Genomic DNA, 71,095 nt, shown 5'->3' on the forward strand with positions numbered 1-71,095 from the left:
GGGCGCTGCTGCGCCGGCCCGGGCGGTGCCGGCCGCTCCGTCCGCTTTGGGCGCGGGGCTCGGGTGCCGCCGGCCCCGCCGGGCCCGGTGCCAGCTCCGCCGGGCACGGGCAGCGGGTGGGGCTCCCCGGAACGGCGCCGGCCCCGCGTGCCGGGGCAGCCGCCGCAGGAGCCGCTTTCCTGCCGGGAGCCGCGCTCCGTGCAGGGCCGGCAGCGAGCGCCGGCTTCGGCCGCTCAAAGTTTGGCGGTGCCATGGTTCGGAGGCGCTTTGGAGGCCTTGATTGCATCGCTGGGTTCGGTTTGCAGCGGGTGTACGCTAAGGAATATGGTGTTCTTCCTGAGCGGCACGGTTCTCGGTGCCGGTAGGGATGATAAAGGTTCGTTTTGGATTGAGTTTTTTAGTCGGATTTTTTTTTTTTTTCCCGGGGTATTATGTTTAGAAGGGCGCGCAATGGTTTTTACGGGTCGTAGCGTGAAGCAGCGGTTCGCATTTTAATTCTGTTGCGGTGGCTTTTGTTAGCGTGAGTGTGTAGTGTTTGTTTTGGGGGGCTTGAGGTAGCGTCGTGTCGTTCATTGCAGCGGGTTTTTAATCTCGATAATTGCATGTGTATTTATCGTCTTCCAGGGTTTTTATTTATTTGGTTTGTTTGATTGTAGTGTATGTTTTATGGTTACGGGTAATTTGGGGGACATTGTTTATGGTTACGTTTGTCTTTAGTCTTTGTGTTTGTTTCTAGGTGGTATTTTTATTTTGATAGCTTGAGGCACTATGGGTTTATTCAGTTGGGAATAATTTTTTTGTTGTAAATTTAAGTCTATTTGGTTTTGGGGCTTTTTCTTTTGTGTGTCCTTTGATGAATTTGGTTGTTGTTTTTCAGTTTTAGTTTTGGGAATATGGGTATTTACATGGTGGGTCTTTTTAAGTATTTATTTGGGTAGTTGTTTTCTTAGTTTTTAGGGGTTGAGATTTTTTTTTTTCCCATTTCGTTAATTAGTTCGGTTTTTAAAGTTATTTTTACACAGGATTGGTTCTTCTTTGAGTTAGTGTAGAGGCAGAATTTTGTTTATTTTTTTTAGTAACATTCAGGATCATTGGCACTGTTTGGAGTTTATTAGGCTGGTTTCATTTTTTTCAGTAGTTTCTGTGATTTGCTGTGTGTGTTTCAATAGGGTTTCCTTTTATTTTGGTTCCATTTTTCTGACCTGATGAGAATTGTTATCGAAAAGAGCGTTGTGTGGTTTTTTTGCTGGCAGTTGCTTGGCTGTTGGAGGTGTCTTGATGTTTTTGGAAGATATTGGTGGGAATTCGATGCTGTTTGTCATTTTATTTAGGAATTGCATTTTAAATGTTACATTTAAGTGTAACGCTAATTAAACAAAACAAATATATGTATTGAAGTGAGAATAAAAATCCTAAAATGTAAATCAAATCGAATATATTAAAAAAATCCATGTAACATATATCATTATATATTACAATAAGATATAATTTTAATACAGGATATGATGCATGTTTATAGATGTGTAAAAATAGATATTAGAAATAGAAACCCCAATCAAAAAATAAATATAGAAATGTATGACAAATATATGCAGACATATCTAGAAATAGAAAATATTCATAAATATAGAAAAATAAAAATTGATATAATACATAATGCAAGTAACACTGTATATAAAGTATTATAACATATTATAGGAAATATGTATAAAGTATTTCTAAATACAGTACATCAATATGTTATAGTATTTAACAAATTATAAACATACATATCAAAATTATAAATATATATATATTTTTAAAAACAGTTAAATAAAGCAGGTTTTTTATTTGCCAATAGGCAGGTTTTGATTTTAAAAATTACAAATACAAACAATATAAAGGTGGTAATCTAAGTATAGTAATATGTCATAAATACATCTAGATATGTAAAATTTAAAATTAGAGGAAAAAATTTGGTATAGGAGTAGATATGACAAGGAATTTAAATAAGCATTTAAATAAACTTCTGGAATTTTATATATATTATATATTATGATTATTGCGTCAAAAGAGACAATAAATATAAATCTGAATATAATTATACAAAGTATAAATTATACTATTTCAATGTCGCTTAAAAGAAAGGGCTTTTTTGTGTTTATTTGTTTACTGATGGGGTTTTTATTTGGAATAATGGAACTGGTATAGAAATATAAATCTAAGTATAGAAATATGCAATCAGTATATAAAGATATATATGAAAACACAAGAGATAAATAAATATCAATAATAGGAATAGACGTAATGAACTATATCAATTACTTAACGCATCAATGTCCGGTATAAATATGCATGTGAATGTAAATATAAAAAATAGAAATATAAAATATATTTCAAGATGGTTTTAAAGGAAGGGGGCTTTTTTGGCTCTTGTAGGGTAAGAGGCAGGTGTTTGGCATTTATTTTAGAGGATTTTTGAGGGCATCGCAGCTGGTCTTCTGCCCGCCTTCCCCGCCCGCCCCAGAGCGCGGCAGCAGCGCAGCCCCCCCGCACAGGCAGCCGAGGGGCGGCGGCCATGACGCGTCTCTGCCGCGGCGCAGGCGCGATCGCGACCTTGGCAGCGGCTCGGCCGGGACGCGCTCGAGCGTCCCGAGATGGCGCCACCAAGGGCGGGAGAAAGGAGCCGCGCGGCCCGTGCCCCGGACCGGCTGTTGGGCACCCCGAGGCCGCAGCGGCGGGATTGTCCGTGAGGTACGCAGTGCCGAGCCCACGGGCTGTGGGCTCAGCGGCGCCGTGGGCGGGCGGGTTCTGGGGGGCCGCTGACGGGCATTGGCGGGGGCGCTTCTCTTGGCCGAGGTAGTCGTGGTACGTCCTGTGCTGCTGGAGAGGGGTTTTGTACTGGAAAAGCTCATTTCATTTGTCCGAATGAAAATAAGCTGCCCAGTATGGCCAAGCAGACAGCAGTAAGACACTTGCTTTGGTAGAGAATTCAGTGCTTCAAAGTGGGGGGTTTATTTCATTTTAGCATGGATGACTTAATAGTCGTGACAATGCCAGCGTTACAGCCAACGTTATCAGACAGATGTGGGGGAAAAAAATACACTGATATTCCTGTGCTGGCACGCATCTGTAGCTGGGAAACAGCAGAGGAGCTGCAGTGTACAGCTGTTAGCAGCAAATTGGGGAAGAACTGGTCTGGTGAAATTTGGGGTTCAGGTTGAGGATTCATCAGTGGCTGTCAGAATGGCTCAGTGACTCTCTGCCAGGCTGGTGTGGCCTCAAAGGCTGCCCCTGCTGCTGGCAGAGTGTGTGGAGCCTCTGCTGAGCAGGCAGTGGCATCCCCCCAAACACCTTCTCACAGCAGGGACGGAGATGGACCCAGCCCAGCGCGTGGAAATGGATCTCTCCAGCTGAACGCTCAGGTGAAGCGAGCAGAGAGCGTGCCCAGCATGAACCAGGTGACCTGCACATCTCCAGGGTAATGATTCTTGCACCTTCAGAGCCACAGTATCGCTGAGCTTTTTTTTTCCCCAGGCTTTTAATCACCTCTCAAACAGACGAATACTCCCCTTGGAGGCTGCTGTGCCCTGTGCACCGGGGAGCCTGGCAGGTGGCCCCGTTGGTGAGAGGAGGGCAGCTGCAAGCAGGCAGCCCCCAGGAAAACACGGGAGTTTCAGTGCTTTCTGATGCCTGAGGAATGGGGAGATGGCCTGAGCTCAGCAGGAGTTAAGCGCGGCCATACAGAGGCCTGGCTGTTATGATTTAAGATTGCTTATTGAATGTCTGTAGTTTCTATAGATATTTGTATATCTGTCAAAGTAGGATATAGAGCCTTGTGCAGGAGAAAAAGAACTCTTTATGTAAGATATGACCTGGGGGGGCATCATGCCAGGCTATCCCTTCCAGATTTGGAAGGCTTCAGTGTTTTGTGCGGCGTGATGGGAAGTTTTGAAAATTAAGATTTTCTCTTTGGTGCAGGTCAGATGGGTGACGCCTGGCAGCTCGTGCACTGCCACTGTGCTAACCTGTGTGCCTTCCCTCCCTGCTCCACAGGCAGAGCAACACGGGAGCAGCAGGGAGAGGTGGCTTTGTCCTGGAGGATCCAGGAGCTCGGGGTGGATATCTGAGCCTGCAGCTCCAGGCTGCCGCAGGACCCAAGGGCTGCACACACCCAGAGCGTACAGGTACTCTCAGAAACGTGGGCTGTCGTGGCTGAGCCCTCAGGAGCTGGGAGAAGAGCAGCAACTTCCAGCCTTTTCTTTTGTCTGCTGTTCCCGTGTTCAGTCAGTCTGATTACTTCTGGGCATTTGCCCAGCAGGGTGCGAAATGCTTCAGGGGCTAAAGGGGGGGGAAAAAAGGGAAAAAGAAGCTATAATGTAAACCTCAGGAGGGAGAAGACATCTGTCAGGACAAACTCTTAAGAGAAATGGGCTGAAGAATACTTGTTTACTCAATCTTCCGTATCTGTAGCTAGTTCAAAGAGGTCTCGAAGTCCTTCCCATTAGCAGAGCAAAGGAAGAACAGAAAAGCTCTCAGCCTAAGCCATTAAAAGCAGCAGCAGCAGCTTTGTGTGCTGGAGTGTGGCAGGCATTCCTAGGTTGGCTTTTTAGTTTTGCATCTAGCACTGGTAGAGGAAAGTTCTTTGCAAGGTGATAGTTCCAGCCTTGTATTGAAATGTGAGCAAAGAGGAACTTTCTCAGTTGGATTTGGGTTTATTCACAGCACTTGTGAACAGAGTTAACATTCAGATAACATGTGCAGGGAGTGTGCTGCGGGTTACCACAAGTGACAAAGGAAGTGGGACAGGGACAGGGCACTTTCCCCTTCAAGGTACTGTTTTTTTCTGGAAGAATGATGTGAGAGCAGAAAAGTTGCAATGGCATTGCAGTTCCCTGCACAGAATATACCCAGGGAGGTGAAGCACAGCCCAGTGGTGCCATTCACTGGCACCACAACTGGGAGCATCAGTGAAGTGAGGAGCACTGAGGAGCTCTCCCCTCTAGCAAACACAACAGTCATGTCAACCAGTGTCACCCTTTTCCAGACCACTGGCATGTCCTTGGGGACAATAACCTGTGTTTTTTACAGCCAGGTCTTCTGAGCTGCTGCTCACAGTGAAAAGAAACTTGTGTACAGGCACTCTGCAAAATTGCCACCTCAGATGCCACTGAAGCACAGCTTTGGCTTTCAGGCATTTCCCCTGCAAGCTGTCCCTTGTGGCGTTTCCGCACTGGATTCATTGTAAATTCATTCCTCCCATTTTTTATTTGTAATTTCCAAAGAATATCAGTTGGCTTTCACGGCCTCTTCAGGGCTCCCCAAGCTTCATACCACACCTAAATGCTCGTTTTCACTGCCTGAAGGGCTTTTCTGGCCCGAATGATTCTATGAATTTGGCCTGTACTTTAGCTTAAGGGGAAAGCTGTACATTGATTGCATTTTGGAGAAAAAGATTTGACTGTCCAGCTGTAAATTTATCTTGTGCTTTGTCTTCCAGGTTCGCTCGCATTGTAATTTGCAAATGGCACGGCAAATGCCACGAGAGCAGCTGGTGAAGGTGGCTCTGAAGCAATGACAAGAATGTGCTGCAAAGTTGGGTCCAGCAGTCCAGCTTCCCGACACGGTAGGGCAGACACACCTTTTGATAAAGCATCAAACGCTGTAATTTTTATTCTTTGTGTTTGTCTGTGCTCCCATTCTGATCACCCCTTGAAGTATTATTTTTCAAAATGATATCTAGGAGAGAAATCATGTTTATTCAGGGGCAGCCATAATTTTCATCTGTTTCAAATGCACCGGGTGTGTTTTAAGCCCTGCACACACAGCGAGAGCTGCAGAGCTTGTAGTGCAGTTCACTGCAGCACTGATTTATTCTGTATTCCAGTAACCGTGCGCTGGGGTGCCAGCTAGGCTCAATAGCAGGAGCGGGAGAAGCAGACCCGAGAGGTGCTTTGGGTGGAGCCCAGCCAGGTTTCAGGCAGCCTGCAGAGTCTGCCCTTGCAGTACACACCGGTCTGCTGTTGCCATCTGCTGGAAAAATCCCTAATGGATATTTCCAAACGTGGGGAGGAGCATCTGCTCCTGTCACGGAACTGCTGGGGGCTCTTTGCCCTCGAGCTCCGTGCAGTCTGCCCAAGAACAGCGTGTGCAGCAGGCTGTTAGTGCTCTCTGCAGGGTGAAGCACCTTCAGCCAAGGTCAGTGCAAGAGCAAAACAATCCTGCCAGCAAAGCCTGCTACTAGAGAGGCAAACAATTATCCTTCCAAAGGAATTCATCCTTCTTCTCCCTTGCAACTCTCCTGTTTCATCACACCACAGAGTGGTTTGGGGTGGAAGAGATCCTGAAAACGACCTAGTTCCACCCCTGTCCTGGGCAGGCTCACCTTCCTCTCGGCCAGGGTGCTGTGCTGTCACAGATCAGGTGACAGATCTGTGGAAATTGTAATGATATTATTAAGGCGCGTCTCTTATCGCCTTGCCCTTTGTGAAGCCCGAGGCTGTCTTGTCCTAGTTTAGCTTTCTGATGTGGAGGAACAGAACTGCCACCTGATCTAGAATTTGGAAAAGACAAAAACCTGCTTTGCATCCTTGTGCCTGGAAGTCATTGTGACCCAGGGAAGTGAGGGAGGGGCTGGCTGAGGTCACTGAGGCTCTGAGATGGAGGTGAGTTTGCATTCCAGTTTATTGGAACGGAGGCTCATCAGAAGTTTCCTCGGCTATCCAAGGCACAGAGCCCTGGAGCCGAGTGAGCCTGAGCTGCTGCATGCTTGCTGTGAGCTTTGGGGTGAGCGTGCATCATTGCAGGCCTGGGATGGATTGAAATGCGCTGAGGAAACCAGAGGGGGGGAGGGAGGGAGGGAGGGAAATGCTCTGTTAACATGTGCCAATTCTTCTGTCAGACTCATCACGGCGGGACAGCGTGAGGACTGAAAGTGTAAGAAGATGTGGAGGGAAACAGAGAATCTGACAGGAGCAGCAAACGCACGAGTGCACGAATTTTGCTTTTTTGCTTGGATGTAAACTCAGGAGTTGAAAGGAATTTGGGAGTGAGAAGGGACATTTCAGAAGGAGAAGAAGAAAAAGAAGTTGTTGCTACAGTCCTGGCAAAATCTTTTGTTCTAGCTAATAAAAGAAGTTAGTTTAAAAAACAAAAAGGAAAAAAATGTAGTGTTTTTTTTTTACTTCACTATTATATTCATTGGTGGTATATGGTGTGTTGTTTTATTTCTTGGTATTATTAACTCTGTGTAAATTGTTTTTTGAGTGAAGCTGACTTTCTGGATGGGTTGGTTTGTATTTGAGGCAGGATTAATTTCAATAGGATTCTTTCATAGGTTTCTGATGGGTATTACTGGGATTTTGGTTTTGTTTACTGTATGTATAAACATAGAGCTTTGGTAGGGCCAGCTGGGCTGCTGGAATTTTGGGTGTGAATTTATTAGATGGCTTTTGTTAAATGCAGTTTTTAATTTTTGAAATGTTTTTCAATGTAGTGGTCTTAAGGTGGTTTTTAAGAATTCATTGTATTGTTTTATCTTGTTTGTAGTTGGTGTATGATAAGGGATGTGGTGTGAGTTCTTGAACGCTATGGTTTTGGTGTTCCTAAGTTCTGATTTCTTTCTGGTTCGATAGTTTTTTTTATTTTTATTTTTTGGGACAGGGGCATTTATATGGTGGGTTTTTATAGGCAATACATTTTTTAATTTAGGTAGTGATATTTTTTAGTATTTTAATGGTTTAGGTTTTTTATTTTCATGGTTTTTATTTTTTTAATTTTTTCAAATAACTTTTATAGATTATAGGTTATTATTTGTGCATTAGCATAAAGGTAGAGCTTTGGGGACTTTTTTTAGTAATGTTTAGGGTCAGTTGTACAGTTTTGAGTCTAGTGAGTTGGTTTGATTTAATTTTTATTGGGTGTTTGTTTTTATTAGCAGTTGTGTCATTTTCGGGGTGTATTTGAGTTTTTTGGGGTTTTTGAGGTACTGGTTTAGGAGGAAGTTTATGATGAGCATGTGCGGAGGTTTTGGGCTACTTTATAGTGGGATTTAAAATTTATTTACAGTTAGGTTTATTTGAGTTTTTATTAGGGTTCAATGAGGTTGTGGGATGTTTGTTCCGTTAGAAATAGGTTTTGTTTTGATGTGCTGCGATGGGATGGGCGTGTGCTGCGTGCCGGTGCTGACAAAGGTACAGTATTGTTGTGGTTCTGGTGTGTCGGGTTAATGAACTTCTATGGTTTAATATAGAGATGAAAATAGAAATAAATATAAATTTAAAAATAAATCTAAAATTAGAGTGGTAAATATAAATATAGATAACAGATACATACATAAAACTATAATATATGGTATATAATTGGAACATATCATATAGGTCTATTTTATATAGATATATATACACAAAGATATATAAATATAGATTGTAAATATAAAAATATTTAAATAGAGTTAAAGTAAATTGGGGTTTTTTTTTAGGTTATAGGCTGGGGTTTTTAAATAAATGATAGAAATAAAATATAAATTCAGATATACAAATATATATAGAAATACAAATATCTATACATATTTAATTTAAATAAATATAAGTAAAAAATATATATAATACAGAAAATATATATCTATGATTATATTAGAAGGTATTCTCTCTAATATATATAATATCTATGAATAAAATAAATAAAAATATCCATATAAATATCATTATAATTTTGAAAAATAAATTTACTTCCTAAATTTTAAATCTGGTTCAAATAAAGGGGTGTCCTTGGTTTTTATTTGGTTAGAGGCAGGAGTTTTATTTTAAATAATATAAGTAATAGAGAAATGTGGATCTTAAGATAGAAATATATAATAAATATATAAAGAGAAATTGCTGAACTATGACTATAAATTTAAATATATGTAAGTAATATGAAGAGTTGTAGTATAGAATATAAATAACATTATATGGCAATATAAATTATAAATGGGAATATAAATATAAAAATATGTAAATATAGTTTAAGAGAAAGGGAATGTTTTTGCTTTTATTTAAGTAGAGGCAGGGTTTTTATTTTGAATATTATAAGTGTTCCAGAAGTAAAAATCTTGACGCAGAAATATTTAATCAATATAAAAAATATGAATAAAAATATATAAAAAATGTAAATACCTACTCGCATCAGATGTAATATAGAATATAAATTTATTTATAAATTGACATTGGTAAAGATAAATGTAGAAGTAAGCAATATACATTAATATACATTATAAATACAAATATGAATATAAAAATTGAACATTAGAATAAAATCTATTTAAATATTGTTTAAAACAAAGGGTTGGGGTTTTTTTTGTTCTTCTTGTGTTAGAGGCAGGGTTTTTATTTTAGATAATATGAATGTAGATATTATTGTTATATATTTCTAAATATTGAGATATACAATCAAGATATAAATATATATATATAAACACAAAATATAAATAAATACAAATAATAGGAAGAGATGTAATGAAGAATACAAATAACAGTATACATAAGTATACATTTAAAATGTAAATGTGAATATGAACCTGAAAAATAGAATTTAAAAAAATACTTAAGTACAGTTTTGAAGAAAGGGGTTCTTTCTGGCTTTAATGTGGATGGAGGCAAAGGTTTTATTTTAAATAATCCAAATGTTACAGAAGTAAAAATCGTAACAGAAATATTTACTTACTATGTAAAAATATTTATAAAAATATACAAATAAATTTAAGTTTTAGGGATATATGCAATATGGAATAAAAATGTATTTATAAAAAGAAATGTATAAATGGACAGTGTACATCAATATACATTGCAAATAGAAATGTGAATATTAATATGAAAAAATATTTTAAAAAATATTTAAATATTTCTTAAAAGAAATTGGTTTTGTTTTTTTTTGTTTTTTTTTTTTTTTTTGTGTTGTGTTTTGTTTTGTTTTGTTTTGTCTTTTATCCTATTAGATTAGAGGCAGAAGTCTTTTTTCCCTCTTCCCGGTTGTTTTGGGGCATTTATTTCAGAGCAGTTTTCGGCGGGGGTCGCCCCTGTTCTTTTTTGCCGCCTTCGCTGCCCGCAGCCCCGAGGCGCGCTGCGCCCCCGGCTGGGGCGGGCGGCAGTGTTGCCGCCTTGTGGGCAGAGCGCGGTACTGCAGCCGTGCACCGAGAGGCCGCCACCTTGGGAGTGGCGCGTGGCCGATGTCGCGGACTTTTGGTTGACCTTCTCAGCATGGCGGCGAAAAGGGCGGGGAAGTGGAGGACCGGGTGGGTGTAACTGGACTGCCTGCACGGAATACCGACATCGTGACGGCCCCGACGGATTTTTCTGTGGCGTTTCATGTGTACCCGAGACATGCTGTGGGCTCAGGGGCGCCGCAGGCGGGCGTATTTTGGCGAGTTTGTGAGAGGCATCTGGGTAAACGCCTCGCTGTGCCGGGGTCCTCTCACGTCCGCTTTCCCGCCCCGAGGGAACCGAGCCGGGCCGAATTGTTCCGAAGAGCCAAGTGTGGCCGAAAAGAGCCGAGTTTCACCGAAGAGCCGAGTGTGGCCGGAAACAGCCAACTTGAACCGAAGAGCCCAGTGCGGCCGAAAACAGCCGAGTTTACACCAAGAGCCGATGATAGCCGACTGGAACCGATAGCTGACTGTAGCCGACTTGAGCCGCATTTAGACAATGTGCCGAATACGACCGAGTTTAGCCAAACCGTGGGGAGTTCAGCTGAAGAGCCGAACTGAAACGAGTTTAGACCAAGAGCCGAACCAAGCCGAATTCAGCCGAGTTTCGTTAAACAGAACCGAACGACGCCGCAGCGCTCTGCCTGCAGTGCGCCGGTGCACACGGCAGGGATCGCTGTGCCTGCAGTGCGCCCGTGCACACGGCAGGGGGCGCTGTATAAAGTATAAAATATCAACTATCCATAAGAAGGAATAAAAGCTCTATGTCATGTGCAGCAGTAGAAAATTTCAGGCTCCCAGGGAATAAATAGTTTTCTTTAAATCATTTTCGTTTTGGAGTTTTTTTACTTCCAGGTAGCCTGAAAGTTACTACTGCTGCTTTTTTATTCTAAAGCTAGAAAGGAAAACCAAGATTAGAAATGCAGGGAAAGGAAGAAAGGGAGGAAGGAAGGAAGGAAGGAAGGAAGGAAGGAAGGAAGGAAGGAAGGAAGGAAGGAAGGAAGGAAGGAAGGAAGGAAGGAAGGAAGAAAGAAAGAAAGAAAGAAAGAAAGAAAGAAAGAAAGAAAGAAAGAAAGGAAGGAAAAGAAAAAAGAAAATAAGGAAAAGAAATGAAAGGAAGAAAGAAGAAAGGACAGGAAGGAAGGAAGGAAGACAGACAAAAAAAACCAAAAACCAGGAGGGCAAGGAGAAACCTAGGGAAAAAAAAAAAAAGAAAAAGAAAAAGAAAAGAAAAGAAAAAAACAACAAAAAACAAACCCACAGGAAAAAAACTCGGGATGGGCGAGAAACCCCCCCCTCCCCGAAAAATCCAAGATGGGCAAGAAAAATCCCAGAAATACCACAGCCAAATAAAACAGGAAAAAAAACCAAAATAAAGACAAAAACAAAAAAACCCCAAAAAAACAACAACAAGATGGGCAAGAAAAAAACGCAGAAGAAAACCCCAAGATGGGCATGAAAAAGCCCAGAATAAAGCCCCAAGATGGGCGAGAAAAAGCCCAGAAAAATAAAAAAAAAAACCAGAAAAAACCGTAAGAAACGCAGAGAAAAAAAAAAACAGAAAAGAACCCAAGATGGGCAAGAAAAATCCCTGAAAACAGACCAGAGAAAATCCCCAAAAATGGGCAAGAAATAAAATCAGAACAAAAAACCAAGATGGGGAAGAAAAAATCCAGAAAAGAAAAAAAAAAAAAAAAGAGAAAAAAAAAAAAAAAACAACAAAAAAACACCTGAAAAAGAACCCCAAGGGGGGCAAGGAAAAACCAGAAAAAACACCAAGATGGGCAAGAAGAAACGAAGAAAAAACCCCAAGAAGTGCCAGAAAAAAATCAAGGAAAAAGGGAGTAAAAGCCCCAAGAAACAAGGCAAGAAAGAGAGGCAATAAAGGCCACCAAAAATTCAAGAAAAAACACAAGAAATGCCAGAAAAAGGTACGAAAATGGTTTTGCCAGGTGCGATCAAGGTGAGCGGGTTCAGTTTCAGGTCCAGGAGATGAACAAGTGTCAGATTAGCTTGGGGCACTGCTGTGCAATGCAGCCATGACAGGATGTTTATCTTTAAATATAGTTTAAATAAATTGGGGATTGTTTGGCTTTTATTGGGGTATAGGCTGGAGATTTCATAAAAAATATAAAACTAGGAATCCAAATATATCATATATATGTCGATATCAAAAAATATTTAATACATATAAATATCAGTAAAAGAAATCTATTGTGTCAAAAGAATATATCTATTATTATATAAAAAGGTATTCTCTCCAATATATATAATATCTATAAATATAACAAATGAAAATTACAAATATAGATGTGAATAGAATTATGACAAACAAATTTATTTTAAAAATTTTAAATGTGTTTTTAATAGAGGGGTGTCTTTTCTTTTTATTTCGTTAGAGGCAGGGGTTTTATTTTAAATAATGTAAGTACTATAGAAATGTAAATCGACATACAGAAATATATAATAAATATATAGGGATATAAAGATATAATACCAAACTATGAATAGAAATAGAAATCTATGTAAGTAACATGAAGAGATGCAATATATAATATAATTTTTAATATACAGTAATATAAATTCTAAATATAAATGCGAATATAAGTATGAAAAATATATGATGGGGGCTCGGAGCAGCCCAGGTGTGAGCTGTGAGGATGAAGGGGGTTCCGAGCAGCCCAGGTGTGAGTGTGAGGATGATGAGGGCCGGCTCCTGCCGGGGCGAGGCTGTTTTAGAAGGAGGCTTTGCCTCAGCTCCCTTTTGCATGGAGCTGCTGAGTGGAGGGGTTTATGGGCCGCTCCCGGCGCTGTCTCATGGAAGGACTGCGAGAGCTTCCCGCAGGGTCGGGGGGAGCACCTGGATCCGCGCTTGGGTACGTGGAGCATCGCTTAAAGGAGGTGCCGAGGGACGAATCTTTGTGCCGGGGAGCAGCAGCCGAACAGGTGAGCCCGTGTGGGTTTGGAGCGGGGAATTTTCTCCTTCCCCTTTGCAATTTCATCTTGCCAGTCCCTCCCCGGTTCCCCAGGAACAAAAATGGAGCTTATGAGGACAAAAGGGATTAAGGAGAAGGAAGCAGCTCCTCTTATTGTCTGCATTTGACCTGAGGGGATCCCTCTTGACTTGTGGTTTTAAGGGTGTTGATTGCAGGAAAAGCTGCCTTTGCCAGGCTGTTAGGGGTATCACAGGGGTGACAGGGAATCCCTGTGTTCTATTCTAAGGGGAATGGGAAAAGTATTCTTGTGGTGTTATGGGTTTGATTTGAAGGCAGCCACCCCATTTTCATCACCCTCGGGTTTAAATGGAGGGGGCAGCCCTGGTGTCCCTCCTTTTCAAGGGTTTGAATGGAGGTTGAAATCGCCCTTTCCCATCAGTCGAAGGCTTTCATTTGGGGAGCACCCCTTCTTTTCTGCTCTCCTAGGGGGTGAAATTGGAGGGGAGAACGCATTTCTTTGCCCTTGTTGAAGTGAGGTGAGCCCGCCTGCGGTGTCAGTTTCGGGGTTGGCTTGCGGGAAGCCGCAGCTCCGGCAGCGTTTGCAGGGCTGCAATGGGGCTGTGCCGCTGCATTGGAGGGCGCTCCTCGTGCCCGCGGCCCGGCCTGGAACGTTCCTGGCCCGGAACATTCCCGCTCGGGAGCGCTGCTGGCACGGCCCGGGCAGCTGCCGGGGCGCACAGGGGATTTGGCGCGGCCGGGCCGGCCAAGGGCGGCAGTGGCGGAGCCGCGCCGGTGCGAGCCGTGCGGAGCCGAGCGGAGCCAGGCCGGGCCGGCCAAGGGCGGCAGAGGCGGCGCGGGCGCTGCTGCGCCGGCCCGGGCGGTGCTGGCCGCTCCGTCCGCTCCAGGCGCGGGGCTCGGGCGCCGCCGGTAGCCCCGGGCCCGGTGCCGGCCCCGCCGGGCACGTGCAGCGGGCGGGGCTCCCCGGGACGGCGCCGGCCCCGCGTGCCGGAGCGGCCGCCGCTGGAGCCGCTTTCCTGCCGGGAGCCACGCTCCGTCCGGGGCCGGCAGCGAGCGCGGGCTTTGGCCGCTCAAAGTTCGGCGGTGCCGTGGCTCGGAGGCGCTTTGGAGGCGTTGATTGCATCGCTGGGTTCGGTTTGCAGCGGGTGTACGCTAAGGGATACGGTGTTCTTCCTGAGCGGCACGGTTCTCGGTGCCGGTTGGGATGATAAAGGTTTGTTTTGGATTGAGTTTTGTAGTCGGATTTTTTTTTTCCCGGGGTATTATGTTTAGAAGGGCGCGCAATGGTTTTTACGGATCGTAGCGCGAAGCAGCGGTTCGCATTTTAATTCTGTTGCGGTGGCTTTTATTAGCGTGAGTGTGTAGTGTTTGTTTTGGGGGGCTTGAGGTAGCGTCGTGTCGTTCATTGCAGCGGGTTTTTAATCTCGATAATTGCATGTGTGTTTATCGTCTTCCAGGGTTTTTATTTATTTGGTTTGTTTGATTGTAGTGTATGTTTTATGGTTACGGGTAATTTGGGGGACATTGTTTATGGTTACGTTTGTCTTTAGTCTTTGTGTTTGTTTCTAGGTGGTATTTTTATTTTGATAGCTTGAGGCACTATGGGTTTATTCAGTGGGGAATAATTTTTTTGTTGCAGATTTATCTGGTTTTTGGTATTATTCTTGTTGTTGGTTTCTTTATTTTCCTTTTTTGTTGTTGTTGTTGTCTTTTAATGTATTTGAGTATTGTTTATCAGGGTTTTTTTTGGGAACATGGGTATTTATATGGTGGGTTTTTAAAGTATTTATTTATTTGGGTAGTTAATTTCTTAGTTTTTAGTGGTTGAGATGTTTTTCCATTTTGTTAATTAGTTCAGGTTTTAAAGTTATTTTTACAGAGGATTGTTTATTCTTTGAGTTAGTGTAGAGGTCGAATTTTGTTGTTTTTTATTTTTTTTTAGTAACGTCGTTCAGGGTGAGTGGCACTGGCTTGAGTTTAGTAGATTGGTTTGACTTTTTTTTAGTACTTTTTGTAATTTGCTGTGTGTGTTTCTATAGGATTTTCTTTTATTTTGGTTCCATTTTTCTGTCGTGATGAGAATTGTTATTGAAAAGAGTGTTCTTTGTTTTTTTGCTGACACTTGTTTGGCTGTTGGAGGTATCTTGATGTTTTTGGAAGATATTGGTGGGAATTTGATGCTGTTTGTTTTGTCATTTCATTTAGGAATTGGATTTTAAATATGCAATTATGACTCTAACTATATTGAAACAAAAGAAATAGATGTGTAGCAATGGGAATGAGCCAATTTTATTTTTATATATTCGGTCAATTTTTAAAATTTAATATGTAACATAAGTCATTATATGTTACAATAAGTTACTCTAATTTTAATAGAGTATTGTGTTTGTTTATAGATATATGAATAGAGAATATAAATGTAAATACAACCCAAACAAAAATACAAATATATAAATGTATTGCAACTATATGCAGATATATAAAAAATTAATAATAAATTGTAAATGTAAAATAACATGAATTGTAAAATATATAATACACGTAATACTGCATATATTTTATGAAAAATATTATAGGAAATGGATATAAAATAGATATAAATATGGATGTGATATATCTATCTATATCTATCATTTGTTGTATATTATGATAAATATAAATGTAAAAAAATTTAGGTAGTTTAAAATAATGGATGGTTTTGTTTTTTCTTTGCCAAAGCAGGGATTTTCGTGTAAAAATTACAAATACAAATAATATAAAGGTAGAAATATAAGTATAGAAATATACCATAAACACATTAAAGATTTATATAAAAATTAGAAATATAAGGAAAAATAGGTTGTAGCAGTAGATATGGTAAATAATTTAAAAAATAATTCCCGTACATTTTTTTAATAAGGTGCATATTATATATAGTTATTAATATAATGCATCAATATAAACTATAAATATATATAAAATATCAACTATCTATAAGAAGGAATAAAAGCTCTGTGTCATGTGCAGCAGTAGAAAATTTCAGGCTCCCAGGGAATAAATCGTTTTCTTTAAATCATTTTCGTTTTGGAGTTTTTTTTTTTACTCCCGGGTAGCCTGAAAGTTTCTACTGCTGCTTTTTTATTCTAAAGGTGGAAAGGTAAACCAAGATCAGAAATAGAAGAAAGGCAAAGGGAAGGGAAGGGAAGGGAAAGGAAAGGAAAGGAAAGGAATGGAAAGGAAAGGAAAGGGAAAGGGAAAGGAAAGGGAAAGGAAAGGAAGCAGGAGAGCAAGAAGGAAGGGAAGTGGTGAAAAAAAAAAACCGAGTGAAAAAAGTAAAAAGAGTTGGAGGGAAAAAGAGAGGGCATTCGGGAGGAGCAGTGCTGCCTCAGGTGCTTCCCCGCCCTGGGGCGAAGGACCCGTTTGATGCCCGGGAGGGACTGCAGCTCCCGGTGGCGGGGGACGGAGCCGTGGCTGTCAGCCCGAGACTACAACTCCCGGCAGGCCGTGCTGCCTACGCGGCGTGTGACGCAGCGGCTGACGCGGCACATGAGTGGCTGGCGTGCCAGGCGGCCGCGCGGGGCTGTGCGCGCGCAGCTGCCGGCGCCTCTCCCGCGCGGGACAGCGACGCTGGAGGGGCGGAGCCTCCGTCTGGCCGCCCGCACGGAGCTGAGCTGCGCGGAAGGAGCGTCCGCCCGGTTCCTCGGCCTCACCCAGCGGTGCCGGGGGCGGGGGCGCTGCCGCCCGCCGATGGCGGAGGGCGAGGCGGTGCTTTGCTGCCGCGGGCCGGGAGCTGCAGGAGCCGCCCCGGGCGAGCGGCGCCGGGCGCTCCCGTGGTCCCGGTGGGGCGGCTGCCCTCAGGCTGGCGGAGGCGCCGGAGGAGCCCCCGAGCTGCAGCCATCTCCCTCGGGCTGCTGCCGGTGCTGCGGGCGGAGGCGGCTCCGCCGCGTGTAGGGCGTTGCGAGCAGGGAGCGCTGCGATATCGCCGGCATGACGGGGCTGCTGCCTGCGTTAGTGCTCGCGGCTCTTTGTGCCATGGAAACGGATGGAGCGGCGCTGAGAGGGACACCCAGAGATGGCCGGGAGAATGCCCAGCGCAGGGAGCGGGCGGGCTGTATGCTTCGGATGGCACAGGTGCGAGCTGCAAAGTCACCCCCCCTTCCGCCCCTGCCCTCCCGAGCCCCGGGGAAAATGCTTTCCAGCATTGTCGAGCTTCTGAAAGACAAAACTTGTGATTTGACACTAGCATCCAGAAAAGGTTTCTGTCTAGATTAGCAAATGTCTAAATTGTTCTTGGTTACATCCCATGACCGGTTTTAGGCAGTGACTTTATACTGCTTTTAGGATTTTCTTGTACACTGGTGAGAAAATAGGCAGGTCTGATAGTGGTTTGACTTTTTTTCTACTTCACGTTCCATAAGATTCTTTTATCCTAGCGATTGTTTTAAAATTCTACTGTAAGCGTTTGTGGTTCACTTTTTTTTTCTTTGCAGCACCTGGGCCTTTTTTTTTTTCTCTAAATCAGGAGTAAATATAGCTGAGTAAAATTACCTTGGTTATCTTCCTTCTTTTTAAACTTAATTGTTTTTATTAATAATTCTATTTGAATATGCAGAAAAAGTGGGTATGTCCTGTAATCTATGCTAGCTTTTCTCGTTTACAGGGTACTCACAAAATATGTCTCACTTAGTGTCCCACAGAAACATTCTGGGTGAAATCTGAATTAAGGTATATGTTTTCAAATAAGTAATCAGTTTAGATATTTGCCTGTGTACCTTTTCCTGTAATTCAGAGCTTGCGTTCTGTGGGTTTTATGATAAACCTGTAAAACATGTAAGAATGGTTTTGCAAGTCTGAATCGTTGAAGGCAGCAATAAGTGGATTTAGAGCCTGTTCTTGAGCAAAGGGAAAAAGTGTGACTTTGATGCTGAACTTGTCGTTTTTCATTTGACTTGCCTTTAATTATTGAAGAAGAGAGAGAACTAGGAAAAGAAATAGAATTGGTTATTGAGCACTCCTAAAAAGCTCACCATGATTCTGTGTAGAGCCAAAGTGAAGGATGATGGAACAGAGCTCTGTGCATTAGAAGGAAATAAACCTGATGTCCACGCAGAGTCTTACTAATTTCTGTTTTTAAAATGCAAAATAAGTTTAGGAAGTGTTGGAAGTTAGTATTTTGGGAAAGAAATGGCAGTTCCACAAAACATTCCATTCCATTTAAGAGAGGCCCTTGGACTGATTCATGTCTTTTTATAACTTTGCAATATAGAACTAATCCATATTTTGTTTCTCACATTAGGGCGCATTCTTCACTTCCTGGATTTTTAGTGGAAGGAAATGCAAGAGCGGACAAGCTGACAATGGTCATTTCTAACACATTGCCAAATATTTTTGAACAAGCAAAATTGAGTCATGCCTTTTTCCACCAAAATGCACAAGCACTCATGCGAATGTTCCAAATCACTAAAAGTCAAGCTAAAGCTATCATTCATACTTGCCCTGACTGTCAATTGGTACAACCTCCTGTTTCTACAGGAGCAATCAACCCCCGAGGCTTACAAAGCCTACAGTTGTGGCAAACAGGTGTTACTAAATAGCCTTCTTTTGGTAAATTTAAAAATATTCATGTTTCCATAGACACGTTCTCTGGTGCAGTTTTTGCTTCCCTTCACACAGGTGAAACTGGCAGCCATGCCTGTCATCATTTCCTGCAAGCTTTTGCTTCATTGGGTATACCCCAAGAAGTAAAAACTGACAATGGTCCCGCATACATATCTCAAAAATTGGCCACATTTTTAAATGAATGGGGTGTTCGACACATTTTTGGTATTCCCCACTCTCCCACAAGCCAAGCAATCATTGAAAGAACACATCAAACCTTAAAACGCATATTAGATCAACAGAGAGGGGGAACGGAAATCACCCCACAGATGAGACTGAGTAAGGCTTTGTATGGTTTTAATTTTCTAAATAGTTCAAGTACAGAACCAGATCCACCAATCTTTAGACACTTTTCAAATAGCACACAGGCAAAACTGAAAGAACATCCTCCTCTTCTAATTAGAAACCCTGACTCTGGACAGATGGAAGGCCCGTTTCAATTAATAACGTGGGGCAAAGGGTATGCTTCTATTTCCACAGGTGCTGGAAGAATTAAGTGGGTTCCTGCCAAAAACGTCAAACCGTATCGCACTTCAGAACCTGTTGTCGAGCCTAGAACTGAGGAAGCGAGTACGCTGACGTGGACCGAATGGAAGGATCCCGGGTCTCGCCTGACGCCTCTTGTGCCTGACGTTCTTTGTGTATCGGTGGAACCCATGAACTCTGATTTTGTGCCAATGTTATTTATGAGTATACGAATTGAATGCTGAATGTTTGTTTAACGAAGCAAATTTTTGGCTGAAAATTTAGGTTATTGTTTTTGTTTAGAAAGAATTCTGCCAAAACTTAGTTCTTGAAAGAGATGGGGCAGAATCAAGTGGTATACTTGTTTTGCTTGATGTTAATTGTTTTTTGTCGTGCAGATCTGCCTGTGGATCAACCGAAAACGAATGTTTGGGTGACCTTAGCCAAGGCTGCCGGATCGGATACTATATGCCTGTCTAATTCGGAACCAGAAAAGCCTTTCTCAACCTGTTTGGTTGGTGTGCCAGTGAAAGAGTTTCCTTTGGTCAGAAAAGAATCCAATGGTAAACCAGGTGGAATTGACAATGGAAACAGTCCTTCCTTCAATTGGAACATTTGTTCAAAAAAACTTCTCAGGGCAGCAAATGTTTCAAACAGTTGGGATGTGTTTCTGGAGACGGACCAATATCCACGGCAATTGCCAAAAGGGTATTGGATCATTTGCGGAGACAGAGGTTGGCAAGGCATTCCAGCCCACCTTGAAGGTGGCCCTTGTAGCATTGGTATGCTTACCATAATTGCCCCCACTGCCAAAGCAGTGATGAAAAAGAAACAAAGGAAAACAAGAGCTGTCCCTCATTATGATGAGAACTGTCAGAGTGATTTTATGCCTTGGAATGCCGCCAGAAGGCTTTCAGCAGGTATATTTCTACCCCAATTGGCTTCAGCTGTGGCATTGAGACAATTAGATCGAGTTGGATGTTGGCTGAGCAAACAAGCTAATGCCACATCCTCCGCAATCAGTGATATGTTGACCGATGTTGATAGTATTAGACATGCTACTCTTCAAAACAGAGCAGCCATTGATTTTCTCTTACTGGCACAAGGACATGGTTGTGAGGAATTTGAAGGATTGTGTTGTATGAATTTGTCTGATCGTTCTGAATCCATTCACAAAAGCATTCAAAAATTAAAGGATCTGACAGCCCAAATTAAAGAAGATGGAGGTTCCTGGTTGGATGATTTGTTTCAAAATTGGAGTTTTGCACCTTGGCTAAGGCAACTTTGCAAGATAGGCCTTTACATATTAGGTGTTCTAATACTGATATTGATAGTGGCACCTTGTATACTCTGTTGTCTTCGGCGAATGATGAACAAAACAGTCCGAGAAGTTTTTGTCATTCAAGCAGGAGAACTAGGAAGTAGAAGCACAGAGAGTGTACGAAATCTCACGAAAGCAGTAGATGAGGGTATTGACATGAACGAAGGTTTTGAATTAAGGCCTTGGAATCGACCAGAGTTTTTTGAACGATGCCTTGTGACTGTTGCCAAACGTGATTCACATCTCTCTTTCAGGGATTGGGTCTTCACAGCATTAAGTTGCTGTGCCGTAATATAGCAATGCTTCAGTTTAGTGAAAATAGGTCTTCAGCAGATAATAAGCAGAAATTTTGCAATAGAGCTATGAAACGCAAATAGCAAGCGACAAGAAAATGAAAGCTTCTGGGTCAAACAGAGAGGGGGAAATGTTGGAATCCATAAGGTTAGAGGATTTTTAAGAAATGGTTACAAAGAAGTATGTAGGCCTTAGACTGGAGTTTTGTTAGCATTGCAGAAAAGTTTCCCATGCAAGCAGAAAAAATTTTCCATGCAAGCAGAAAAGTTTCCCAAGCAGTAGACGTGACAAATAACAATAGGCTTCTGTAGAATTGGCTTTAGGATGGCAACAAAGTTATTTAATGTATATCTTTAGAAGGTTAGCATGAATAGAACTCTGTTCTTTGTCTCTTATCAACTAGTCTTTGTTTTAGCTACGATTACCTATGTTTTATAAGAATGGATAGAATGCTTGTCAAGATGTGTTTTCTGTGTCTGATTGGCTGAATTCTAGTCTGAGATGATTTTATGTATTGCTGTATGAGCCCTGTTGAAGGAGACATTTTTTGGTGTGGATCAGTGAGCTGTCATGTCTCCATTTTGTATTTTGAGACCGATGTGCTGGAAATAAAAGCAAAAATCTCTTCACTGGTCTGGTTACCATGTTATCCATATTTGGATATTTTGCCGCGGCCTAGTGGGTTCCTTTTTTAAGGCGTGGGTTCCTGACACTATTGGACTTATACCTGTCCCGTCCCCCGCATATTGGTGCCTCGTGTGAGGACGTAGAATAGAAGAAAAACAAAGAAAACTCGTGGAAGTACCAGCTGCGGAGACCCAAGTGTTAACAAGGAGCACACTGTATCATCTCTCCCGCCGAAGCCAAGAAAATTGTAAGTAACTTATCTCGGGAGAGCGCTTGGGTGACGTTGGGAGGCAAAATAGAGAAAAAGAAAATTATTAAAAGAACACAAAAATGGGAACGAATTTATCAAAAGTTGAATGGGATGTTTTTCATCAATTAGAGACAATGTTACAAGAAAAAGGTCACTCTGAAATTTCAAAAATTGAGCTTAAAAACTTACTTATCTGGGTTAAAGCGAATACGCAAGATTTAAATCTGCAGTCTGCTTTTACTTTTCATTTTTGGGATCAGATAAACTGGAGAATCTATAAACTAGTCTCTCTCAAAAAAGATGAAAGCTTAAGAGAACTTATGCCGGTTTGTAGAGCGCTGTTGGAGCACTGTTTTAAACAAACTGATAATAATAAGATCAACTTGGACTCAGAAAACAAAGCTTCTGGTTCTGTCTCATTAAATTCCAGTAAACCGGAGACTGTGTGAGTATCGGAGAATGTTACAAGTGTTGTTGCAAATGCTGAAAGTATTGCTTTGAACTCTGTTGAACAAAATCTTTCTTCTCTCTCTCTGGGAAAAAATGAGACTCTTTTGGACTTTTCTTCGCGTTGTTCTGTTAATGTACAAATATGTGACTCTTGTAAGGGGGATGGAACAAAGTGTGTAAAAGATGGAAATGAAAAAGTGACTGTACTTCCTAAAATTGTTTGTGCAGGGACACTGAAACCTGAATTGGATTCTGTTGGGCCTGGGGTGGAGGCTGAGGTGGCTGCTTCCACTCGGGAAATTGTGGTTCCGGGGAACTCTTTTTCACTTAAGCAAAAACATGGTTGTTCTGGTGTTTGTCAATCTATAGATACAGAGAAAGAAAAATTGGCTTTAAGGGTGGAGTCCTTTGAAAGGAAGAGATGGAAGAAACTCGCGACTGTGTTGTTGCTGAAATTCAAAAAGCTGGACTTGAAATCTCTGCAATGAAAATTCAACAAGTTTCACCTTAGAAGTACCTGGGATGGAAGATGATGGAAGACGATGGAAGACGACAATAATACCACAGAAAATTCAGATCCGAACCAGAGTCAACAACCTACAAGAGTTACAACAACTTCTAGGAGAAATCAACTGGGTCAGACCGATGCTGGGAATCACCAATGATGAACTGAGTCCGCTCTTCCATTTGCTGAGAGGAAGTTGCGACATCACTTCGCCAAGAACTTTAACCCCTGAAGCTCGTGCTGCTCTCGACAAAGTCACAGAAGCTCTTCAAAAAAGACAAGCTCATCGCTGCGTTCCTGAAAATCCTTTCTTTCTTGCAATCTTAGGAGAGAAGATGCAGCTTTGTGGTCTCATTTTCCAGTGGGATGCCGCAGAACAAGATCCTTTGTTAATAATGGAATGGGTTTTTCCTCCCTACAGGTTTTCAAAGACCATTTGCTCAGTTTTAGAAATGATTGCATACATTATAATTAAGGCTAGAACCAGATTGTTAACTTTGGCAGGTCAAGAATGTTCAGTTATCTATTTGCCATTGAAAAATGATTATTTCAATTGGGCAATGCAAAATTCTGATGATTTACAATATGCATTCTTAGGTTTTCCAGGTGTTTGTTCCATACACTATCCAGCTCACAAACTACTGCAAGCAAAATTGAGTTTCAGAGAAAAACCTAAATTAAGTGAAGAACCTTTACATGCTGTGACTCTCTTCACTGATGGCTCTGGTAAAAGCCACAAGTCCGTTGTGACTTGGTTTAATCAAAAGACTGATGTTTGGGAATCTGATATTCAAACAGTAGAGGGATCCCCTCAAATTGTTGAGCTTGCTGCAGTAGTTTGAGCTTTTCAGCTGTTTCCTCAGCCTTTTAATTTGGTCACAGATTCTGCTTATGTTGCTAATGTAGTCAGGAGAATAGAAGGTTCCATTTTAAAGGATGTTAGTAATGAAACTTTACATCGTTGGCTTTCATGTCTTTTTATAACTTTGCAATATAGAACTAATCCATATTTTGTTTCTCACATTAGGGTGCATTCTTCACTTCCTGGATTTTTAGTGGAAGGAAATGCAAGAGCGGACAAGCTGACAATGGTCATTTCTAACACATTGCCAAATAGTTTTGAACAAGCAAAATTGAGTCATGCCTTTTTCCACCAAAATGCACAAGCACTCATGCGAATGTTCCAAATCACTAAAAGTCAAGCTAAAGCTATCATTCATACTTGCCCTGACTGTCAATTGGTACAACCTCCTGTTTCTACAGGAGCAATCAATCCCCGAGGCTTACAAAGCCTACAGTTGTGGCAAACAGGTGTTACTAAATAGCCTTCTTTTGGTAAATTTAAAAATATTCATGTTTCCATAGACACGTTCTCTGGTGCAGTTTTTGCTTCCCTTCACACAGGTGAAACTGGCAGCCATGCCTGTCATCATTTCCTGCAAGCTTTTGCTTCATTGGGTATACCCCAAGAAGTAAAAACTGACAATGGTCCCGCATACATATCTCAAAAATTGGCCACATTTTTAAATGAATGGGGTGTTCGACACATTTTTGGTATTCCCCACTCTCCCACAAGCCAAGCAATCATTGAAAGAACACATCAAACCTTAAAACGCATATTAGATCAACAGAGAGGGGGAACGGAAATCACCCCACAGATGAGACTGAGTAAGGCTTTGTATGGTTTTAATTTTCTAAATAGTTCAAGTACAGAACCAGATCCACCAATCTTTAGACACTTTTCAAATAGCACACAGGCAAAACTGAAAGAACATCCTCCTCTTCTAATTAGAAACCCTGACTCTGGACAGATGGAAGGCCCGTTTCAATTAATAACGTGGGGCAAAGGGTATGCTTCTATTTCCACAGGTGCTGGAAGAATTAAGTGGGTTCCTGCCAAAAACGTCAAACCGTATCGCACTTCAGAACCTGTTGTCGAGCCTAGAACTGAGGAAGCGAGTACGCAGACGTGGACCGAATGGAAGGATCCCGGGTCTCGCCTGACGCCTCTTGTGCCTGACGTTCTTTGTGCATCGGTGGAACCCATGAACTCTGATTTTGTGCCAATGTTATTTATGAGTATACGAATTGAATGCTGAATGTTTGTTTTACAAAGCTAGTTTTTGGCTGAAAATTTAGGTTATTGTTTTTGTTTAGAAAGAATTCTGCCAAAACTTAGTTCTTGAAAGAGATGGGGCAGAATCAAATGGTATACTTGTTTTGCTTGATTTTAATTGTTTTTTGTCGTGCAGATTTGCCTGTGGATCAACCGAAAACGAGTGTTTGGGTGACCTTAGCCAAGGCTGCCGGATCGGATACTACATGTCTGCTAATTCGGAACCAGAAAAGCCTTTCTCAACCTGTTTGGTTGGTGTGCCAGTGAAAGAGTTTCCTTTGGTCAGAAAAGAATCCAATGGTAAACCAGGTGGAATTGACAATGGAAACAGTCCTTCCTTCAATTGGAACATTTGTTCGAAAAAACTTCTCAGGGCAGCAAATGTTTCAAACAGTTGGGATGTGTTTCTGGAGACGGACCAATATCCACGGCAATTGCCAAAAGGGTATTGGATCATTTGCGGAGACAGAGGTTGGCAAGGCATTCCAGCCCACCTTGAAGGTGGCCCTTGTCAAGATGTGTTTTCTGTGTCTGATTGGCTGAATTCTAGTCTGAGATGATTTTATGTATTGCTGTATGAGCCCTGTTGAAGGAGACATTTTTGGTGTGGTTCATCTTGACAAGCATTCTATCCAATCTTATAAAACATAGGTAATCATAGCTAAAACAAAGACTAGTTGATAAGAGACAAAGAACAGAGTTCTATTCATGCTAGCCTTCTAAAGATATACATTAAATAACCTTGTTGCCATCCTAAAGCCAATTCTACAGAAGCCTATTGTTATTTGTCACGTCTACTGCTTGGGAAACTTTTCTGCTTGCATGGAAAATTTTTTCTGCTTGCATGGGAAACTTTTCTGCAATGCTAACAAAACTCCTGTCTAAGGCCTACATACTTCTTTTTAACCATTTCTTAACAATCCTCTAACCTTATGGATTCCAACATTTCCCCCTCTCTGTTTGACCCAGAAGCTTTCATTTTCTTGTCGCTTGCTATTTGCGTTTCATAGCTCTATTGCAAAATTTCTGCTTATTATCTGCTGAAGGCCTATTTTCACTAAACTGAAGCATTGCTATATTACGGCACAGCAACTTAATGCTGTGAAGACCCAATCCCTGAAAGAGAGATATGAATCACGTTTGGCAACAGTCACAAGGCATCGTTCAAAAACCTCTGGTCGATTCCAAGGCCTTAATTCAAAACCTTCGTTCATGTCAATACCCTCATCTACTGCTTTCATGAGATTTCGTACACTCTCTGTGCTTCTACTTCCTAGTTCTCCTGCTTGAATGACAAAAACTTCTCGGACTGTTTTGTTCATCATTCGCCGAAGACAACAGAGTATACAAGGTGCCACTATCAATATCAGTATTAGAACACCTAATATGTAAAGACCTATCTTGCAAAGTTGCCTTAGCCAAGGTGCAAAACTCCAATTTTGAAACAAATCATCCAACCAGGAACCTCCATCTTCTTTAATTTGGGCTATCAGATCCTTTAATTTTTGAATGCTTTTGTGAATGGATTCAGAACGATCAGACAAATTCATACAACACAATCCTTCAAATTCCTCACAACCATGTCCTTCTGCCAGTAAGAGAAAATCAATGGCTGCTCTGTTTTGAAGAGTAGCATGTCTAATACTATCAACATCAGTCAACATATCACTGATTGCGGAGGATGTGGCATTAGCTTGTTTGCTCAGCCAACATCCAACTCGATCTAATTGTCTCAATGCCACAGCTGAAGCCAATTGGGGTAGAAATATACCTGCTGAAAGCCTTCTGGCAGCATTCCAAGGCATAAAATCACTCTGACAGTTCTCATCATAATGAGGAACAGCTCTTGTTTTCCTTTGTTTCTTTTTCATCACTGCTTTGGCAGTGGGGGCAATTATGGTAAGCATACCAATGCTACAAGGGCCACCTTCAAGGTGGGCTGGAATGCCTTGCCAACCTCTGTCTCCGCAAATGATCCAATACCCTTCTGGCAATTGCCGTGGATATTGGTCCGTCTCCAGAAACACATCCCAACTGTTTGAAACATTTGCTGCCCTGAGAAGTTTTTTCAAACAAATGTTCCAATTGAAGGAAGGACTGTTTCCATTGTCAATTCCACCTGGTTTACCATTGGATTCTTTTCTGACCAAAGGAAACTCTTTCACTGGCACACCAACCAAACAGGTTGAGAAAGGCTTTTCTGGTTCCGAATTAGACAGACATATAGTATCCGATCCGGCAGCCTTGGCTAAGGTCACCCAAACATTCGTTTTCGGTTGATCCACAGGCAAATCTGCACGACAAAAAACAATTAAAATCAAGCAAAACAAGTATACCATTTGATTCTGCCCCATCTCTTTCAAGAACTAAGTTTTGGCAGAATTCTTTCTAAACAAAAACAATAACCTAAATTTTCAGCCAAAAATTAGCTTCGTTAAAAAAACATTCAGCATTCAATTCGTATACTCATAAATAACATTGGCACAAAATCAGAGTTCATGGGTTCCACCGATGCACAAAGAACGTCAGGCACAAGAGGCGTCAGGCGAGACCCGGGATCCTTCGATTCGGTCCATGTCTGCGTACTCGCTTCCTCAGTTCTAGGCTCGACAACAGGTTCTGAAGTGCGATACGGTTTGACGTTTTTGTCAGGAACCCACTTAATTCTTCCAGCACCTGTGGAAATAGAAGCATACCCTTTGCCCCACGTTATTAATTGAAACGGGCCTTCCATCTGTCCAGAGTCAGGGTTTCTAATTAGAAGAGGAGGATGTTCTTTCAGTTTTGCCTGTGTGCTATTTGAAAAGTGTCTAAAGATTGGTGGATCTGGTTCTGTACTTGAACTATTTAGAAAATTAAAACCATACAAAGTCTTACTCAGTCTCATCTGTGGGGTGATTTCCGTTCCCCCTCTCTGTTGATCTAATATGCGTTTTAAGGTTTGATGTGTTCTTTCAATGATTGCTTGGCTTGTGGGAGAGTGGGGAATACCAAAAATGTGTCGAACACCCCATTCATTTAAAAATGTGGCCAATTTTTGAGATATGTATGCGGGACCATTGTCAGTTTTTACTTCTTGGGGTATACCCAATGAAGCAAAAGCTTGCAGGAAATGATGACAGGCATGGCTGCCAGTTTCACCTGTGTGAAGGGAAGCAAAAACTGCACCAGAGAACGTGTCTATGGAAACATGAATATTTTTAAATTTACCAAAAGAAGGCTATTTAGTAACACCTGTTTGCCACAACTGTAGGCTTTGTAAGCCTCGGGGGTTGATTGCTCCTGTAGAAACAGGAGGTTGTACCAATTGACAGTCAGGGCAAGTATGAATGATAGCTTTAGCTTGACTTTTAGTGATTTGGAACATTCGCATGAGTGCTTGTGCATTTTGGTGGAAAAAGGCATGACTCAATTTTGCTTGTTCAAAAATATTTGGCAATGTGTTAGAAATGACCATTGTCAGCTTGTCCGCTCTTGCATTTCCTTCCACTAAAAATCCAGGAAGTGAAGAATGCGCCCTAATGTGAGAAACAAAATATGGATTAGTTCTATTTTGCAAAGTTATAAAAAGACATGAAAGCCAACGATGTACAGTTTCATTACTAACATCCTTTAAAATGGAACCTTCTATTCTCCTGACTACATTAGCAACATAAGCAGAATCTGTGACCAAATTAAAAGGCTGAGGAAACAGTATAAACTATAAATATATATAAAATATCAACTATCCATAAGAAGGAATAAAAGCTCTGTGTCACGTGCAGCAGTAGAAAATTTCAGGCTCCCAGGGAATAAATAGTTTTCTTTAAATCATTTTCGTTTTGGATTTTTTTTTTTACTCCCGGGTAGCCTGAAAGTTTCTACTGCTGCTTTTTTATTCTAAAGGTGGAAAGGTAAACCAAGATCAGAAATACAAGAAAGGCAAAGGGAAGGATAGGGAAGGGAAGGGAAGGGAAGGGAAGGGAAGGGAAGGGAAGGGAAGGGAAGGGAAGGGAAGGGAAGGAAAGGAAAGGAAAGGAAAGGAAAGGAAAGGAAAGGAAAGGAAAGGAAAGGAAAGGAAAGGAAAGGAAAGGAAAGGAAAGGAAGCAGGAGAGCAAGAAGGAAGGGAAGTGGTGAAAAAAAAAAACCGAGTGAAAAAAGTAAAAAGAGTTGGAGGGAAAAAGAGAGGGCATTCGGGAGGAGCAGTGCTGCCTCAGGTGCTTCCCCGCCCTGGGGCGAAGGACCCGTTTGATGCCCGGGAGGGACTGCAGCTCCCGGTGGCGGGGGACGGAGCCGTGGCTGTCAGCCCGAGACTACAACTCCCGGCAGGCCCTGCTGCCAGCGCGGCGTGTGACGCAACGGCTGACGCGGCACATGAGTGGCTGGCGTGCCAGGCGGCCGCGCGGGGCTGTGCGCGCGCAGCTGCCGGCGCCTCTCCCGCGCGGGACAGCGACGCTGGAGGGGCGCAGCCTCCGTCTGGCCGCCCGCACCGAGCTGAGCAGCGCGGAAGGAGCGTCCGCCCGGTTCCTCGGCGTCACTCAGCGGTGCCGGGGGCGGGGGCGCTTCCGCCCGCCGATGGCGGAGGGCGAGGCGGTGCTTTGCTGCCGCGGGCCGGGAGCTGCAGGAGCCGCCCCGGGCGAGCGGCGCCGGGCGCTCCCGCGGTCCCGGTGGGGCGGCTGCCCTCGGGCTGGCGGAGGCGCCGGTGGAGCCCCCGAGCTGCAGCCGTCTCCCTCGGGCTGCTGCCGGTGCTGCGGGCGGCGGCGGCTCCGCCGCGTGTTGGGTGCTGCGAGCAGGGAGCGCTGCGATATCGCCGGCATGACGGGGCTGCTGCCTGCGTTAGTGCTCGCGGCTCTTTGTGCCATGGAAACGGATGGAGCGGCACTGAGCGGGACACCCAGAGATGGCCGGGAGAATGCCCAGCGCAGAGAGCGGGCGGGCTGTATGCTTCGGATGGCACAGGTGCGAGCTGCAAAGTCACCCCCCCTTCCGCCCCTGCCCTCCCGAGCCCCGGGGAAAATGCTTTCCAGCATTGTCGAGCTTCTGAAAGACAAAACTTGTGATTTGACACTAGCATCCAGAAAAGGTTTCTGTCTAGATTAGCAAATGCCTGAATTGTTCTTGGTTATATCCCATGACCGGTTTTAGGCAGTGACTTTATACTGCTTTTAGGATTTTCTTGTACACTGGTGAGAAAATAGGCAGGTCTGATAGTGGTTTCACTTTTTTTCTACTTCACGTTCCATAAGATTTTTTTATCCAAGCGATTGTTTTAAAATTCTACTGTAAGCGTTTGTGGTTCACTTTTTTTTTCTTTGCAGCACCCGGGCCTTTTTTTTTTTCTCTAAATCAGGAGTAAATATAGCTGAGTAAAATTACCTTGGTTATCTTCCTTCTTTTTAAACTTAATTGTTTTTATTAATAATTCTATTTGAATATGCAGAAAAAGTGGGTATGTCCTGTAATCTATGCTGGCTTTTCTCGTTTACAGGGTACTCACAAAATATGTCTCCCTTAGTGTCCCACAGAAACATTCTGGGTGAAATCTGAATTAAGGTATGTGTTTTCAAATAAGTAATCAGTTTAGATATTTGCCTGTGTACCTTTTCCTGTAATTCAGAGCTTGCGTTCTGTGGGTTTTATGATAAACCTGTAAAACATCTAAGAATGGTTTTGCAAGTCTGAATCGTTGAAGGCAGCAATAAGTGGATTTAGAGCCTGTTCTTGAGCAGACAAAGGGAAAAAGTGTGACTTTGATGCTGAACTTGTCATTTTTCATTTGACTTGCCTTTAATTATTGAAGAAGAGAGAGAACTAGGAAAAGAAATAGAATTGGTTATTGAGCACTCCTAAAAAGCTCACCATGATTCTGTGTAGAGCCAAAGTGAAGGATGATGGAACAGAGCTCTGTGCATTAGAAGGAAATAAACCTGATGTCCACACAGAGTCTTACTAATTTCTGTTTTTAAAATGCAAAATAAGTTTAGGAAGTGTTGGAAGTTAGTATTTTGGGAAAGAAATGGCAGTTCCGCAAAACATTCCATTCCATTGAACAGAGGCTCTGGGAACGATTCATGTTGTAACTGCTGTCACTGCAATCAGTTGGTGGTTCAGCCTTGAAACGTGCACTTGGCCTTCTATAAAGCACTGTTTTGTTTGCCTTTCAGTGCTATGAGTCTTGATAAATTGGAGAAGTGCCCAAGAGAAATTCATCATCCTGAGATACAAAAGGTAGGAAGTGACTTTTTTTGGTTTGGTTCTTTTTCTTTATTATTTTCTGGAAATAGAAGTAATTAAGTATAGATAGTACTGGTTTGTTTCTTCCAGTAGCTGATAATACTAATACCAATAATAATAATAATAAGAGTAAAGTAATACTACTTAAACTGTCTTTATTTATCCATTGAACTGGCCATTTCAAATCTAAACTTCTAAACACAAATCTTGTTGAATCTTTAATAGGAGTGGGCTAAAGATCCTGGTTTTGTTTACAGGATTTATTGATTTATTTGTTCATGAAGAGCAAGAGGTAAGTACAAGCCTAACTACCCTCTAGCTCACAGACCTGCCCGGTGAATAGAGCTTTGTTTTTTTGATGGGCTTGTGATGACTTTGAGATCAATTGCTCATTCATTACAGTAAAAAAAAAAAAAAAATTGTTTTGAACATGACAGCAAAAATAACTTTAAGCACAACTTAATAATAATAGATCACCAATTTTAGTTAATAATTTTATGCTATACTCTTGGGTGAGGGAAGACTCGGACACTCAATATGAGATCAGCAAGCTATGTTTATTGCAGAGAGTATCAGACACTTATACAGCACATAATAAGCTTATGAATATTCTGTAAGCCAAGCGATCTATTGGTTAAACTATACCATCAACTCTTCCTCATTCCTTTGGGCCTACATTCCCTATTTCCCACGTCTCTCTGTCTACTTGTTATCCTACCCAGCTAGGCCCAGGCACACGCTATCTTGCAGGTGCAAAACTCAAACTACCTGTGTTCGGTACTTTCCCAGCTCCTGGTCGGCTAACAAGCGAATGTCTGTGTGACCTCTGTCATGGAGCCATTTCTCCACACTATACTATCAAAGTTTAAAGGTAAATTATTATATATTAGGAGATGGTATAAAGTGTATGTTGTAATGTGTAGGATATATACAAAGATACATACTTGAAAGTCCGTAGAGGAAACAAATTTTTATGCCTTCTGTTTGACTGTTTGTCATATATTTGGTTTTATTTCCCAGGGATCAGTGAATTTTAACTCTGGAGTCCTCTATGCTAAGGATGCTCAGCTTACAGATGATGAAATGTTCAGTAATGGTGAGTTTTTCACCTTCTCCTTCATTGTTTTGCTCATCTGAATAAAAAAAAAAAAGACAAGATTAAAGAAAAAGCAATAGTTTTATTATTTTTACCCTGTTATGTCTGTTTCCTCAGTATTTGCTGGAGCTGTGCTTACCCAAGGTTTGGGTAAAACAAGCTTTGGGTTCCTTCTGTCTCACTGGGAGTTGCCCAATTCAGTTGCATCTGGTGAAATTCACCCTGAGACCTTACAGAACTAGCTCCAACTACGTGAGAGTCATTTGCAGTTCTCTCCAGACACCTGGAGAATGGGCGACGTTTCTGAGGATCCGGCGAGCGTGCTTCTGTCAAAACTCAGTCTGTGAAATTTCTGGGGAAAACACTTCTGTGTCCTGAAGGGTTCAAACTCTGGTGAGGATCCAGTTATCAGGTGCTCACCTGGATGGTTCCAGCTCCCAAAGGTAACACTTGTACTCTTGCCCTGTAGTTTACATCTATTGTATTTTTGTTATTTTGCAAGATTTTTTGTCTTTGCAAAATATTGTGCATTTCACTCTTTGGAACCTCTCAGATGGTTCTTTGGTGCAGCACCACCCCACGGGACACTTGGCTGCTGTCCTGAAGGGGTTGGTCGCTGGAATTGTAAATCCTGGAGAGTTTGTAAGTCTACTGTCCCCAGGGAGGTATCATGCTTTGTTTATTTCTGTTCTGTTGGTTAGGCGCTGCTTTTGTTACAAGTATGAATTTCAAACTGCCCTGTTCTTATTTTAACTGTTTTCCTGGTTCTCTCCGCACGGCAGGGAAAGGCTCTCGTATCCTTGTCGTCGGGCTCGGTGCTGTCCAAGAAGATACAGAGACTAAAAAAATCATAAGAAGCAAATATGACTGCAGGGAAAAGAAGCTGGAGAGAACAGAAGGTGATATTGTTATCCTTACCCTGTATTAGAAACATCCACTGTGCTTTGATGCTGGCAGCTGCCAGGGGCTTGTTAGCTCTTTGTAGGCAGGTGTAGGTGTTCACTTGCAGGTGTTTTCTCTGGACAAGTCAATTCAAACTTTGCTAAGCTTACATTTGAAAATTACTCTCTAGAACAGTCCAGCATGACATGCTGGATGTCGTCTCCCAGAGGGACCCAAAACTGCCATAAATTTCACAGGGAGGGGTGGGTGTAGAATACTAAAACCTGTCAAGGTTTTCATTTTTATAGGTATTGGCAAAGAAAAGGAATTTATCTCTAAATTCATTTGGAAAGAAACCCTCTCTCTATCCACTTATTTGTATACAGGAATGTAGGAAACTCTGACTAGAGATGGGTAATAGCTTTGAAAATAAAGACATAAGTTTTATCTAGGAATGAACCAATCAAGTGCCCTGAAAGCATGAGAACAGCTGCAGGGGCTGAAGGGAACAGAAAGGGTTCTATCTCATGAACAGAGGTACCTTTTCCTTACAGGTGCTTGTGCTGTAGTTTGGATTCTGCTTCCTAACATTTCTAGTGTGACAGGGTTTACCATAGAGACAATCTGCCAGGAGGTAGCGCTTTGGGGGGTATGACAGTCCTGGGTGTGTATTCTGAACTCCTTCAGAATGTTAGGTTTGGAGTATTTCTTATCTCAGGAAAACAGCAGTCTTTTGCATCTGCATATCAGCTGTTGAAATGTTGGGTTCAATTTCTTGAATCACAAATGTCATAGGATTCCTCCCAGATGGCAGCTGTCATGAAGTATGGCTCTTCTTGGTCTTGGGTTTCAGGGGCTGTTTCCAAAGTGACCTACAGACATTGGAATGAAATCATTATTTACTGTGTAAAAGAATCACTCTCCAAAGCATCAGCCAGGGTCTAAATGTGCCATTCTGCCTTTTAAAAGTACCAACATCACAGGATTTTTCTCAGATTAAAGCTTCCATGGAGTCGGATCTCTCAAGCCTGGCCCTTGAGAATTGTGGGCCTCCTGTGAACTGGTCTTGCCAGAAGGGCTTGCTGAGTTTTCCATTGTGTGGAAAAGAGATCCCATTTGCAGCCTGAAGCCTCATGTTTCCTGTAGGATTTCCACTCCTAGAATTGCACACTTTGAAGGATTTCTTATAGCAGAAGTTTTTTGGGAACTAGGACTCTGGCTGGATTTGGGTCTCTGGACTCTCAGGTGAAGTGACCTTGAGACACTAGGGCGTGCAGATTTCCTTGCTGTTGTAAAGAGCTATTGTTCGCACCCAGGAGCCATGGTCTGAATGGGGGTGTCACCTCTTAAATTTGCAAATGTCACAGGATTTCTTCTAAATGAATGGTGCTAAGAACATAAGGTCTGGCTGGCTTTCGACTTAGAGGCGCCTCCTCTAAATTGGTCTTCAGACGCTAGGTTGGAAAGTGTTCCTACATATGCCAAATAGCCCTTGCTATGCAATTAATAAGCTTCAAATTACCATGGAGTTGCTGCCCCTGCAAAGATTTTGGCAGAGCCTGGTTGTGGTGCCCCACTCCACTCCACCACCCTTAGCAGGTCCTTATGGTTGCATGGGGAATCATCGTGGAGCATGCCAACCCAGCTCCATCCTGGGAACAGCACCTGTATTTTACCCTAAAATTTCTGTCCCATTATAGCTCCTGTTAGGATACAAATGTAACTTCTCGGTTTCCACTGATTTTACCCCCAGTCATCTTTCCATACAGACATTGCTCCACTCCCCAGAGGATTATTGTGAGCAGATGTGAGCTCTGCTGTCCCTTTGGACTGACAAAGACAGAGGTTTTGTCCCAAGTTGCTTTTGAACCTGTCCTGCACCCGTTACGAGTCCTCAGTCTCCTGCAATTTTGTGGGTCAGTCACATGTAAAACAGCACAGCTGGCTGGCATGCTTTGCTCATGAGGGGAGACAAGAGAAGAATCCCTCTGCTCACACCAGACCTGCAGCTGCCAAACCTCACCAAAGCACCTGAGGAGCCCCCAGGGACTGATGGTACAGAAGGGAGGTGATGGAGGACAGCACAGCAGGCAGCCTGCCCTCCATCTGGCTGTGAAGAAGGCAGGGCTGGGAACTGTCAGCAACATCCCAGCAGGTCTGGCTGATGGTGCCACCCTGAGGGCTTCCCCTGCCTTTGGGCAGTCCCAGCTGCTGCAGCTCACTTGACAGAGACTCATTGTCTATACTGTGCTTGGCTGCACTGGAGATGATGAAGCCGAGGACAGCAATGGTTGCCTTCACATCCCCTGACTGCAGATGGGAAGGAGGGCGAGCTCTGTCACCTTGGGAAGGCCTCTGCAGAGTCACTGCTGCCCGTCTCTGGAGCGTGGCTCCATCGGGGGACCGTGGTAAGGACAGCAGTGCTCACCTAACTGCGCACCTGAGGACAGCTTCAGGACCTTGTCATACTGTGGGAGAGCAGAGCTTCACAGTAAACACCAGCTAACACACTGACTGCCAGTGTTAACACTAACAGTTCTTACCTAAATATTAATACTAGTAACACTTACTATGCGTATTATTAATCCTAGTAGAGGCTGGTAGCGTTCTTTAGGCTGAGGCTTGCATGAAGAATACAAAATTAATTAACGTTGCTGATTATGCTATTGTGTTGAAATACTTGGCCTCCACTGCGGTAGCCCCACGCTTACCTCGATGGCCTCCCCCAGCAGGTCCCAAAACACCTGGATGCAGATCAGCTTAAGCTTCACTGATGTGATAAACAGAGTTCACTCTTTATAATTTTTAAAATTTTAATAAAGGATAAAAGGACAAAATAATCCAGCACTGGGATGCTTTTAGCACACAGCCAAAGAGCACAGAGGTAGCTTAAAAACATGTTCACTATATACTGTTACATTGCTGAGGTTACAGGCATATTCATTAACTTACACATTATTCAAACATTCCTTTGACTTTTTGATGTTCCAGGAACTCTCTTGTTTGGTTTTAACCTCTGACTTGTCTGCAGAACGTTCTGTAAATTAGGTCTACATATTTTATTTCTTCCTGTAGTTTTATCCTGTTGCTTCACACTCCCTGATAACACTGGTAAGAGTCGATAAATCCTTCCTGGATGCTTAAGCTTTTTGTGTCACTATTATCTTATCACTTGGTAGGGGCAGTCTGCAGTTATAAGAAACAGAATAATTGCTTTACACCATTTTCTGAGTTAGTTACATAGAAGTATTTTAGTTTCTATTTTAACATTTTGCCTACCATATATTTATCACGCTACTATTCACATGAAATATACAGTGCATACATAAACTGGCATATTACACTATACAAAGCAGTTCAAAGTAAGTATAAGTTTTACCACATCAAAATACTTGTAATGCAAAAAGCTAATCTATGAATGTGAAAGCCAGTATTGTTTTATCATCTATAACATCCGACGACGAGGGTGAGCAGCGGGCCCGCAGCAGGCGGAGGGCGGGCAGGGGGACGCGGGCACTTAACTTTGGCCAGGGTGCTGATCTCGGCCAGGCGGGGCAGGCCAAGTCCCCGCAGAAGCGGAAGCACTGCGGTAGAAGAGGCACCCAGAGCCCGCAGCGGGCGCTGCACGCCCTCCCCGCTCCCGAGCCCTCTCCTGACCAAATCGCCGCCGCTCCCTGGTCCGCGCTGCTGTCGCAAAGACGACCCGGAACCCCTCCCGGGCTACACTCCTCTCCGCCTCCTGCCCCGAGTGCCGATGGGGCGCTCCGGTAGGCGCTCTGCGGGGGTCTTTTCGCCGGGATCTGGGCACGAGAGAGGGCCGGAGAAGGGGACGGGGGTTTCGCGAGCGGGACCGCCACCGCCGCCGCCTGCGAGCCCTTCGGGCAGCCCGAGCTCCGCCCCACGCTCCCACGGGCCGCAGCCTGACGGCTCCCAAGCCTGCCAATCACGGCCCGTCTTTCTCTGTCCGCCCTGTCCAATCACAGCCGCCCTTTCAAACCGGAAGCGGTCCCGCCAATCTCAGCCCGCTCAGTCGCGGCTTGACCCGTCAGACTGGCCCCGCTCGCCCGTACGCCTGAGGTGCCGCTCCTGCCACTGCTACTTTGGGAGCCGGCGGAGCAGTGTCCCTGCTGCCGCTGCCTCGGCAGGCGCTGTTGCGGACGGGAAGGGCGGCCGGGAGCTTCCAGTTCAGGTCCTGGTCGGGATCAGGTTCTGGTCCAGGGAAACGGGCAGGCGGCGGGGAGCGGGCGGACGCGGCCACAGCAATGGCGGCGGCGGGAGCAGCACTTGAGGGGACCGCGGGGAGTCGCGGAGCAGAGCGCGGCGGGAATGGGCGGGCTGGGATTGGTGGAGCCGGCAGGCGCTGCCTCGGGTTGTGATTGGCTGGCTGTCCGCCCGTGGGGCATAAATAGCGTGCGTTGGGGCGGCAGTGGCGTCAGTTCGGCGGTGAAGCTGGGAGAGACGGGAGCTGCAGATGCGCGATCTGAGGAGCGGCGCTGCGCCAGGACGGGACCCCCGCGGCAGCTGATCCGGGGAGCGCTGGTGAGCACGGACGCGACGCCTGCGGCAGTATCTGGGGGCCGGCCGTGTCCAGTTCTTTCTGCCGCGCCCTGCGTGGCTCGGGTAGCCGGCGGCTGGTGTGGGGCCTGGAGTGGCGCGGTGGGGGGGGGGGCACCGCCTGCTGTCACTGGGGACTGGGAAGTAGCCGCTTCGCGGTTTCTGGATTTAAAGAAATGTTCAGAATACGAGGAATAAAGCTTGCTTTTTGTATTTTTATTACTTTATTTTGTTTTTACTTGTAATGTTTTTCTTTTAATTGTGTTATTTTAGTATTGCCCGTTTTAATACATCTTTTTGGTTTGATTTGTTTTCTTTACTGGATATCTCATGTTAATTCGGTAAGGGTTGTGGGACTGGGGCTGAAACACCAGTTGTGAGAGCAGTGGGGACATAAAACCCCAGGGTGTGGAATAATGATTTTGGCATGAGTCAGGCCCAAAACAATGTGGAGTGGTGGAAATGCTGAGGCCAGATAAATGCCATGGGAGGAAGGCATGGAGCTGCAGCACAGGGCCTGCAGGTTATGCCTGGGGGTTCCCAGCCCGTGCCCTGTGGTACCAACGAGGGGCTGAGGGTGTGGGGGCTCAGAGGGTTCTAGGGCCCAAGAACCAACCCAAGAGTGCCTTTTGGGATGGGGAGGAAGGAGTCCAGTGGCTCTTCCCAGCCCCTGGAGCTGCCTGAGGGGAGGTGAGGGGGCCTTTGTGCACGTGCTGGGCAGAGAGCCAGGGTGAGGGGGAGGGTGGATGTTGAGCTTCAGGCCTCCAGTGTCCCCAGAGTTGGGATGCCACTTAGGGTTGCCACTTAGGGCTGGGTGGGTGGATGGGACAGCTTCTAGAGACACTGAAATTGAAATGATGGCAGTAACTGATTTGTGGCCTTATGAACAGCCCCAAGGTGCAGTGAGAAGCATGAGCAGCTTTTAGCTGCAGCCAGTAGGAAGCTGAGGAGCTGGAGCTGAGACAGCAGAGCTGGAGGAGACAGAAATATGGTAGGGTTTGATGTAAAACCTCTGTGGGGCTGGGATAGGGATTGTGGAGAGGGGAGGTGAACTGCATGGTTGGAATTGAAATTGCTGTAAAGGCTGTGATCTGAGCTCAAGAACTACAGCTAAAACAAAGATCCTGTCCTGAGAAGCACAAGTAGTATTGTGTGGCACTACTGCGAAAATGTTGAGCAGGAAGTGTAAGTGAAGAGCTGGCAGTTAAATAAAGCTTGTGGGACTGGAGCTGAAATCACTGGGGACGGGGTGGGGACTGCAGTGCTGCAGAAACCGTCACTGCTAGAAGGGATACTCACTGTGGATCTGAGGACTAAACGCAGAATGGGACACAGAGCTGGAAGAAGGGAGCTGGCAGTAAAATAAAGCTTGTGGGTCAAGAACTGAAAGAGCTGGAATCACTGGGCCTGGTCTTATCATTGTGGGACTGGGATCGGGTCTGCACACAACATGGGAACTATAGGGCTGGCACAGAGACGATAAAATAAAGCTTGTGGGTCAAGAGCTGAAAGAGCATAAATCACTGGGCCTGCTATTGTCATAATTGTGGCACTGGTATTTTGTGAGTTAATGTGTTAATTGTAGCTTAACACATCACATCAACCTTAAGGCTGGTAAAGGCAGTGTATTGTTCTTGCGCCGAGATCACTGTAGGTCTGTGACAAGGATGCAGGGGGTGGGTATTGCCACTAATAGTAGAACAGGATGTGTGGAGTGGGGAAAGGGGGCCGCAAGCTTGCGCCTGAATACCCCGTCGATGGTAGAATATTGCCTGTGCCTGTGAGGGCACCTCTTGGGGCGCACTGTGGGGATGGGAAGTGGACTGCGGGGCTGGCAATTTGAATGAAAATGGCAAAGGCACTAGACCTGTGAACGGGGCTGCGGGCATCCAGGAGAAGTTATGCAGGGGTGTGCAAAGTGACTGGGGACTTCTCGGTGGGAGATAAAATCACTGCGGGGCTAGCATATGGATGGTGGGGTGGGCTTCCAGAGGCTCGTGCCAGAGCTGAATTGTCACCGAGCTGGAGCCAAGAGCCAGATGCTGCCATTTGAAGCTGGAGAAACACAGAGCTGGGGCTGGAAGAAGAGAGCTGGCAGTAAAATAAAGCTTATGGGTCAAGAGCTGAAAGAGCTGGAGTCACTGCGCCTGCTCTTGTCATCCTCTGGGGACTTGAATTGTAGCTTAACACATCACAGCAACCTTAGGGCTGGTAAAGGCAGTGTATTGTTCTTGCGCCGAGATCACTCTAGGCCTGTGACATGGATGCAGGGGCTGGGTATTGCCACTAATAGTAGAACAGGATGTGTGGAGTGGGGAAAGGGGGCCGCAAGCTTGCGCCTGAAAACCCCGTCGATGGTAGAATATTGCCTGTGCCTGTGATGGCACCTCTTGGGGTGCGGCTGAAATCTCTGTGAGGCAGGGAAGTGGACTGCGGGGCTGGCAATTTGAATGAAAATGGCAAAGGCACTAGACCTGTGAACGGGGCTGCGGGCATCCAGGAGAACTTATGCAGGGGTGTGCAAAGTGACTGGGGACTGTTCGGTGGGAGCTAAAATCACTGCGGGGCTAGCATATGGATGGTGGGGTGGGCTTCCAGAGGCTCGTGCCAGAGCTGAATTGTCGCCGAGCTGGAGCCAAGAGCCAGATGCTGCCATTTGAAGCTGGAGAAACACAGAGCTGGGGCTGGAAGAAGAGAGCTGGCAGTAAAATAAAGCTTATGAGTTAAGAGCTGAAAGAGCTGGAGTCACTGTGCCTGCTCTTGTCATCCTTTGGGGACTGGAATTGTAGCTTAACACATCACAGCAACCTTAGGGCTGGTAAAGGCAGTGTATTGTTCTTGCGCCGAGATCACTCTAGGCCTGTGACATGGATGCAGGGGCTGGGTATTGCCACTAATAGTAGAACAGGATGTGTGGAGTGGGGAAAGGGGGCCGCAAGCTTGCGCCAGAAAACCCCGTCGATGGTAGAATATTGCCTGTGCCTGTGATGGCACCTCTTGGGGCGCACTGTGGGGCTGGGAAGTGGACTGCGGGGCTGGCAATTTGAATGAAAATGGCAAAGGCACTAGACCTGTGAACGGGGCTGCGGGCATCCAGGAGAACTTATTCAGGGGTGTGCAAAGTGACTGGGGACTGCTCGGTGGGAGCTAAAATCACTGCGGGGCTAGCATATGGATGGTGGGGTGGGCTTCCAGAGGCTCGTGCCAGAGCTGAATTGTCGCCGAGCTGGAGCCAAGAGCCAGATGCTGCCATTTGAAGCTGGAGAAACACAGAGCTGGGGCTGGAAGAAGAGAGCTGGCAGTAAATTAAAGCTTATGGGTCAAGAGCTGAAAGAGCTGGAGTCACTGCGCCTGCTCTTGTCATCCTTTGGGGACTGGAATTGTAGCTTAACACATCACAGCAACCTTAGTGCTGGTAAAGGCAGTGTATTGTTCTTGCGCCGAGATCACTCTAGGCCTGTGACATGGATGCAGGGGCTGGGTATTGCCACTAATAGTAGAACAGGATGTGTGGAGTGGGGAAAGGGGGCCGCAAGCTTGCGCCTGATTACCCCGTCAATGGTAGAATATTGCCTGTGCCTGTGATGGCACCTCTTGGGGTGCGGCTGAAATCTCTGTGCGGCTGGGAAGTGGACTGCGGGGCTGGCAATTTGAATGAAAATGGCAAAGGCACTAGACCTGTGAACGGGGCTGCGGGCATCCAGGAGAACTTATGCAGGGGTGTGCAAAGTGACTGGGGACTTCTCGGTGGGAGATAAAATCACTGCAGGGCTAGCATATGGATGGTGGGGTGGGCTGCCAGAGGCTCGTGCCAGAGCTGAATTGTCGCCGAGCTGGAGCCAAGAGCCAGATGCTGCCATTTGAAGCTGGAGAAACACAGAGCTGGGGCTGGAAGAAGAGAGCTGGCAGTAAATTAAAGCTTATGGGTCAAGAGCTGAAAGAGCTGGAGTCACTGCGCCTGCTCTTGTCATCCTTTGGGGACTGGAATTGTAGCTTAACACATCACAGCAACCTTAGGGCTGGTAAAGGCAGTGTATTGTTCTTGCGCCGAGATCACTCTAGGCCTGTGACATGGATGCAGGGGCTGGGTATTGCCACTAATAGTAGAACAGGATGTGTGGAGTGGGGAAAGGGGGCCGCAAGCTTGCGCCTGTATACCCCGTCAATGGTAGAATATTGCCTGTGCCTGTGATGGCACCTCTTGGGGTGCGGCTGAAATCTCTGTGGGGCTGGGAAGTGGACTGCGGGGCTGGCAATTTGAATGAAAATGGCAAAGGCACTAGACCTGTGAACGGGGCTGCGGGCATCCAGGAGAAGTTATGCAGGGGTGTGCAAAGTGACTGGGGACTTCTCGGTGGGAGATAAAATCACTGCGGGGCTAGCATATGGATGGTGGGGTGGGCTTCCAGAGGCTCGTGCCAGAGCTGAATTGTCGCCGAGCTGGAGCCAAGAGCCAGATGCAGCCATTTGAAGCTGGAGAAACATAGAGCTGGGGCTGGAAGAAGAGAGCTGGCAGTAAAATAAAGCTTATGAGTTAAGAGGTGAAAGAGCTGGAGTCACTGTGCCTGCTCTTGTCATCCTTTGGGGACTGGAATTGTAGCTTAACACATCACAGCAACCTTAGGGCTGGTAAAGGCAGTGTATTGTTCTTGCGCCGAGATCACTCTAGGCCTGTGACATGGATGCAGGGGCTGGGTATTGCCACTAATAGTAGAACAGGATGTGTGGAGTGGAGAAAGGGGGCCGCAAGCTTGCGCCTGAATACCCCGTCGATGGTAGAATATTGCCTGTGCCTGTGATGGCACCTCTTGGGGCGCACTGTGGGGCTGGGAAGTGGACTGCGGGGCTGGCAATTTGAATGAAAATGGCAAAGGCACTAGACCTGTGAACGGGGCTGCGGGCATCCAGGAGAACTTATGCAGGGGTGTGCAAAGTGACTGGGGACTGCTCGGTGGGAGCTAAAATCACTGCGGGGCTAGCATATGGATGGTGGGGTGGGCTTCCAGAGGCTCGTGCCAGAGCTGAATTGTCGCCGAGCTGGAGCCAAGAGCCAGATGCTGCCATTTGAAGCTGGAGAAACACAGAGCTGGGGCTGGAAGAAGAAAGCTGGCAGTAAAATAAAGCTTATGGGTCAAGAGCTGAAAGAGCTGGAGTCACTGTGCCTGCTCTTGTCATCCTTTGGGGACTGGAATTGTAGCTTAACACATCACAGCAACCTTAGGGCTGGTAAAGGCAGTGTATTGTTCTTGCGCCGAGATCACTCTAGGCCTGTGACATGGATGCAGGGGCTGGGTATTGCCACTAATAGTAGAACAGGATGTGTGGAGTGGGGAAAGGGGGCCGCAAGCTTGCGCCTGATTACCCCGTCAATGGTAGAATATTGCCTGTGCCTGTGATGGCACCTCTTGGGGTGCGGCTGAAATCTCTGTGGGGCTGGGAAGTGGACTGCGGGGCTGGCAATTTGAATGAAAATGGCAAAGGCACTAGACCTGTGAACGGGGCTGCCGGCATCCAGGAGAACTTATGCAGGGGTGTGCAAAGTGAGTGGGGACTGCTCGGTGGGAGCTAAAATCACTGCGGGGCTAGCATATGGATGGTGGGGTGGGCTTCCAGAGGCTCGTGCCAGAGCTGAATTGTCGCCGAGCTGGAGCCAAGAGCCAGATGCTGCCATTTGAAGCTGGAGAAACACAGAGCTGGGGCTGGAAGAAGAGAGCTGGCAGTAAATTAAAGCTTATGGGTCAAGAGCTGAAAGAGCTGGAGTCACTGCGCCTGCTCTTGTCATCCTTTGGGGACTGGGATTGTAGCTTAACACATCACAGCAACCTTAGTGCTGGTAAAGGCAGTGTATTGTTCTTGCGCCGAGATCACTCTAGGCCTGTGACATGGATGCAGGGGCTGGGTATTGCCACTAATAGTAGAACAGGATGTGTGGAGTGGGGAAAGGGGGCCGCAAGCTTGCGCCTGAAAACCCCGTCGATGGTAGAATATTGCCTGTGCCTGTGATGGCACCTCTTGGGGCGCGCTGTGGGGTTGGGAAGTGGACTGCGGGGCTGGCAATTTGAATGAAAATGGCAAAGGCACTAGACCTGTGAACGGGGCTGCGGGCATCCCGAAGAACTTATGCAGGGGTGTGCAAAGTGAGTGGGGACTGCTCGGTGGGAGCTAAAATCACTGCGGGGCTAGCATATGGATGGTGGGCTGGGCTTCCAGAGGCTCGTGCCAGAGCTGAATTGTCGCCGAGCTGGAGCCAAGAGCCAGATGCTGCCATTTGAAGCTGGAGAAACACAGAGCTGGGGCTGGAAGAAGAAAGCTGGCAGTAAAATAAAGCTTATGGGTCAAGAGCTGAAAGAGCTGAAGTCACTTCGCCTGCTCTTGTAATCTTTTGGGAACTGGAATTGTAGCTTAACACATCACAGCAACCTTAGGGCTGGTAAAGGCAGTGTATTGTTCTTGCGCCGAGATCACTCTAGGCCTGTGACATGGATGCAGGGGCTGGGTATTGCCACTAATAGTAGAACAGGATGTGTGGAGTGGGGAAAGGGGTCCGCAAGCTTGCGCCTTAATACCCCGTCATGGTAGAATATTGCCTGTGCCTGTGATGGCACCTCTTGGGGTGCGGCTGAAATCTCTGTGGCGCTGGGAAGTGGACTGCGGGGCTGGCAATTTGAATGAAAATGGCAAAGGCACTAGACCTGTGAACGGGGCTGCGGGCATCCAGGAGAACTTATGCAGGGGTGTGCAAAGTGACTGGGGACTGCTCGGGGGGAGCTAAAATCACTGCGGGGCTAGCATATGGATGGTGGGGTGGCCTTCCAGAGGCTCGTGCCAGAGCTGAATTGTCGCCGAGCTGGAGCCAAGAGCCAGATGCTGCCATTTGAAGCTGGAGAAACACAGAGCTGGGGCTGGAAGAAGAGAGCTGGCAGTAAAATAAAGCTTATGGGTCAAGAGCTGAAAGAGGTGGAGTCACTGCGCCTGCTCTTGTCATCCTTTGGGGACTGGAATTGTAGCTTAACACATCACAGCAACCTTAGGGCTGGTAAAGGCAGTGTATTGTTCTTGCGCCGAGATCACTCTAGGCCTGTGACATGGATGCAGGGGCTGGGTATTGCCACTAATAGTAGAACAGGATGTGTGGAGTGGGGAAAGGGGGCCGCAAGCTTGCGCCTGAATACCCCGTCGATGGTAGAATATTGCCTGTGCCTGTGATGGCACCTCTTGGGGTGCGGCTGAAATCTCTGTGGGGCTGGGAAGTGGACTGCGGGGCTGGCAATTTGAATGAAAATGGCAAAGGCACTAGACCTGTGAACGGGGCTGCGGGCATCCAGGAGAAGTTATGCAGGGGTGTGCAAAGTGACTGGGGACTGCTCGGTGGGAGCTAAAATCACTGCGGGGCTAGCATATGGATGGTGGGGTGGGCTTCCAGAGGCTCGTGCCAGAGCTGAATTGTCGCCGAGCTAGAGCAAAGAGCCAGATGCAGCCATTTGAAGCTGGAGAAACACAGAGCTGGGGCTGGAAGAAGAGAGCTGGCAGTAAAATAAAGCTTATGAGTTAAGAGCTGAAAGAGCTGGAGTCACTGCGCCTGCTCTTGTCATCCTTTGGGGACTGGAATTGTAGCTTAACACATCACAGCAACCTTAGTGCTGGTAAAGGCAGTGTATTGTTCTTGCGCCGAGATCACTCTAGGCCTGTGACATGGATGCAGGGGCTGGGTATTGCCACTAATAGTAGAACAGGATGTGTGGAGTGGGGAAAGGGGGCCGCAAGCTTGCGCCTGAATACCCCGTCGATGGTAGAATATTGCCTGTGCCTGTTATGGCACCTCTTGGGGTGCGGCTGAAATCTCTGTGCGGCTGGGAAGTGGACTGCGGGGCTGGCAATTTGAATGAAAATGGCAAAGGCACTAGACCTGTGAACGGGGCTGCGGGCATCCAGGAGAACTTATGCAGGGGTGTGCAAAGTGACTGGGGACTTCTCGGTGGGAGATAAAATCACTGCAGGGCTAGCATATGGATGGTGGGGTGGGCTGCCAGAGGCTCGTGCCAGAGCTGAATTGTCGCCGAGCTGGAGCCAAGAGCCAGATGCTGCCATTTGAAGCTGGAGAAACACAGAGCTGGGGCTGGAAGAAGAGAGCTGGCAGTAAATTAAAGCTTATGGGTCAAGAGCTGAAAGAGCTGGAGTCACTGCGCCTGCTCTTGTCATCCTTTGGGGACTGGAATTGTAGCTTAACACATCACAGCAACCTTAGGGCTGGTAAAGGCAGTGTATTGTTCTTGCGCCGAGATCACTCTAGGCCTGTGACATGGATGCAGGGGCTGGGTATTGCCACTAATAGTAGAACAGGATGTGTGGAGTGGGGAAAGGGGGCCGCAAGCTTGCGCCTGTATACCCCGTCAATGGTAGAATATTGCCTGTGCCTGTGATGGCACCTCTTGGGGTGCGGCTGAAATCTCTGTGGGGCTGGGAAGTGGACTGCGGGGCTGGCAATTTGAATGAAAATGGCAAAGGCACTAGACCTGTGAACGGGGCTGCGGGCATCCAGGAGAAGTTATGCAGGGGTGTGCAAAGTGACTGGGGACTTCTCGGTGGGAGATAAAATCACTGCGGGGCTAGCATATGGATGGTGGGGTGGGCTTCCAGAGGCTCGTGCCAGAGCTGAATTGTCGCCGAGCTGGAGCCAAGAGCCAGATGCAGCCATTTGAAGCTGGAGAAACATAGAGCTGGGGCTGGAAGAAGAGAGCTGGCAGTAAAATAAAGCTTATGAGTTAAGAGGTGAAAGAGCTGGAGTCACTGTGCCTGCTCTTGTCATCCTTTGGGGACTGGAATTGTAGCTTAACACATCACAGCAACCTTAGGGCTGGTAAAGGCAGTGTATTGTTCTTGCGCCGAGATCACTCTAGGCCTGTGACATGGATGCAGGGGCTGGGTATTGCCACTAATAGTAGAACAGGATGTGTGGAGTGGAGAAAGGGGGCCGCAAGCTTGCGCCTGAATACCCCGTCGATGGTAGAATATTGCCTGTGCCTGTGATGGCACCTCTTGGGGCGCACTGTGGGGCTGGGAAGTGGACTGCGGGGCTGGCAATTTGAATGAAAATGGCAAAGGCACTAGACCTGTGAACGGGGCTGCGGGCATCCAGGAGAACTTATGCAGGGGTGTGCAAAGTGACTGGGGACTGCTCGGTGGGAGCTAAAATCACTGCGGGGCTAGCATATGGATGGTGGGGTGGGCTTCCAGAGGCTCGTGCCAGAGCTGAATTGTCGCCGAGCTGGAGCCAAGAGCCAGATGCTGCCATTTGAAGCTGGAGAAACACAGAGCTGGGGCTGGAAGAAGAAAGCTGGCAGTAAAATAAAGCTTATGGGTCAAGAGCTGAAAGAGCTGGAGTCACTGCGCCTGCTCTTGTCATCCTTTGGGGACTGGAATTGTAGCTTAACACATCACAGCAACCTTAGGGCTGGTAAAGGCAGTGTATTGTTCTTGCGCCGAGATCACTCTAGGCCTGTGACATGGATGCAGGGGCTGGGTATTGCCACTAATAGTAGAACAGGATGTGTGGAGTGGGGAAAGGGGGCCGCAAGCTTGCGCCTGAATACCCCGTCAATGGTAGAATATTGCCTGTGCCTGTGATGGCACCTCTTGGGGTGCGGCTGAAATCTCTGTGGGGCTGGGAAGTGGACTGCGGGGCTGGCAATTTGAATGAAAATGGCAAAGGCACTAGACCTGTGAACGGGGCTGCGGGCATCCAGGAGAACTTATGCAGGGGTGTGCAAAGTGACTGGGGACTTCTCGGTGGGAGATAAAATCACTGCGGGGCTAGCATATGGATGGTGGGGTGGGCTGCCAGAGGCTCGTGCCAGAGCTGAATTGTCGCCGAGCTGGAGCCAAGAGCCAGATGCAGCCATTTGAAGCTGGAGAAACACAGAGCTGGGGCTGGAAGAAGAGAGCTGGCAGTAAATTAAAGCTTATGGGTCAAGAGCTGAAAGAGCTGGAGTCACTGCGCCTGCTCTTGTCATCCTTTGGGGACTGGAATTGTAGCTTAACACATCACAGCAACCTTAGGGCTGGTAAAGGCAGTGTATTGTTCTTGCGCCGAGATCACTCTAGGCCTGTGACATGGATGCAGGGGCTGGGTATTGCCACTAATAGTAGAACAGGATGTGTGGAGTGGGGAAAGGGGGCCGCAAGCTTGCGCCTGAATACCCCGTCAATGGTAGAATATTGCCTGTGCCTGTGATGGCACCTCTTGGGGTGCGGCTGAAATCTCTGTGGGGCTGGGAAGTGGACTGCGGGGCTGGCAATTTGAATGAAAATGGCAAAGGCACTAGACCTGTGAACGGGGCTGCGGGCATCCAGGAGAACTTATGCAGGGGTGTGCAAAGTGAGTGGGGACTGCTCGGTGGGAGCTAAAATCACTGCGGGGCTAGCATATGGATGGTGGGGTGGGCTTCCAGACGCTCGTGCCAGAGCTGAATTGTCGCCGAGCTGGAGCCAAGAGCCAGATGCTGCCATTTGAAGCTGGAGAAACACAGAGCTGGGGCTGGAAGAAGAGAGCTGGCAGTAAAATAAAGCTTATGGGTCAAGAGCTGAAAGAGCTGGAGTCACTGCGCCTGCTCTTGTCATCCTTTGGGGACTGGGATTGTAGCTTAACACATCACAGCAACCTTAGTGCTGGTAAAGGCAGTGTATTGTTCTTGCGCCGAGATCACTCTAGGCCTGTGACATGGATGCAGGGGCTGGGTATTGCCACTAATAGTAGAACAGGATGTGTGGAGTGGGGAAAGGGGGCCGCAAGCTTGCGCCTGAAAACCCCGTCGATGGTAGAATATTGCCTGTGCCTGTGATGGCACCTCTTGGGGCGCGCTGTGGGGTTGGGAAGTGGACTGCGGGGCTGGCAATTTGAATGAAAATGGCAAAGGCACTAGACCTGTGAACGGGGCTGCGGGCATCCCGAAGAACTTATGCAGGGGTGTGCAAAGTGAGTGGGGACTGCTCGGTGGGAGCTAAAATCACTGCGGGGCTAGCATATGGATGGTGGGCTGGGCTTCCAGAGGCTCGTGCCAGAGCTGAATTGTCGCCGAGCTGGAGCCAAGAGCCAGATGCTGCCATTTGAAGCTGGAGAAACACAGAGCTGGGGCTGGAAGAAGAAAGCTGGCAGTAAAATAAAGCTTATGGGTCAAGAGCTGAAAGAGCTGAAGTCACTTCGCCTGCTCTTGTAATCTTTTGGGAACTGGAATTGTAGCTTAACACATCACAGCAACCTTAGGGCTGGTAAAGGCAGTGTATTGTTCTTGCGCCGAGATCACTCTAGGCCTGTGACATGGATGCAGGGGCTGGGTATTGCCACTAATAGTAGAACAGGATGTGTGGAGTGGGGAAAGGGGTCCGCAAGCTTGTGCCTGAATACCCCGTCGATGGTAGAATATTGCCTGTGCCTGTGATGGCACCTCTTGGGGTGCGGCTGAAATCTCTGTGGGGCTGGGAAGTGGACTGCGGGGCTGGCAATTTGAATGAAAATGGCAAAGGCACTAGACCTGTGAACGGGGCTGCGGGCATCCAGGAGAACTTATGCAGGGGTGTGCAAAGTGACTGGGGACTGCTCGGGGGGAGCTAAAATCACTGCGGGGCTAGCATATGGATGGTGGGGTGGCCTTCCAGAGGCTCGTGCCAGAGCTGAATTGTCGCCGAGCTGGAGCCAAGAGCCAGATGCTGCCATTTGAAGCTGGAGAAACACAGAGCTGGGGCTGGAAGAAGAGAGCTGGCAGTAAAATAAAGCTTATGGGTCAAGAGCTGAAAGAGCTGGAGTCACTGCGCCTGCTCTTGTCATCCTTTGGGGACTGGAATTGTAGCTTAACACATCACAGCAACCTTAGGGCTGGTAAAGGCAGTGTATTGTTCTTGCGCCGAGATCACTCTAGGCCTGTGACATGGATGCAGGGGCTGGGTATTGCCACTAATAGTAGAACAGGATGTGTGGAGTGGGGAAAGGGGGCCGCAAGCTTGCGCCTGAATACCCCGTCGATGGTAGAATATTGCCTGTGCCTGTGATGGCACCTCTTGGGGTGCGGCTGAAATCTCTGTGGGGCTGGGAAGTGGACTGCGGGGCTGGCAATTTGAATGAAAATGGCAAAGGCACTAGACCTGTGAACGGGGCTGCGGGCATCCAGGAGAAGTTATGCAGGGGTGTGCAAAGTGACTGGGGACTGCTCGGTGGGAGCTAAAATCACTATGAGGCTAGCATATGGATGGTGGGGTGGGCTTCCAGAGGCTCGTGCCAGAGCTGAATTGTCGCCGAGCTAGAGCAAAGAGCCAGATGCAGCCATTTGAAGCTGGAGAAACACAGAGCTGGGGCTGGAAGAAGAGAGCTGGCAGTAAAATAAAGCTTATGAGTTAAGAGCTGAAAGAGCTGGAGTCACTGCGCCTGCTCTTGTCATCCTTTGGGGACTGGAATTGTAGCTTAACACATCACAGCAACCTTAGTGCTGGTAAAGGCAGTGTATTGTTCTTGCGCCGAGATCACTCTAGGCCTGTGACATGGATGCAGGGGCTGGGTATTGCCACTAATAGTAGAACAGGATGTGTGGAGTGGGGAAAGGGGGCCGCAAGCTTGCGCCTGAATACCCCGTCGATGGTAGAATATTGCCTGTGCCTGTTATGGCACCTCTTGGGGTGCGGCTGAAATCTCTGTGCGGCTGGGAAGTGGACTGCGGGGCTGGCAATTTGAATGAAAATGGCAAAGGCACTAGACCTGTGAACGGGGCTGCGGGCATCCAGGAGAACTTATGCAGGGGTGTGCAAAGTGACTGGGGACTGCTCGGTGGGAGATAAAATCACTGCGGGGCTAGCATATGGATGGTGGGGTGGCCTTCCAGAGGCTCGTGCCAGAGCTGAATTGTCGCCGAGCTGGAGCCAAGAGCCAGATGCAGCCATTTGAAGCTGGAGAAACACAGAGCTGGGGCTGGAAGAAGAGAGCTGGCAGTAAAATAAAGCTTATGAGTTAAGAGCTGACAGAGCTGGAGTCACTGTGCCTGCTCTTGTCATCCTTTGGGGACTGGAATGGTAGCTTAACACATCACAGCAACCTTAGGGCTGGTAAAGGCAGTGTATTGTTCTTGCGCCGAGATCACTCTAGGCCTGTGACATGGATGCAGGGGCTGGGTATTGCCACTAATAGTAGAACAGGATGTGTGGAGTGGGGAAAGGGGGCCGCAAGCTTGCGCCTGAATACCCCGTCGATGGTAGAATATTGCCTGTGCCTGTGATGGCACCTCTTGGGGTGCGGCTGAAATCTCTGTGCGGCTGGGAAGTGGACTGCGGGGCTGGCAATTTGAATGAAAATGGCAAAGGCACTAGACCTGTGAACGGGGCTGCGGGCATCCAGGAGAACTTATGCAGGGGTGTGCAAAGTGACTGGGGACTGCTCGGTGGGAGATAAAATCACTGCGGGGCTAGCATATGGATGGTGGGGTGGCCTTCCAGAGGCTCGTGCCAGAGCTGAATTGTCGCCGAGCTGGAGCCAAGAGCCAGATGCTGCCATTTGAAGCTGGAGAAACACAGAGCTGGGGCTGGAAGAAGAGAGCTGGCAGTAAATTAAAGCTTATGGGTCAAGAGCTGAAAGAGCTGGAGTCACTGCGCCTGCTCTTGTCATCCTTTGGGGACTGGAATTGTAGCTTAACACATCACAGCAACCTTAGGGCTGGTAAAGGCAGTGTATTGTTCTTGCGCCGAGATCACTCTAGGCCTGTGACATGGATGCAGGGGCTGGGTATTGCCACTAATAGTAGAACAGGATGTGTGGAGTGGGGAAAGGGGGCCGCAAGCTTGCGCCTGAATACCCCGTCGATGGTAGAATATTGCCTGTGCCTGTGATGGCACCTCTTGGGGTGCGGCTGAAATCTCTGTGGGGCTGGGAAGTGGACTGCGGGGCTGGCAATTTGAATGAAAATGGCAAAGGCACTAGACCTGTGAACGGGGCTGCGGGCATCCAGGAGAAGTTATGCAGGGGTGTGCAAAGTGACTGGGGACTTCTCGGTGGGAGATAAAATCACTGCGGGGCTAGCATATGGATGGTGGGGTGGGCTTCCAGAGGCTCGTGCCAGAGCTGAATTGTCGCCGAGCTGGAGCCAAGAGCCAGATGCAGCCACTTGAAGCTGGAGAAACATAGAGCTGGGGCTGGAAGAAGAGAGCTGGCAGTAAAATAAAGCTTATGAGTTAAGAGCTGAAAGAGCTGGAGTCACTGCGCCTGCTCTTGTCATCCTTTGGGGACTTGAATTGTAGTTTAACACATCACAGCAACCTTAGGGCTGGTAAAGGCAGTGTATTGTTCTTGCGCTGAGATCACTCTAGGCCTGTGACATGGATGAGGGGGCTGGGTATTGCCACTAATAGTAGAACAGGATGTGTGGAGTGGGGAAAGAGGGGCCGCAAGCTTGCGCCTGAATACCCCGTCGATGGTAGAATGTTGCCTGTGCCTGTGATGGCACCTCTTGGGGCGCACTGTGGGGCTGGGAAGTGGACTGCGGGGCTGGCAATTTGAATGAAAATGGCACAGGCACTAGACCTGTGAACGGGGCTGCGGGCATCCAGGAGAACTTATGCAGGGGTGTGCAAAGTGACTGGGGACTGCTCGGTGGGAGCTAAAATCACTGCGGGGCTAGCATATGGATGGTGGGGTGGGCTTCCAGAGGCTCGTGCCAGAGCTGAATTGTCGCCGAGCTGGAGCCAAGAGCCAGATGCTGCCATTTGAAGCTGGAGAAACACAGAGCTGGGCCTGGAAGAAGAGAGCTGGCAGTAAAATAAAGCTTATGGGTCAAGAGCTGAAAGAGCTGGAGTCACTGCGCCTGCTCTTGTCATCCTTTGGGGACTGGAATTGTAGCTTAACACATCACAGCAACCTTAGGGCTGGTAAAGGCAGTGTATTGGTCTTGCGCCGAGATCACACTAGGCCTGTGACATGGAAGCAGGGGCTGGGTATTGCCACTAATAGTAGAACAGGATGTGTGGAGTGGGTAAAGGGGGCCGCAAGCTTGCGCCTGAATACCCCGTCGATGGTAGAATATTGCCTGTGCCTGTGATGGCACCTCTTGGGGCGCACTGTGGGGCTGGGAAGTGGACTGCGGGGCTGGCAATTTGAATGAAAATGGCAAAGGCACTAGACCTGTGAACGGGGCTGCGGGCATCCAGGAGAACTTATGCAGGGGTGTGCAAAGTGACTGGGGACTGCTCGGTGGGAGATAAAATCACTGCGGGGCTAGCATATGGATGGTGGGGTGGCCTTCCAGAGGCTCGTGCCAGAGCTGAATTGTCGCCGAGCTGGAGCCAAGAGCCAGATGCTGCCATTTGAAGCTGGAGAAACACAGAGCTGGGGCTGGAAGAAGAGAGCTGGCAGTAAAATAAAGCTTATGGGTCAAGAGCTGAAAGAGCTGGAGTCACTGCGCCTGCTCTTGTTATCCTTTGGGGACTGGAATTGTAGCTTAACACATCACAGCAACCTTAGGGCTGGTAAAGGCAGTGTATTGTTCTTGCGCCGAGATCACTCTAGGCCTGTGACATGGATGCAGGGGCTGGGTATTGCCACTAATAGTAGAACAGGACGTTTGGAGTGGGGAAAGGGGGCCGCAAGCTTGCGCCTGAATACCCCGTCGATGGTAGAATATTGCCTGTGCCTGTGATGGCACCTCTTGGGGTGCACTGTGGTGCTGGGAAGTGGACTGCGGGGCTGGCAATTTGAATGAAAATGGCAAAGGCACTAGACCTGTGAACGGGGCTGCGGGCATCCAGGAGAAGTTATGCAGGGGTGTGCAAAGTGACTGGGGACTGTTCGGTGGGAGCTAAAATCACTGCGGGGCTAGCATATGGATGGTGGGGTGGGCTTCCAGAGGCTCGTGCCAGAGCTGAATTGTCGCCGAGCTGGAGCCAAGAGCCAGATGCTGCCATTTGAAGCTGGAGAAAAACAGAGCTGGGGCTGGAAGAAGAGAGCTGGCAGAAAAATAAAGCTTATGGGTCAAGAGCTGAAAGAGCTGTAGTCACTGCGCCTGCTCTTGTCATCCTTTGGGGACTGGAATTGTAGCTTAACACATCACAGCAACCTTAGTGCTGGTAAAGGCAGTGTATTGTTCTTGCGCCGAGATCACTCTAGGCCTGTGACATGGATGCAGGGGCTGGGTATTGCCACTAATAGTAGAACAGGATGTGTGGAGTGGGGAAAGGGGGCTGCAAGCTTGTGCCTGAAAACCCCGTCAATGGTAGAATATTGCCTGTGCCTGTGATGGCACCTCTTGGGGTGCCGCTGAAATCTCTGTGGGGCTGGGAAGTGGACTGCGCGGCTGGCAATTTGAATGAAAATGGCAAAGGCACTAGACCTGTGAACGGGGCTGCGGGCATCCAGGAGAACTTATGCAGGGGTGTGCAAAGTGACTGGGGACTGCTCGGTGGGAGCTAAAATCACTGCGGGGCTAGCATATGGATGGTGGGGTGGGCTTCCAGAGGCTCGTGCCAGAGCTGAATTGTCGCCGAGCTGGAGCCAAGAGCCAGATGCTGCCATTTGAAGCTGGAGAAACACAGAGCTGGGGCTGGAAGAAGAGAGCTGGCAGTAAAATAAAGCTTATGGGTCAAGAGCTGAAAGAGCTGGAGTCACAGTGCCTGCTCGTGCAATCTTTTGGGAACTGGATTTGTAGCTTAACACATCACAGCAACCTTAGGGCTGGAAAAGGCAGTGTATTGTTCTTGCGCCGAGATCACTCTAGGCCTGTGACATGGATGCAGGGGCTGGGTATTGCCACTAATAGTAGAACAGGATGTGTGGAGTGGGGAAAGGGGGCCGCAAGCTTGCGCCTGAATACCCCGTCGATGGTAGAATATTGCCTGTGCCTGTGATGGCACCTCTTGGGGCGCACTGTGGGGCTGGGAAGTGGACTGCGGGGCTGGCAATTTGAATGAAAATGGCAAAGGCACTAGACCTGTGAACGGGGCTGCGGGCATCCAGGAGAACTTATTCAGGGGTGTGCAAAGTGACTGGGGACTGCTCGGTGGGAGCTAAAATCACTGCGGGGCTAGCATATGGATGGTGGGGTGGCCTTCCAGAGGCTCGTGCCAGAGCTGAATTGTTGCCGAGCTGGAGCCAAGAGCCAGATGCTGCCATTTGAAGCTGGAGAAACACAGAGCTGGGGCTGGAAGAAGAGAGCTGGCAGTAAAATAAAGCTTATGGGTCAAGAGCTGAAAGAGCTGGAGTCACTGCGCCTGCTCTTGTCATCCTTTGGGGACTGGAATTGTAGCTTAACACATCACAGCAACCTTAGGGCTGGTAAAGGCAGTGTATTGTTCTTGCGCCGAGATCACTCTAGGCCTGTGACATGGATGCAGGGGCTGGGTATTGCCACTAATAGTAGAACAGGATGTGTGGAGTGGGGAAAGGGGGCCGCAAGCTTGCGCCTGAATACCCCGTCGATGGTAGAATATTGCCTGTGCCTGTGATGGCACCTCTTGGGGTGCGGCTGAAATCTCTGTGGGGCTGGGAAGTGGACTGCGGGGCTGGCAATTTGAATGAAAATGGCAAAGACACTAGACCTGTGAACGGGGCTGCGGGCATCCAGGAGAACTTATGCAGGGGTGTGCAAAGTGACTGGGGACTGCTCGGTGGGAGCTAAAATCACTGCGGGGCTAGAATATGGATGGTGGGGTGGGCTTTCAGAGGCTCGTGCCAGAGCTGAATTGTCGCCGAGCTGGAGCCAAGAGCCAGATGCAGCCATTTGAAGCTGGAGAAACACAGAGCTGGGGCTGGAAGAAGAGAGCTGGCAGTAAAATAAAGCTTATTAGTTTAGAGCTGAAAGAGCTGGAGTCACTGCGCCTGCTCTTGTCATCCTTTCGGGACTGGAATTGTAGCTTAACACATCACAGCAACCTTAGGGCTGGTAAAGGCAGTGTATTGTTCTTGCGCCGAGATCACTCTAGGCCTGTTACATGGATGCAGGGGCTGGGTATTGCCACTAATAGTAGAACAGGATGTGTGGAGTGGGTAAAGGGGGCCGCAAGCTTGCGCCTGAATACCCCGTCAATGGTAGAATATTGCCTGTGCCTGTGATGGCACCTCTTGGGGCGCACTGTGGGGCTGGGAAGTGGACTGCGGGGCTGGCAATTTGAATGAAAATGGCAAAGGCACTAGACCTGTGAACGGGGCTGCGGGCATCCAGGAGAACTTATGCAGGGGTGTGCAAAGTGACTGGGGACTTCTCGGTGGGAGATAAAATCACTGCGGGGCTAGCATATGGATGGTGGGGTGGGCTTCCAGAGGCTCGTGCCAGAGCTGAATTGTCGCCGAGCTGGAGCCAAGAGCCAGATGCAGCCATTTGAAGCTGGAGAAACACAGAGCTGGGGCTGGAAGAAGAGAGCTGGCAGTAAAATAAAGCTTATGAGTTAAGAGCTGAAAGAGCTGGAGTCACTTCGCCTGCTCTTGTCATCCTTTGGGGACTGGAATTGTAGCTTAACACATCACAGCAACCTTAGGGCTGGTAAAGGCAGTGTATTGTTCTTGCGCAGAGATCCCTCTAGGCCTGTGACATGGATGCAGGGGCTGGGTATTGCCACTAATAGTAGAACAGGATGTGTGGAGTGGGGAAAGGGGGCCGCACGCTTGCGCCTGAAAACCTCGTCAATGGTAGAATATTGCCTGTGATGGCACCTCTTGGGGCGCACTGTGGGGCTGGGAAGTGGACTGCGGGGCTGGCAATTTGAATGAAAATGGCAAAGGCACTAGACCTGTGAACGGGGCTGCGGGCATTCAGGAGAACTTATGCAGGGGTGTGCAAAGTGACTAGGGACTGCTCGGTGGGAGCTAAAATCACTGCGGGGCTAGCATATGGATGGTGGGGTGGGCTTCCAGAGGCTCGTGCCAGAGCTGAATTGTCGCCGAGCTGGAGCCAAGAGCCAGATGCTGCCATTTGAAGCTGGAGAAACACAGAGCTGGGGCTGGAAGAAGAGAGCTGGCAGTAAAATAAAGCTTATGAGTTAAGAGCTGAAAGAGCTGGAGTCACTTTGCCTGCCCTTGTCATCCTTTGGGGACTGGAATTGGAGCTTAACACATCACAGCAACCTTAGGGCTGGTAAAGGCAGTGTATTGTTCTTGCGCTGAGATCACTCTAGGCCTGGGACATGGATGCAGGGGCTGGGTATTGCCACTAATAGTAGAACAGGATGTGTGGAGTGGGTAAAGGGGGCCGCAAGCTTGCGCCTGAATACCCCGTCGATGGTAGAATATTGCCTGTGCCTGTGATGGCACCTCTTGGGGCGCACTGTGGGGCTGGGAAGTGGACTGCGGGGCTGGCAATTTGAATGAAAATGGCAAAGACACTAGACCTGTGAACGGGGCTGCGGGCATCCAGGAGAACTTATGCAGGGGTGTGCAAAGTGACTGGGGACTGCTCGGTGGGAGCTAAAATCACTGCAGGGCTAGAATATGGATGGTGGGGTGGGCTTCCAGAGGCTCGTGCCAGAGCTGAATTGTCGCCGAGCTGGAGCCAAGAGCCAGATGCAGCCATTTGAAGCTGGAGAAACACAGAGCTGGGGCTGGAAGAAGAGAGCTGGCAGTAAAATAAAGCTTATTAGTTTAGAGCTGAAAGAGCTGGAGTCACTGCGCCTGCTCTTGTCATCCTTTGGGGACTGGAATTGTAGCTTAACACATCACAGCAACCTTAGGGCTGGTAAAGGCAGTGTATTGTTCTTGCGCCGAGATCACTCTAGGCCTGTTACATGGATGCAGGGGCTGGGTATTGCCACTAATAGTAGAACAGGATGTGTGGAGTGGGTAAAGGGGGCCGCAAGCTTGCGCCTGAATACCCCGTCAATGGTAGAATATTGCCTGTGCCTGTGATGGCACCTCTTGGGGCGCACTGTGGGGCTGGGAAGTGGACTGCGGGGCTGGCAATTTGAATGAAAATGGCAAAGGCACTAGACCTGTGAACGGGGCTGCGGGCATCCAGGAGAACTTATGCAGGGGTGTGCAAAGTGACTGGGGACTTCTCGGTGGGAGATAAAATCACTGCGGGGCTAGCATATGGATGGTGGGGTGGGCTTCCAGAGGCTCGTGCCAGAGCTGAATTGTCGCCGAGCTGGAGCCAAGAGCCAGATGCAGCCATTTGAAGCTGGAGAAACACAGAGCTGGGGCTGGAAGAAGAGAGCTGGCAGTAAAATAAAGCTTATGAGTTAAGAGCTGAAAGAGCTGGAGTCACTGTGCCTGCTCTTGTCATCCTTTGGGGACTGGAATTGTACCTTAACACATCACAGCAACCTTAGGGCTGGTAAAGGCAGTGTATTGTTCTTGCGCAGAGATCCCTCTAGGCCTGTGACATGGATGCAGGGGCTGGGTATTGCCACTAATAGTAGAACAGGATGTGTGGAGTGGGTAAAGGGGGCCGCAAGCTTGCGCCTGAATACCCCGTCGATGGTAGAATATTGCCTGTGCCTGTGATGGCACCTCTTGGGGCGCACTGTGGGGCTGGGAAGTGGACTGCGGGGCTGGCAATTTGAATGAAAATGGCAAAGGCACTAGACCTGTGAACGGGGCTGCGGGCATCCAGGAGAACTTATGCAGGGGTGTGCAAAGTGACTGGGGACTGCTCGGTGGGAGCTAAAATCACTGCGTGGCTAGCATATGGATGGTGGGGTGGCCTTCCAGAGGCTCGTGCCAGAGCTGAATTGTCGCCGAGCTGGAGCCAAGAGCCAGATGCTGCCATTTGAAGCTGGAGAAACACAGAGCTGGGGCTGGAAGAAGAGAGCTGGCAGTAAAATAAAGCTTATGGGTCAAGAGCTGAAAGAGCTGGAGTCACTGCGCCTGCTCTTGTCATCCTTTCGGGACTGGAATGGTAGCTTAACACATCACAGCAACCTTAGGGCTGGTAAAGGCAGTGTATTGTTCTTGCGCCGAGATCACTCTAGGCCTGTGACATGGATGCAGGGGCTGGGTATTGCCACTAATAGTAGAACAGGATGTGTGGAGTGGGGAAAGGGGGCCGCAAGCTTGCGCCTGAATACCCCGTCGATGGTAGAATATTGCCTGTGCCTGTGATGGCACCTCTTGGGGCGCACTGTGGGGCTGGGAAGTGGACTGCGGGGCTGGCAATTTGAATGAAAATGGCAAAGGCACTAGACCTGTGAACGGGGCTGCGGGCATCCAGGAGAACTTATGCAGGGGTGTGCAAAGTGACTGGGGACTGCTCGGTGGGAGCTAAAATCACTGCGGGGCTAGCATATGGATGGTGGGGTGGCCTTCCAGAGGCTCGTGCCAGATCTGAATTGTCGCCGAGCTGGAGCCAAGAGCCAGATGCTGCCATTTGAAGCTGGAGAAACACAGAGCTGGGGCTGGAAGAAGAGAGCTGGCAGTAAATTAAAGCTTATGGGTCAAGAGCTGAAAGAGCTGGAGTCACTGCGCCTGCTCTTGTCATTCTTTGGGGACTGGAATTGCAGCTTAACACATCACAGCAACCTTAGCGCTGGTAAAGGCAGTGTATTGTTCTTGCGCCGAGATCACTCTAGGCCTGTGACATGGATGCAGGGGCTGGGTATTGCCACTAATAGTAGAACAGGATGTGTGGAGTGGGGAAAGGGGGCCGCAAGCTTGCGCCTGAATACCCCGTCGATGGTAGAATATTGCCTGTGCCTGTGATGGCACCTCTTGGGGCGCACTGTGGGGCTGGGAAGTGGACTGCGGGGCTGGCAATTTGAATGAAAATGGCAAAGGCACTAGACCTGTGAACGGGGCTGCGGGCATCCAGGAGAACTTATGCAGGGGTGTGCAAAGTGAGTGGGGACTGCTCGGTGGGAGCTAAAATCACTGCGGGGCTAGCATATGGATGGTGGGGTGGCCTTCCAGAGGCTCGTGCCAGAGCTGAATTGTCGCCGAGCTGGAGCCAAGAGCCAGATGCTGCCATTTGAAGCTGGAGAAACACAGAGCTGGGGCTGGAAGAAGAGAGCTGGCAGTAAAATTAAGCTTATGGGTCAAGAGCTGAAAGAGCTGGAGTCACTGCGCCTGCTCTTGTCATCCTTTCGGGACTGGAATGGTAGCTTAACACATCACAGCAACCTTAGGGCTGGTAAAGGCAGTGTATTGTTCTTGCGCCGAGATCACTCTAGGCCTGTGACATGGATGCAGGGGCTGGGTATTGCCACTAATAGTAGAACAGGATGTGTGGAGTGGGGAAAGGGGGCCGCAAGCTTGCGCCTGAATACCCCGTCGATGGTAGAATATTGCCTGTGCCTGTGATGGCACCTCTTGGGGCGCACTGTGGGGCTGGGAAGTGGACTGCGGGGCTGGCAATTTGAATGAAAATGGCAAAGGCACTAGACCTGTGAACGGGGCTGCGGGCATCCAGGAGAACTTATGCAGGGGTGTGCAAAGTGACTGGGGACTGCTCGGTGGGAGCTAAAATCACTGCGGGGCTAGCATATGGATGGTGGGGTGGCCTTCCAGAGGCTCGTGCCAGAGCTGAATTGTCGCCGAGCTGGAGCCAAGAGCCAGATGCTGCCATTTGAAGCTGGAGAAACACAGAGCTGGGGCTGGAAGAAGAGAGCTGGCAGTAAAATAAAGCTTATGGGTCAAGAGCTGAAAGAGCCGGAGTCACTGCGCCTGCTCTTGTCATCCTTTCGGGACTGGAATGGTAGCTTAACACATCACAGCAACCTTAGGGCTGGTAAAGGCAGTGTATTGTTCTTGCGCTGAGATCACTCTAGGCCTGTGACATGGATGCAGGGGCTGGGTATTGCCACTAATAGTAGAACAGGACGTGTGGAGTGGGGAAAGGGGGCCGCAAGCTTGCGCCTGAATACCCCGTCGATGGTAGAATATTGCATGTGCCTGTGATGGCACCTCTTGGGGCGCACTGTGGGGCTGGGAAGTGGACTGCGGGGCTGGCAATTTGAATGAAAATGGCAAAGGCACTAGACCTGTGAACGGGGCTGCGGGCATCCAGGAGAACTTATGCAGGGGTGTGCAAAGTGACTGGGGACTGTTCGGTGGGAGCTAAAATCACTGCGGGGCTAGCATATGGATGGTGGGGTGGGCTTCCAGACGCTCGTGCCAGAGCTGAATTGTCGCCGAGCTGGAGCCAAGAGCCAGATGCTGCCATTTGAAGCTGGAGAAAAACAGAGCTGGGGCTGGAAGAAGAGAGCTGGCAGAAAAATAAAGCTTATGGGTCAAGAGCTGAAAGAGCTGGAGTCACTGCGCCTGCTCTTGTCATCCTTTGGGGACTGGAATTGTAGCTTAACACATCACAGCAACCTTAGTGCTGGTAAAGGCAGTGTATTGTCCTTGCGCCGAGATCACTCTAGGCCTGTGACATGGATGCAGGGGCTGGGTATTGCCACTAATAGTAGAACAGGATGTGTGGAGTGGGGAAAGGGGGCCGCAAGCTTGCGCCTGAATACCCCGTCAATGGTAGAATATTGCCTGTGCCTGTGATGGCACCTCTTGGGGTGCGGCTGAAATCTCTGTGGGGCTGGGAAGTGGACTGCGGGGCTGGCAATTTGAATGAAAATGGCAAAGGCACTAGACCTGTGAACGGGGCTGCGGGCATCCAGGAGAAGTTATGCAGGGGTGTGCAAAGTGACTGGGGACTTCTCGGTGGGAGATAAAATCACTGCGGGGCTAGCATATGGATGGTGGGGTGGGCTGCCAGAGGCTCGTGCCAGAGCTGAATTGTCGCCGAGCTGGAGCCAAGAGCCAGATGCTGCCATTTGAAGCTGGAGAAACACAGAGCTGGGGCTGGAAGAAGAGAGCTGGCAGTAAATTAAAGCTTATGGGTCAAGAGCTGAAAGAGCTGGAGTCACTGCGCCTGCTCTTGTCATCCTTTGGGGACTGGAATTGTAGCTTAACACATCACAGCAACCTTAGGGCTGGTAAAGGCAGTGTATTGTTCTTGCGCCGAGATCACTCTAGGCCTGTGACATGGATGCAGGGGCTGGGTATTGCCACTAATAGTAGAACAGGATGTGTGGAGTGGGTAAAGGGGGCCGCAAGCTTGCGCCTGAAAACCCCGTCGATGGTAGAATATTGCCTGTGCCTGTGATGGCACCTCTTGGGGCGCACTGTGGGGCTGGGAAGTGGACTGCGGGGCTGGCAATTTGAATGAAAATGGCAAAGGCACTAGACCTGTGAACGGGGCTGCGGGCATCCAGGAGAACTTATGCAGGGGTGTGCAAAGTGAGTGGGGACTGCTCGGTGGGAGCTAAAATCACTGCGGGGCTAGCATATGGATGGTGGGGTGGGCTTCCAGACGCTCGTGCCAGAGCTGAATTGTCGCCGAGCTGGAGCCAAGAGCCAGATGCTGCCATTTGAAGCTGGAGAAACACAGAGCTGGGGCTGGAAGAAGAGAGCTGGCAGTAAAATAAAGCTTATGGGTCAAGAGCTGAAAGAGCTGGAGTCACTGCGCCTGCTCTTGTCATCCTTTCGGGACTGGAATGGTAGCTTAACACATCACAGCAACCTTAGGGCTGGTAAAGGCAGTGTATTGTTCTTGCGCCGAGATCACTCTAGGCCTGTGACATGGATGCAGGGGCTGGGTATTGCCACTAATAGTAGAACAGGATGTGTGGAGTGGGGAAAGGGGGCCGCAAGCTTGCGCCTGAATACCCCGTCGATGGTAGAATATTGCCTGTGCCTGTGATGGCACCTCTTGGGGTGCGGCTGAAATCTCTGTGGGGCTGGGAAGTGGACTGCGGGGCTGGCAATTTGAATGAAAATGGCAAAGGCACTAGACCTGTGAACGGGGCTGCGGGCATTCAGGAGAACTTATGCAGGGGTGTGCAAAGTGACTGGGGACTGCTCGGTGGGAGCTAAAATCACTGCGGGGCTAGCATATGGATGGTGGGGTGGGCTTCCAGAGGCTCGTGCCAGAGCTGAATTGTCGCTGAGCTGGAGCCAAGAGCCTGATGCAGCCATTTGAAGCTGGAGAAACACAGAGCTGGGGCTGGAAGAAGAGAGCTGGCAGTAATATAAAGCTTGTGAGTTAAGAGCTGAAAGAGCTGGAGTCACTGCGCCTGCTCTTGTCATTTTTTGGGGACTGGAATGGTAGCTTAACACATCACAGCAACCTTAGGGCTGGTAAAGGCAGTGTATTGTTCTTGCGCCGAGATCACTCTAGGCCTGTGACATGGATGCAGGGGCTGGGTATTGCCACTAATAGTAGAACAGGACTGGTGGAGTGGGGAAAGGGGGCCGCAAGCTTGCGCCTGAATACCCCGTCGATGGTAGAATATTGCCTGTGCCTGTGATGGCACCTCTTGGGGCGCACGGTGGGGCTGGGAAGTGGACTGCGGGGCTGGCAATTTGAATGAAAATGGCAAAGGCACTAGACCTGTGAACGGGGCTGCGGGCATCCAGGAGAACTTATGCAGGGGTGTGCAAAGTGAGTGGGGACTGCTCGGTGGGAGCTAAAATCACTGCGGGGCTAGCATATGGATGGTGGGGTGGCCTTCCAGAGGCTCGTGCCAGAGCTGAATTGTCGCCGAGCTGGAGCCAAGAGCCAGATGCTGCCATTTGAAGCTGGAGAAACACAGAGCTGGGGCTGGAAGAAGAGAGCTGGCAGTAAAATAAAGCTTATGGGTCAAGAGCTGAAAGAGCTGGAGTCACTGCGCCTGCTCTTGTCATTTTTTGGGGACTGGAATGGTAGCTTAACACATCACAGCAACCTTAGGGCTGGAAAAGGCAGTGTATTGTTCTTGCGCCGAGATCACTCTAGGCCTGTGACATGGATGCAGGGGCTGGGTATTGCCACTAATAGTAGAACAGGATGTGTGGAGTGGGGAAAGGGGGCCGCAAGCTTGCGCCTGAATACCCAGTCGATGGTAGAATATAGCCTGTGCCTGTGATGGCACCTCTTGGGGCGCACTGTGGGGCTGGGAAGTGGACTGCGGGGCTGGCAATTTGAATGAAAATGGCAAAGGCACTAGACCTGTGAACGGGGCTGCGGGCATCCAGGAGAACTTATGCAGGGGTGTGCAAAGTGACTGGGGACTGCTCGGTGGGAGCTAAAATCACTGCGGGGCTAGCATATGGAATGTGGGGTGGCCTTCCAGAGGCTCGTGCCAGAGCTGAATTGTCGCCGAGCTGGAGCCAAGAGCCAGATGCTGCCATTTGAAGCTGGAGAAACACAGAGCTGGGGCTGGAAGAAGAGAGCTGGCAGTAAAATAAAGCTTATGGGTCAAGAGCTGAAAGAGCCGGAGTCACTGCGCCTGCTCTTGTCATCCTTTGGGGACTGGAATTGTAGCTTAACACATCACAGCAACCTTAGGGCTGGTAAAGGCAGTGTATTGTTCTTGCGCCGAGATCACTCTAGGCCTGTGACATGGATGCAGGGGCTGGGTATTGCCACTAATAGTAGAACAGGATGTGTGGAGTGGGGAAAGGGGGCCGCAAGCTTGCGCCTGAATACCCCGTCGATGGTAGAATATTGCCTGTGCCTGTGATGGCACCTCTTGGGGCGCACTGTGGGGCTGGGAAGTGGACTGCGGGGCTGGCAATTTGAATGAAAATGGCAAAGGCACTAGACCTGTGAACGGGGCTGCGGACATCCAGGAGAACTTATGCAGGGGTGTGCAAAGTGACTGGGGACTGCTCGGTGGGAGCTAAAATCACTGCAGGGCTAGCATATGGATGGTGGGGTGGCCTTCCAGAGGCTCGTGCCAGAGCTGAATTGTCGCCGAGCTGGAGCCAAGAGCCAGATGCTGCCATTTGAAGCTGGAGAAACACAGAGCTGGGGCTGGAAGAAGAGAGCTGGCAGTAAAATAAAGCTTATGGGTCAAGAGCTGAAAGAGCTGGAGTCACTGCGCCTGCTCTTGTCATCCTTTCGGGACTGGAATGGTAGCTTAACACATCACAGCAACCTTAGGGCTGGTAAAGGCAGTGTATTGTTCTTGCGCCGAGATCACTCTAGGCCTGTGACATGGATGCAGGGGCTGGGTATTGCCACTAATAGTAGAACAGGATGTGTGGAGTGGGGAAAGGGGGCCGCAAGCTTGCGCCTGAATACCCCGTCGATGGTAGAATATTGCCTGTGCCTGTGATGGCACCTCTTGGGGCGCACTGTGGGGCTGGGAAGTGGACTGCGGGGCTGGCAATTTGAATGAAAATGGCAAAGGCACTAGACCTGTGAACGGGGCTGCGGGCATCCAGGAGAACTTATGCAGGGGTGTGCAAAGTGAGTGGGGACTGCTCGGTGGGAGCTAAAATCACTGCGGGGCTAGCATATGGATGGTGGGGTGGCCTTCCAGAGGCTCGTGCCAGAGCTGAATTGTCGCCGAGCTGGAGCCAAGAGCCAGATGCTGCCATTTGAAGCTGGAGAAACACAGAGCTGGGGCTGGAAGAAGAGAGCTGGCAGTAAAATAAAGCTTATGGGTCAAGAGCTGAAAGAGCCGGAGTCACTGCGCCTGCTCTTGTCATCCTTTCGGGACTGGAATGGTAGCTTAACACATCACAGCAACCTTAGGGCTGGTAAAGGCAGTGTATTGTTCTTGCGCCGAGATCACTCTAGGCCTGTGACATGGATGCAGGGGCTGGGTATTGCCACTAATAGTAGAACAGGACGTGTGGAGTGGGGAAAGGGAGCCGCAAGCTTGCGCCTGAATACCCCGTCGATGGTAGAATATTGCCTGTGCCTGTGATGGCACCTCTTGGGGCGCACTGTGGGGCTGGGAAGTGGACTGCGGGGCTGGCAATTTGAATGAAAATGGCAAAGGCACTAGACCTGTGAACGGGGCTGCGGGCATCCAGGAGAACTTATGCAGGGGTGTGCAAAGTGACTGGGGACTGCTCGGTGGGAGCTAAAATCACTGCGGGGCTAATATATGGATGGTGGGGTGGGCTTCCAGAGGCTCGTGCCAGAGCTGAATTGTCGCCGAGCTGGAGCCAAGAGCCAGATGCTGCCATTTGAAGCTGGAGAAACACAGAGCTGGGGCTGGAAGAAGAGAGCTGGCAGTAAAATAAAGCTTATGGGTCAAGAGCTGAAAGAGGTGGAGTCACTGCGCCTGCTCTTGTCATCCTTTGGGGACTGGAATTGTAGCTTAACACATCACAGCAACCTTAGGGCTGGTAAAGGCAGTGTATTGTTCTTGCGCCGAGATCACTCTAGGCCTGTGACATGGATGCAGGGGCTGGGTATTGCCACTAATAGTAGAACAGGATGTGTGGAGTGGGTAAAGGGGGCCGCAAGCTTGCGCCTGAAAACCCCGTCGATGGTAGAATATTGCCTGTGCCTGTGATGGCACCTCTTGGGGCGCACTGTGGGGCTGGGAAGTGGACTGCGGGGCTGGCAATTTGAATGAAAATGGCAAAGGCACTAGACCTGTGAACGGGGCTGCGGGCATCCAGGAGAACTTATGCAGGGGTGTGCAAAGTGACTGGGGACTGCTCGGTGGGAGCTAAAATCACTGCGGGGCTAGCATATGGATGGTGCGGTGGCCTTCCAGAGGCTCGTGCCAGAGCTGAATTGTCTCCGAGCTGGAGCCAAGAGCCAGATGCTGCCATTTGAAGCTGGAGAAACACAGAGCTGGGGCTGGAAGAAGAGAGCTGGCAGTAAAATAAAGCTTATGGGCCAAGAGCTGAAAGAGCTGGAGTCACTGCGCCTGCTCTTGTCATCCTTTGGGGACTGGAATTGTAGCTTAACACATCACAGCAACCTTAGGGCTGGTAAAGGCAGTGTATTGTTCTTGCGCCGAGATCACTCTAGGCCTGTGACATGGATGCAGGGGCTGGGTATTGCCACTAATAGTAGAACAGGATGTGTGGAGTGGGGAAAGGGGGCCGCAAGCTTGCGCCTGAATACCCCGTCGATGGTAGAATATTGCCTGTGCCTGTGATGGCACCTCTTGGGGTGTGGCTGAAATCTCTGTGGGGCTGGGAAGTGGACTGCGGGGCTGGCAATTTGAATGAAAATGGCAAAGGCACTAGACCTGTGAACGGGGCTGCGGGCATTCAGGAGAACTTATGCAGGGGTGTGCAAAGTGACTGGGGACTGCTCGGTGGGAGCTAAAATACCTGCGGGGCTAGCATATGGATGGTGGGGTGGCCTTCCAGAGGCTCGTGCCAGAGCTGAATTGTCGCCGAGCTGGAGCCAAGAGCCTGATGCAGCCATTTGAAGCTGGAGAAACACAGAGCTGGGGCTGGAAGAAGAGAGCTGGCAGTAAAATATAGCTTATGAGTTAAGAGCTGAAAGAGCTGGAGTCACTGTGCCTGCTCTTGTCATCCTTTGGGGACTGGAATTGTAGCTTAACACATCACAGCAACCTTAGGGCTGGTAAAGGCAGTGTATTGTTCTTGCGCCGAGATCACTCTAGGCCTGTGACATGGATGCAGGGGCTGGGTATTGCCACTAATAGTAGAACAGGATGTGTGGAGTGGGTAAAGGGGGCCGCAACCTTGCGCCTGAATACCCCGTCGATGGTAGAATATTGCCTGTGCCTGTGATGGCACCTCTTGGGGCGCACTGTGGGGCTGGGAAGTGGACTGCGGGGCTGGCAATTTGAATGAAAATGGCAAAGGCACTAGACCTGTGAACGGGGCTGCGGGCATCCAGGAGAACTTATGCAGGGGTGTGCAAAGTGACTGGGGACTGCTCGGTGGGAGCTAAAATCACTGCGGGGCTAGCATATGGATGGTGGGGTGGCCTTCCAGAGGCTCGTGCCAGAGCTGAATTGTCGCCGAGCTGGAGCCAAGAGCCAGATGCTGCCATTTGAAGCTGGAGAAACACAGAGCTGGGGCTGGAAGAAGAGAGCTGGCAGTAAAATAAAGCTTATGGGTCAAGAGCTGAAAGAGCCGGAGTCACTGCGCCTGCTCTTGTCATCCTTTGGGGACTGGAATTGTAGCTTAACACATCACAGCAACCTTAGGGCTGGTAAAGGCAGTGTATTGTTCTTGCGCCGAGATCACTCTAGGCCTGTGACATGGATGCAGGGGCTGGGTATTGCCACTAATAGTAGAACAGGACTGGTGGAGTGGGGAAAGGGGGCCGCAAGCTTGCGCCTGAATACCCCGTCGATGGTAGAATATTGCCTGTGCCTGTGATGGCACCTCTTGGGGCGCACTGTGGGGCTGGGAAGTGGACTGCGGGGCTGGCAATTTGAATGAAAATGGCAAAGGCACTAGACCTGTGAACGGGGCTGCGGGCATCCAGGAGAACTTATGCAGGGGTGTGCAAAGTGACTGGGGACTGTTCGGTGGGAGCTAAAATCACTGCGGGGCTAGCATATGGATGGTGGGGTGGGCTTCCAGAGGCTCGTGCCAGAGCTGAATTGTCGCCGAGCTGGAGCCAAGAGCCAGATGCTGCCATTTGAAGCTGGAGAAACACAGAGCTGGGGCTGGAAGAAGAGAGCTGGCAGAAAAATAAAGCTTATGGGTCAAGAGCTGAAAGAGCTGGAGTCACTGCGCCTGCTCTTGTCATCCTTTGGGGACTGGAATTGTAGCTTAACACATCACAGCAACCTTAGGGCTGGTAAAGGCAGTGTATTGTTCTTGCGCCGAGATCACTCTAGGCCTGTGACATGGATGCAGGGGCTGGGTATTGCCACTAATAGTAGAACAGGATGTGTGGAGTGGGGAAAGGGGGCTGCAAGCTTGTGCCTGAATACCCCGTCGATGGTAGAATATTGCCTGTGCCTGTGATGGCACCTCTTAAGGTGCCGCTGAAATCTCTGAGGGGCTGGGAAGTGGACTGCGTGGCTGGCAATTTGAATGAAAATGGCAAAGGCACTAGACCTGTGAACGGGGCTGCGGGCATCCAGGAGAACTTATGCAGGGGTGTGCAAAGTGAGTGGGGACTGCTCGGTGGGAGCTAAAATCACTGCGGGGCTAGCATATGGATGGTGGGGTGGGCTTCCAGAGTCTCGTGCCAGAGCTGAATTGTCGCCGAGCTGGAGCCAAGAGCCAGATGCTGCCATTTGAAGCTGGAGAAACACAGAGCTGGGGCTGGAAGAAGAGAGCTGGCAGTAAAATAAAGCTTATGGGTCAAGAGCTGAAAGAGCTGGAGTCACTGTGCCTGCTCTTGTCATCCTTTGGGGACTGGAATTGTAGCTTAACACATCACAGCAACCTTAGGGCTGGTAAAGGCATTGTATTGTTCTTGCGCCGAGATCACTCTAGGCCTGTGACATGGATGCAGGGGCTGGGTATTGCCACCAATAGTAGAACAGGATGTGTGGAGTGGGGAAAGGGGGCCGCAAGCTTGCGCCTGAATACCCCGTCGATGGTAGAATATTGCCTGTGCCTGTGATGGCACCTCTTGGGTTGCGGCTGAAATCTCTGTGGGGCTGGGAAGTGGACTGCGCAGCTGGCAATTTGAAAGAAAATGGCAAAGGCACTAGACCTGTGAACGGGGCTGCGGGCATCCAGGAGAAGTTATGCAGGGGTGTGCAAAGTGACTGGGGACTTCTCGGTGGGAGCTAAAATCACTGCGGGGCTAGCATATGGATGGTGGGGTGGGCTTCCAGAGGCTCGTGCCAGAGCTGAATTGTCGCCGAGCTGGAGCCAAGAGCCAGATGCAGCCATTTGAAGCTGGAGAAACACAGAGCTGGGGCTGGAAGAAGAGAGCTGGCAGTAAAATAAAGCTTATGAGTTAAGAGCTGAAAGAGCTGGAGTCACTGTGCCTGCTCTTGTCATCCTTTGGGGACTGGAATTGTAGCTTAACACATCACAGCAACCTTAGGGCTGGTAAAGGCAGTGTATTGTTCTTGCGCCGAGATCACTCTAGGCCTGTGACATGGATGCAGGGGCTGGGTATTGCCACTAATAGTAGAACAGGATGTGTGGAGTGGGGAAAGGGGGACGCAAGCTTGCGTCTGAATACCCCATCGATAGTAGAATATTACCTGTGCCTGTGATGGCACCTCTTGGGGCGCACTGTGGGGCTGGGAAGTGGACTGCAGGGCTGGCAATTTGAATGAAAATGGCAAAGGCACTAGACCTGTGAACGGGGCTGCGGGCATCCAGGAGAACTTATGCAGGGGTGTGCAAAGTGAGTGGGGACTGCTCGGGGGGAGCTAAAATCACTGCGGGGCTAGCATATGGATGGTGGGGTGGCCTTCCAGAGGCTCGTGCCAGAGCTGAATTGTCGCCGAGCTGGAGCCAAGAGCCAGATGCTGCCATTTGAAGCTGGAGAAACACAGAGCTGGGGCTGGAAGAAGAGAGCTGGCAGTAAAATAAAGCTTATGGGTCAAGAGCTGAAAGAGCTGGAGTCACTGTGCCTGCTCTTGTCATCCTTTGGGGACTGGAATTGTAGCTTAACACATCACAGCAACCTTAGGGCTGGTAAAGGCAGTGTATTGTTCTTGCGCCGAGATCACTCTAGGCCTGTGACATGGATGCAGGGGCTGGGTATTGCCACTAATAGTAGAACAGGATGTGTGGAGTGGGTAAAGGGGGCCGCAAGCTTGCACCTGAAAACCCCGTCGATGGTAGAATATTGCCTGTGCCTGTGATGGCACCACTTGGGGCGCACTGTGGGGCTGGGAAGTGGACTGCGGGGCTGGCAGTTTGAATGAAAATGGCAAACACACTAGACCTGTGAACGGGGCTGCGGGCATCCAGGAGAACTTATGCAGGGGTGTGCAAAGTGACTGGGGACTGCTCGGTGAGAGATAAAATCACTGCGGGGCTAGCATATGGATGGTGGGGTGGGCTTCCAGAGGCTCGTGCCAGAGCTGAATTGTCGCCGAGCTGGAGCCAAGAGCCAGATGCTGCCATTTGAAGCTGGAGAAACACAGAGCTGGGGCTGGAAGAAGAGAGCTGGCAGTAATATAAAGCTTATGAGTTAAGAGCTGAAAGAGCTGGAGTCACTGTGCCTGCTCTTGTCATCCTTTGGGGACTGGAATTGTAGCTTAACACATCACAGCAACCTTAGGGCTGGTAAAGGCAGTGTATTGTTCTTGCGCCGAGATCACTCTAGGCCTGTGACATGGATGCAGGGGCTGGGTATTGCCACTAATAGTAGAACAGGATGTGTGGAGTGGGGAAAGGGGGCCGCAAGCTTGCGCCTGAATACCCCATCGATAGTAGAATATTACCTGTGCCTGTGATGGCACCTCTTGGGGCGCAATGTGGGGCTGGGAAGTGGACTGCGGGGCTGGCAATTTGAATGAAAATGGCAAAGGCACTAGACCTGTGAACGGGGCTGCGGGCATCCAGGAGAACTTATGCAGGGGTGTGCAAAGTGACTGGGGACTGCTCGGTGGGAGATAAAATCACTGCGGGGCTAGCATATGGATGGTGGGGTGGGCTTCCAGAGGCTCGTGCCAGAGCTGAATTGTCGCCGAGCTGGAGCCAAGAGCCAGATGCAGCCATTTGAAGCTGGAGAAACACAGAGCTGGGCCTGGAAGAAGAGAGCTGGCAGTAAAATAAAGCTTATTAGTTTAGAGCTGAAAGAGCTGGAGTCACTGTGCCTGCTCTTGTCATCCTTTGGGGACTGGAATTGTAGCTTAACACATCACAGCAACCTTAGGGCTGGTAAAGGCAGTGTATTGTTCTTGCGCCGAGATCACTCTAGGCCTGTGACATGGATGCAGGGGCTGGGTATTGCCACTAATAGTAGAACAGGATGTGTGGAGTG

At 48.4% G+C, this 71,095-nt stretch overlaps 2 long non-coding RNA genes across 2 annotated transcripts; both read left to right on the forward strand.

Annotated features, from left to right (window-relative positions):
- The first annotated feature begins 31,875 nt into the window (after nucleotides 1–31,875).
- LOC134431457 (uncharacterized) lies at nucleotides 31,876–32,950 on the forward strand. Its single transcript, XR_010030982.1, has 3 exons — nucleotides 31,876–32,087; nucleotides 32,205–32,530; nucleotides 32,870–32,950. It is a non-coding gene; the product is annotated as an uncharacterized LOC134431457 (long non-coding RNA).
- LOC134431456 (uncharacterized) lies at nucleotides 32,947–36,113 on the forward strand. The gene is made up of 2 exons (XR_010030981.1): nucleotides 32,947–32,986; nucleotides 33,823–36,113. It is a non-coding gene; the product is annotated as an uncharacterized LOC134431456 (long non-coding RNA).
- Nucleotides 36,114–71,095: the final 34,982 nt, after the last annotated feature.

The sequence above is a fragment of the Melospiza melodia genome, chromosome W, assembly GCF_035770615.1.
Source record: "Melospiza melodia melodia isolate bMelMel2 chromosome W, bMelMel2.pri, whole genome shotgun sequence".
Taxonomy (NCBI): Eukaryota; Metazoa; Chordata; class Aves; order Passeriformes; family Passerellidae; genus Melospiza; species Melospiza melodia.